At 37.5% G+C, this 60,948-nt stretch overlaps 6 protein-coding genes and 2 long non-coding RNA genes across 21 annotated transcripts; 5 read left to right on the forward strand and 3 right to left on the reverse strand.

Annotated features, from left to right (window-relative positions):
• The first annotated feature begins 7,216 nt into the window (after window positions 1–7,216).
• On the forward strand, window positions 7,217–12,019 carry LOC137714110 (uncharacterized). Of its 7 annotated transcripts, none has more exons than XR_011065397.1 (11): window positions 7,217–7,369; window positions 7,841–7,937; window positions 8,049–8,452; window positions 8,587–8,741; window positions 8,932–9,046; window positions 9,391–9,456; window positions 9,552–9,616; window positions 10,046–10,655; window positions 10,772–10,904; window positions 11,331–11,441; window positions 11,635–12,019. It is a non-coding gene; the product is annotated as an uncharacterized lncRNA (long non-coding RNA). The 7 variants fall into 7 exon arrangements; XR_011065398.1 differs by having other exon boundaries at window positions 10,792–10,904; XR_011065399.1 differs by having other exon boundaries at window positions 10,046–10,581; window positions 10,792–10,904.
• A 1,687-nt stretch (window positions 12,020–13,706) lies between these two features.
• Window positions 13,707–17,244, reverse strand: LOC137715485 (uncharacterized). 3 transcript variants are annotated; one of them, XR_011065572.1, is made up of 3 exons: window positions 15,423–17,244; window positions 14,425–14,649; window positions 13,707–14,330 (listed from the first exon to the last, which is right to left on the reverse strand). XR_011065572.1 is itself a non-coding variant. In XM_068454829.1 (1 exon), exon 1 carries the CDS (start codon window positions 16,906–16,908, stop codon window positions 15,547–15,549), a length of 1,362 nt encoding a protein of 453 aa, XP_068310930.1. In that variant the 5' UTR covers window positions 16,909–17,244; the 3' UTR covers window positions 15,081–15,546. The 3 variants fall into 3 exon arrangements, 1 of the variants encoding a protein (XP_068310930.1); XR_011065571.1 differs by having other exon boundaries at window positions 13,710–14,330; window positions 14,425–14,584; XM_068454829.1 differs by lacking the exons at window positions 13,707–14,330; window positions 14,425–14,649 and having other exon boundaries at window positions 15,081–17,244.
• Window positions 17,245–19,801: 2,557 nt separating this feature from the next.
• LOC137715364 (callose synthase 3) lies at window positions 19,802–36,549 on the reverse strand. 3 transcript variants are annotated; one of them, XM_068454662.1, is made up of 44 exons: window positions 36,383–36,549; window positions 36,208–36,250; window positions 35,820–36,040; window positions 35,057–35,157; window positions 33,847–33,968; window positions 33,658–33,751; window positions 33,369–33,479; window positions 33,179–33,295; window positions 32,939–33,031; window positions 32,090–32,181; window positions 31,604–31,730; window positions 31,049–31,186; window positions 30,752–30,828; window positions 30,553–30,649; window positions 29,940–30,062; window positions 29,739–29,856; window positions 28,876–29,210; window positions 28,729–28,781; window positions 28,533–28,593; window positions 28,231–28,312; window positions 28,098–28,147; window positions 27,928–28,014; window positions 27,286–27,420; window positions 27,100–27,194; window positions 26,882–26,969; window positions 26,647–26,807; window positions 26,385–26,505; window positions 26,200–26,300; window positions 25,980–26,118; window positions 25,746–25,897; window positions 25,253–25,362; window positions 25,038–25,163; window positions 24,850–24,918; window positions 24,388–24,577; window positions 24,150–24,306; window positions 23,144–23,263; window positions 22,823–22,941; window positions 22,648–22,731; window positions 22,281–22,393; window positions 21,965–22,194; window positions 21,051–21,848; window positions 20,899–20,949; window positions 20,577–20,762; window positions 19,802–20,447 (listed from the first exon to the last, which is right to left on the reverse strand). In XM_068454662.1, the coding sequence occupies exons 3-44, from the start codon at window positions 36,022–36,024 to the stop codon at window positions 20,199–20,201; spliced, it is 5,877 nt and encodes a 1,958-aa protein (XP_068310763.1). In that variant the 5' UTR covers window positions 36,025–36,040; window positions 36,208–36,250; window positions 36,383–36,549; the 3' UTR covers window positions 19,802–20,198. The 3 variants fall into 3 exon arrangements, with proteins under 3 accessions (XP_068310763.1, XP_068310762.1, XP_068310761.1); XM_068454661.1 differs by having other exon boundaries at window positions 35,820–36,080; XM_068454660.1 differs by having other exon boundaries at window positions 35,820–36,083.
• A 2,879-nt stretch (window positions 36,550–39,428) lies between these two features.
• LOC137714138 (delta(12)-fatty-acid desaturase FAD2-like) lies at window positions 39,429–40,592 on the reverse strand. Its single transcript, XM_068453420.1, has one exon. The coding sequence runs from the start codon at window positions 40,590–40,592 to the stop codon at window positions 39,429–39,431; it is 1,164 nt and encodes a 387-aa protein (XP_068309521.1).
• A 4,693-nt stretch (window positions 40,593–45,285) lies between these two features.
• LOC137715834 (putative disease resistance RPP13-like protein 1) lies at window positions 45,286–51,238 on the forward strand. Of its 2 annotated transcripts, XM_068455183.1 has the most exons (6): window positions 45,286–49,290; window positions 49,381–49,639; window positions 49,810–50,008; window positions 50,466–50,597; window positions 50,683–50,795; window positions 50,885–51,238. In XM_068455183.1, the coding sequence occupies exon 1, from the start codon at window positions 45,386–45,388 to the stop codon at window positions 49,235–49,237; it is 3,852 nt and encodes a 1,283-aa protein (XP_068311284.1). In that variant the 5' UTR covers window positions 45,286–45,385; the 3' UTR covers window positions 49,238–49,290; window positions 49,381–49,639; window positions 49,810–50,008; window positions 50,466–50,597; window positions 50,683–50,795; window positions 50,885–51,238. The 2 variants fall into 2 exon arrangements, with proteins under 2 accessions (XP_068311284.1, XP_068311283.1); XM_068455182.1 differs by having other exon boundaries at window positions 50,466–50,795.
• LOC137715577 (nucleolar complex-associated protein 2-like) lies at window positions 49,369–52,402 on the forward strand. Its single transcript, XM_068454920.1, has 8 exons — window positions 49,369–49,467; window positions 49,810–50,008; window positions 50,683–50,795; window positions 50,890–51,100; window positions 51,253–51,386; window positions 51,597–51,691; window positions 51,775–51,903; window positions 51,987–52,402. Exons 1-8 carry the CDS (start codon window positions 49,369–49,371, stop codon window positions 52,207–52,209), a joined length of 1,203 nt encoding a protein of 400 aa, XP_068311021.1. The 3' UTR covers window positions 52,210–52,402.
• Window positions 52,403–53,493: 1,091 nt separating this feature from the next.
• LOC137715361 (putative disease resistance RPP13-like protein 1) lies at window positions 53,494–58,500 on the forward strand. Its single transcript, XM_068454658.1, has 5 exons — window positions 53,494–57,545; window positions 57,636–57,723; window positions 57,800–58,054; window positions 58,143–58,265; window positions 58,387–58,500. The coding sequence occupies exon 1, from the start codon at window positions 53,678–53,680 to the stop codon at window positions 57,488–57,490; it is 3,813 nt and encodes a 1,270-aa protein (XP_068310759.1). The 5' UTR covers window positions 53,494–53,677; the 3' UTR covers window positions 57,491–57,545; window positions 57,636–57,723; window positions 57,800–58,054; window positions 58,143–58,265; window positions 58,387–58,500.
• A 109-nt stretch (window positions 58,501–58,609) lies between these two features.
• LOC137715363 (uncharacterized) lies at window positions 58,610–60,671 on the forward strand. 3 transcript variants are annotated; one of them, XR_011065562.1, is made up of 7 exons: window positions 58,610–58,742; window positions 58,908–59,001; window positions 59,093–59,231; window positions 59,322–59,562; window positions 59,732–59,926; window positions 60,381–60,512; window positions 60,598–60,671. It is a non-coding gene; the product is annotated as an uncharacterized lncRNA (long non-coding RNA). The 3 variants fall into 3 exon arrangements; XR_011065564.1 differs by having other exon boundaries at window positions 58,619–58,742; window positions 58,917–59,001; XR_011065563.1 differs by lacking the exons at window positions 60,381–60,512; window positions 60,598–60,671 and adding an exon at window positions 60,053–60,346.
• Window positions 60,672–60,948: the final 277 nt, after the last annotated feature.

The raw sequence follows: 60,948 nt of genomic DNA on the forward strand, positions 1-60,948 counted from the left end.
TCATTATGTTTCTCTACAAGATTACAAGGATATATATACATGATACAAGTGTGTAGGTAGGACAAGGTAGCCGTCCTAGTGTGTAGGTAGGACAAGGTAGGACGGTTGTAGAGGACAAGGTAGCCGTCCTAGTGTGTAGGTAGGACAAGGTAGGACGGCTGTAGGACGGCTTGACGGCTGTAGGACGGCTTATTCTTCCAATAATAATATTATATACAATTACACAAGGACTCCAACCATATTCCTTATTTGTCTAACATAGATTGTCAAGAAAGATGGAGAAACAAAGTTTGTGGTTGACATCTTACTTAGACTCAAATTCTGCATAACTCGCACATTCGTGTAAATTTCTTATTACTTGGAATTAATGGTAGTACTGCTGTATTGTGAATTACTGGTTTTAACATTCTCCATCACATTGACAAGAAAACCGGCAGCAGAACATACGATCTTACAATGGATGATGCGGCCATCATCAATGGTCAGTTTGGGTATCCTGTAGAGCTAGAGAGCAAGTTCGAACTTGGGATACTGTAAGATATCTCATTTTCATGTATTTTTTTTCTTCGAGGTTTTGATTAGCTGGAAGTCTTTTTTTTTTTTAAGGTTCTAAAAGACGCTAGGCGCTAGTCGGGTGACAGGCTGAGGCCTAGCATCTAGGCGGCTAGGTGGAGCCTAGGCGGATTTAAGTAAATCTATTATATTTCGTATAAATAAGTGTCTGTTTATACTTTAAATATATATAATTTCATCATAAACTACAAAATAGAATGACATATATATTATGAAGTATTGGAACATAATGAAAACATGGGGAATAAGGATATAATGTGTGTTTATTTAAGTATGCAACAAGTCTCTTACAATTTATGGAAAAAAATAAAATGCAAAACGAAAGTTATCTATTTTTTGTCTAAGTGAGTCGCGACCTGGACAGGTCTGGATGGGCTAGGCGGGTGCCTAGGCGGTCTAGGCGGACGCCTCAGCAGGTTTAGGCGCCCTTTTTTAATTTATAAACGCCTATACATTAATCAGGACGATGATCAACCACCTAACGCTTAGGCGGAGCTAAATAGAGATTTTTAGAACAATGTTTTTTTTATGCATAATCTACTCACACTGTATGCTGCAGGTATAGCGATGACAAGATGAGGATTGCTCGGGGGAATAGGAAAATTGTTTTCGTGTATTTACCGATGGTGTCGAACAGAAGTAAGATGGTCTAACCGAACAGATAGAGGATCTAAGTTTCAAGTGATGCAAATTTGCTTCTGGTGGCTCCATGTTGGTAAATATGAAAGCACAGCCAAATTATTTTGATTCTAACTCGGGGAAAAATTACGTACATATTAGCATAGTCTTGACATGTATTTCTTGGCTATTTCTTGCCTTTGTAAGATCATCTGTAATTATGAATTAATTGTATCCCAGATTTATGTTTTACTCTTTACGAAGAATTCATTCATGTTACAGGGAAATTTTTTATGAGGAATGATTTTTGCACACTTAATGTTCTCATTCTACACCTTATTTTTATTGATTCTCATTCGATTTATTCAATCATACACACTAACTATCATGATTTTTAAGCGATTTTGCAAATTTGTATAAAAGGTTATCATAAAAACTACTTGCTTACACCCTGATCACACCATAACGTTTTGAAAATTCAAGTAAGACTTTTTTCTTGATATTCTTGAGTTTAGAGTCCCATTTCTGTATTGTTTTCACCCCCCAAAAAACTTTCTTTATTTATTTTTCAGTTTTCGGCTTAAATATTATATTAAAATATATTTGTTTCTCAATAAATGGTAAAATTGCTTCCAAATACTTTAAAAAAAAATTCTTAATCATGATAGAAAATATTTCGCAAAAACAAAAAGTTGCATTTTTCTCAAAAAATGTGGACTAACCATCACAATTTTTAGGCGATTTTGCAAATTTGTACACAAGTTGCCATAAAATCTATTTGATTGCACCTTCATCGCACCTTGTAGTTTTGAAAATTCAAATAAGACTTTTTTTGGATATTCTTGAGTTTGGAATCCCATTTCGGTGAGAGCACTCCCAGAAAGTCTTATTTGAATTTTGGGATATTCAAATAAGACTTTTTCTGGATATTCTTGACTTTTTCTGAAAATTCAAATAAGCCTTTTGGGAGTTCACTGGCTTCAGATTCCATCGGAACTCCAAAGTTAAGCGAGTAGCGCGCGAGAGCACTCCCAGGATGGGTGACCCACTAGGAAGTTCTCGTGTGAGTTCCCAGAAACAAAATCGTGAAGGCATGGTCGAGGCCCGAAGTAGACAATATTGTGCTACGGCAGAGTCGAGCCCGGGATGTGGTGGGGGCCCAGGGCGGGATGTGACAATTTTCACCCCACGAAATTTTTTTTCCATTTATTTTTCACTTTTCGGCTTAAATATTATATTAAAAATATTTGTTGTGCAATAAATGGTAAAACCACTTCCAAATGCCTTAAAAAGTTTTTCTTAATCATAATGGAAAATATTTTGCAAAAATATAAAAATTACATTTTTCGTGGACTAAAGTTGTCATAAAATCTATTTACTTTCACCCTCACCGCACCATGACGTTTTTAATATTCAAGTAAAACTTTTTCTTGTTATGCTTGAGTTTGGAATCCCATTTTAGTATTGTTTTCACTCTACTAAAAAAATTCACTTATGTTTCAGTTTTCAGCTTAAATATTATATTAAAATATATTTGTTGCTCAATAAATGGTAAACCACTAATGCCTTAAAATAACATGACGGAAAATATTTCAAAAATGAAACAATTGCCTTTTTCTCTACAAAGGTATGAACGTTACCATCACAATTTTTAGGCAGTTTTGCAAATTTATACAAAAGTTGTCATAAAATCTATTTGCTTTCACCCTCACCGCACCACGACGTTTTGAAAATTCAAGTAAAACTTTTTCTTAATATTCTTGAGTTTGAAGTCCATTTTGGTATTATTTTCGCCCCACGAAAAAAAATTCCAATACTCTTCCATGTTCGGCTCAAATATTATATTAAAAATATATTGCACAACATATGGTAAAGTCACTTCCAAATGCCTTTAAAAGTGTTTTTAATCATGATGAAAAATATTTAGAAAAAATTTAAAAAAAATTGCATTTTTCATAGAAAACGTGGACTAACCATCAGGATTTTTAGTTTAAAAAAAAACCATCAAGATTTTTAGGCAATTTATAAATTTGTACAAATGTTGTCATAAATCTATTTACTTTCACCCTCATCGCACCATGACGTTTTGAAAATTAAAGTAAAACTTTTTCTTGACATTCTTGAGTTTGGAATCCCATATTTATATTGTTTTTGCCCCCACTAAAATTTTTTTCCATTTATTTTACAGTTTTCAAGCTTAAATATTGTACTAAAAATATATTTGTTACTCAACAAATGATAAAATCACTTCTAATTACCTCAAAAGGTTTTTCTTCGTCATGATGGAAAATATTTCATGAAAAAAAAAAAATTATACTTTTCTCAAAAAACGTGGACTAACCATCACGGTTTTAGGTGATTTTGCAAATTTGTACAAAAATGTCATAAAATCTATTTACTTTCACCATTGCTACACCATGACATTTTGAAATTCAAGTAAGACTGTTTCTTGATTTTCTGAGTTTTGAATCCCATTTCTGTTTGTTTGCACCCCACTAGAGATTTTTCTCTATTTATTTTCAAGTTTTTGGCTAAATATTATATTAAAAATATATTTGTTGCTCAATAAATGGTAAAACCACTTCCAAATGCCTTACTGTTGTTTTCTTAGTCATGACAAAAAATATTCCTCAAAACAAAAAATTGGAATTTTCTCAAAAAATGTGGACTAACCATCACGATTTTAGGTGATTTTGCAAATTTGTACAAAAGTTGTGATAAATTCTATTTAATTTCACCTTCCCTGCACCATGAGGTTTTGATGTTCAAGTGAGACTTATACTTGAAATTCTTGAGTTTGGAATCCCATTTCTATATTATTTTCGCCCACTTAAATGGTGTCCATTTATTTTAAATTTTGAGCTTAAATATTATATTAAAAATATATTTGTTGCTCAATAAACGGTAAAAAAATTTCCAAATGGCTTAAAAAAATTTCTTAATCATGACGGGAAAAAAAAAAAAACAACAACAACAACAACGTGGACGTTCACAATTTTTAGGCGATTTTAAAAATTTGAATAAAAATTGTCATAAAATCTATTTGCATTCACCATCATTGCACCATGACGTTCTGAAAATTCAAGTGAGACTTTCTCTTGATATTAATTCTTGAGCTTGGAATCTCATTTATGTATTGTTTTCGCCCCACTAAAATTGTTTTTCCATTTATTTTTCAAATTTTGGCTAAAATATTATATTAAAATATGTTTATTGCTCAATAAATGGTAAAATCACTGCCAAACCCCTTTATCAAGATGGAATATATATCGCCAAAAAAAAATTGCATTTTTCTCGAAAACATGGACTAACCATCACGATTTTTAGGCCATTTTGCAAAGCGGAAAGAGCTTATTTATGGAAAGAAAATAATGGAGTTCTTTGTGCATAAATTGTTATAAAATCTATTTGTTTTCACCCTCACCGCACCATGACGTTTTGAAAATTCATGTAAAACTTTTTCTTGATATTCTAGAGTTTGAAAACCCATTTCGGTATTGTTTTCGCCCCACTAAAAAAAACTTCCATATATTTTTCAATTTTCGGCTTAAACATTATATTAAAATATATTTGTTGATCAATTGACATACCCCGACCCGAAACACCTAGACACCTGAATCGCGATGTGATGGCCGACACCTGGAAGGTAACGAAGCCATAAAGTGTAGTGATGTGAAAAATGTGAATAAATTAAAACCTAAAAGTTACTAATTTCGAGTGCGCATGTGAGCGGGATTGAACCCATATGTAAAGTACAACAATAAGGCATCTAAACATTAAATCTCAAACCGTTATTATAAGAAATCAATGCTCATTAATTTATGTAGGCACATAAGTCAACTGCAGAGATATTCAAGCAATGGAACAGGTTGGGTGTATGTTTTATATTCTAGTACTACATCATATGAGCTACGCTAGTCGCATCACACAAAAGGATAGGCTGACACCTAACTCTGGATCCAAAACGAATGTAAACGGTGCATGTGAACTACACGTGAAAGTCCTTGGCCCAGGACAATACAAATAACTAAGAGACACTGTGCGAACATGTAATAATGAGCAGATAAAACGCAAGGATGTCATGCCACAAGTTTATGCTCACAAATAATATTAAAAACATAAAGTGTACAAAAAGTCTATTTGCAAAGCTAAACATGGCATGCCACATCATAATATATAAAAGTAGTTGTTGGAAAAATCACATATACATATATATATATATATATATATATATATGTATATGTATATGTGTATATGTATATGTATGTGTATATATATATATATATATATACACACATAAAAATGAAAAGACCCACTCATAGATACTTGCGATGTCATATCCTTTTGAACTAAGAAAGTTGGAGTCTTTGATAGTAATCGCACCTAAGCATAATATTGGGACCCATTAGTAAAACTCAACTTAAACGGTCAAATTTGAGAAGACGGAGTGCATATTTGGAATCAGAGCATTGAAATACGCTAAGAGAGGTCCCAAGCAAATTTTATAAAAAGTCAACGGTCAACCCTAAAAAGTCAATTGAGACGCCCCAGTGGTCAACTATGTTAAAACTTCAAAATTTTCCTAGATGGATGTCAAAAATGGACTCGGGACGTCGAAATTAGTTTATGAGGGTTTCCGAGATAATTTCGATAAGGCCAACATAAGGAATATTCTAGGAATATTTCAGAGCATATTCCCAGAATATTCTGAGCTCATTTCGGAAATAGGTAGGGTTGGAACAATGGCCCAAAGGTTTGGGCTGGGTTTGGGCCTGGGCCCTTTTTTTTCTTTTTCTTTTTAAAAGAATATGGGTCGGTTTCGCGAATCCAAGTTAGGGTTACGGGTCATGGGTTTTGAGCCGGTTCATGGATCGGATTTTGGGCTTTTTTTTGTACCGGGTCGAGTTTGACCCATTTGGGCTGGCAAGTCACTGGACCCAACAAAGAAGAAATCCGGATTCTTGGCCTAGAAACTCCAAATGGTCATAACGGGATCATTCTCAACCAAATTCAAAGATTCAAAAGTCAAAATGAAGCTCAAGAGATAAGGAACAAAAATATACCTAAGTGGGACATGAGTTTTGCCCGGAACTAGCCGGAAATGGCCTGCAATTTCGTGGTCCTTCGTTGGATTCTGGAGAAATGCACCAACATCATGCATGAGTTAGCAACGAAATCATAAGTTCAAATTAGTCAAGGAATCACTCTCATACCAATTCAAACCCAAAACCAACAAGAGCAGCCCCCAGTTGGCTTCGAACTCCACAATTTTCACCAGAGTTCGCCGCTAGACTAGTTTGACATACCCAGAAACTTAACAAGGCTTAAGCCCTAGTATTAAACCACAAAAATTGCAACATAATAGGATTTAAAGCTCAATAACACAAAGATAATGACAGAAACATCACCTGGGTTCGAGATTGAAGGCTCAAGCTCTCAGCTTCAATGGTAAAACGTCGCACCATGCACCAATGCCGCATGTAAGGCCATGGTTGGGTTCCTTGAGCTCCAGGGATTCCAAAAATGATATTTTTGAGCTTCATTTATCGAAGGTTTAAAGAGGAATGAGAGGGAGAGCTCACGGAGCTCTAGAGAGAGTGTGACAGGATAAAATTGGAAAAGAGAGAGAAAGAGAGAGAGAGAGGGAGATAGAAAGAAAACCGACTAAATGAGGGGGAAAGGAAAAAGTGATGGGGAGATGATGTCTGATGGATTGGGTGAGAGGAAATCATATATACTAAAACCCGTAGGGTTGGTACTGTGGATGACCAGTGTTGTTCCAATTTTGCCCTTCAGTTGTTCTTTAAGTCTTACTGTTTTTGTCAATTACACAGTAAAATGACGGTTTTGACCCTGGATTGCCAATAGAAGTCTCTCGACTCCCTCAAAAACGAAATCCAAAAAGGAAAAACTGTGCTCTGCAACACGATTGACGATTTCGATTCCGCTTTGTGGATGCCTCTGAAACTTTCCAGTCCTGCGTCCGTTCATCATATCGCTGGACCTTCCACTTCCAGTGCATCTTCATGGTTTTTTCATCCGTTCCCTCTCTCTCTTTCTCAAATTTTTGCTTCCGCCGTTCTCAAACTCGCCTCTCTCACTCTCAAGCGTTCAGTCTCTCTCGCTCTCAAACGTTGCCGATCTGTCGAAACCCATATTCCTTTCCTCAAAATCCAAGGTACGGACTTCATGCAGTACTAAGTTTTTGGGATTTTTTTTTATATTTTAGTTTTGGATTCGTAATTTTTTGCTCGGTAGATGAGAAAATGTGATTCCGTGTTTCAGTTTTGGTGTTTTTGTGATTTTGGGTTCGTAGGTGTTTCAAATTTTGGATGTTTGTTTGTAGGTTGCAAAACCCTTTGTTCTCAACGTAAGTAATTTAAAATTCTGGGATTGTTCTATTGAAAGTTTCAATTTATAGTTTAGTTTAGTTTTTTTTATAATCAGAGTTGAGTTGGTATTTTGTTTGTGTTTGATTATATTGAAATCGGAGTTTCAGAGGACTTCTGTTTGGGTTTGATATTTTCCCACGATGTATAAAATGAGGGAGGGCAAAGCATTTAATGCACCAGATTATATTGGTTGTTTTTGTTATTTCATGCTACGTATTGTAATTGGGAGATTAATCTGTTAATTTGTGTTTATGTAGAAATTGGAAGAAGCAAAGAACATGTATGCTTTTAGCACCACCACCTACACTGGATTCCAATGAACTATATCCGAAGAAGCATCTGAAAAATTCAAAGGTATGCATAGTAGTCAGTTGCATTTGCGTTTTGCAGCTCATGGAATGCTTTTTGCAAGCTTAGATTCAGCTCATGAAAGTTCTTATTGCCGTGGTTGTGTTGTGGTTGCAGCTTATGGAATGATTTTTAAAAAATCAGGCCATAATCAGTTTGTACAGGAATACCAAGAAATCAGGGATTAGGATTAATCTCCCTGTTAACATGTGGCCAGTAACATGTCCAGGGCAAGCTTTGAATGCACCTGATGACTTGCCTAAGAATGTCACACGGACTTTGAATCAGGGCTCAATTCCCATGAGCATGGATTTTCATCCTTCACATTAGACTGTACTTCTTGGGTTGTATTTTTTAAGTAGCTACTTATATTTATTTGTGTACCTTTGGCTCTACAGTTTTTCCCTAGATGCTTGCTGCTCATAATTGACTATTGATTGTTCTCTGTATATGCTTCAGTTGGTACCAATGTGGGGGACATAGGGCTGTGGGAAGTTGGATCTAGGAAGATCCTCTGCATGGTAGTTAATAGATACTTTTCTATTTGAAAGTTCTTATTGTTGTGGTTGCTGTGTATTTACTTAGATTAATTATAAATTAGAGGTGGTTAAAAATTCGACATTTTATTGATGCATGTTTTCTTCTTTCTTCCCAGCTATCAATTTGTTGTCTGAGGCGAATCTGAATAGATCAGATAGTACATGAAGAAAATGATTTTGGTAACGAAGAAGAAAGAAGAGTGAAGTAATGAGATATGAAGAGAACTTTGCCGCTAAGATTAAAATAGAGATTGTAGTGAGCAAAGTCTAGGTATGAAGAGTCTGAGTTACATAATTGTTAATGGCTTTGAACCTTTCTAATTTTGTAAACCGTTAATACTATCTTAAAATTTAAATTATGAATCCTTATAATTGAAATTTCAATGATTTGAAGCTCATGACTGAATTATTACAGTTTTGTAAGATTTATTGATTACCTTTTTTCGAACTGTCTCTCGCAGCGGAATCACCACCACCAACAGCTATGGCTACACAGTTCATCGTCATCCGGTATTCCTCCAAAATTCCACTATCTCTCTTTGTTCTCTCCTACTCAGTGCGTCTCTATTCTTCCAGGTCCACCAATATCTATATCCCAAATGACTCTTTATATGTATCTATTTGTTAGAGAAGGCTTTTGCCTTTTGGGTTCAATTTTATCTGCTGTCTGCATTGGATTTGATGTCTTCTTGGTCCCTTTTTTTTTTTATCCAGCAATCGAGCTTGCATTATGACTTAAGAAATTAGCAAATGAAAGCTGCTTCACTTGCACACTGTAAAACATTCATTGTTATTGTATGATGTCTTTTTAATATAAGATGATTAGGCTTAGGTGATTATATTTTGTACCATCAATTGGTTCGTGTTGTGAATTAACAGTCTTACTATACTATGTTCATCCTTGAATTTACGACTAACAGGTTGCTGAGAAGAACAAAGATGTGCAATTAATAGATTTTGTTGAAATCAAGTTTTTAGCTGAGCAGGTCAGTCTTGATCTCTTCCCTTATTTTTCATCAGGTTGGAAAGGTTCTACTGGGACGCTTGCATGATTTTTGATGTTCTGCTTTTACCTTTTTAGGTGGAAGCCTATCAGGAAAATATCTGAATATTTTGCTCAACTAAGGACACTTCACAAAGGGCACGGTAAGAACCCGTAATTCAATTTCATTGTCATCTTTATCACACGTTTAGTGTTCATCTTTTGAATATAACATTACTTATCTGATTTCATTTTATGTTCCGTACTTGAGTTTCTCAAAACCTAATGCAAACAACTAATATGGCTAAAATTTGTCCCTCATGTATTTTCCTCATCTGAATTGGGGTTTTTAAAGTTTATCAAGAAATTTGATCTGGGATTCTGAATTTTTTTTTACAACTCAGAAATTTGTGGAGTTATTCTTAGGTTTTATCAAGAAGTTTGATCTAGGTTTCATATATTTTGTGATTCACATTGCTTTTTAGCATTTTTTTTTTCTTCTGATTTCTGCTTTCTTTTGATTTATGGGCCTGCATCAAGCTTCTGCCTTTCTATGTTGATGAAATACTGATGGAAATAAGTTTCTTGCCAAGGCTCACAAGGCACTGAAATGCCCCTGCAAAGCCGACTTACAAAGTGGGCCTTATGGACTTCAGTTTTCAGAGGCTTTTCTTTGTTATCTTAAAAGCACGGTGGAAGAAAAGGGATCAGGCTGTGTCCATCCATTTGTAGTTTTGCATAATTGTATTGAAGTTAATCCTTCTAAAGACAATTTAGAAGAAGATGCGATTAACAAAGATGGCGACTACAAAATCTTCCCCTCAACATGGTCCAGAGAATCTCAAAGATTAACAAAGATGATGACTACACCACTTTTTCTCTTTTCCTTATAACAAACAATGACCATTGAGTTTTTTTCCTTTTTTTTCTTTTTGAAAAATACATGTCAATGAAAAAAAAAAAAATCCGGATTGTTAGTCATTTATATATTTTCTTTTAACCACTAAGAACAACAACAAAAAAGTGATCTTTATTGTTTTGTGAGTGTGAAATGGCATCTTTAGATTATCATGAAGTTGTGTTTTGCTTCCATGACTCAGAGGGTGGATATGGCGGCGGACAAGGACAGGCAAATAAATTGGTCTCACTATCTGCCGTTTTGGCTTAGCCAGTGTCCATATATCTTTGTTTAACTCAGTTAATGTTAGTTGTGATAGCTTGACTAGGCTTATACAACATTACTTATCTACTCTATTAGATAGTGCTTTGCATTCTTTTCCTTACAATTGATAGCGTGTTCTTTGACTTACAATTGACAGCGCGTTCTTTGATTTCCCAGATGCCACATCTTGCAACGACTTATGATGCAGTTAATGCACTTATAACTCCTTGGTGGTGAGGCGAACTCTACAAATTTTTGCAGTAAATGAAACTTCCAAGCGGCGGCTTCAGGTTAGATATCACATTCATTTGTGTGGTTCTATAGTTTGAGGACATATATGTACAAGGATCATATCATTACCTTTGATATACTTTTACCATGAATTACTTCTTGAATACATGATGGTGGAGAAATTGATGTCCGGCCTTTCTACACTGCGGTTTCTGGTAGTCTTTCTCTGTTCTGTTAGTTTCTGTTAGCCTCTCTGTCTATCACACTTAAATGGTGGAGAAGTGTACTTTTATTATTCATCTATTTTGAGGAAAATTGACGACGCAATCATTTTATCTATTTTGATGGGCCCATTTTGATAAAAATGGGATTACGGAAGCTAAGAAAGCTACTGATGCACATATGCTATCGCTAATTTTTTGTGCTTGATTTGTGATTTTGAAAATAGTGGTTATTTCTAAATGCGTGTTACTGTTTGGTTTAAGGCTTCTAAATCTAAGGTAGCTGCTAAGAATGGCCCAACTGCTGCTACAAAGAAGAAAGAAGTCTCAGATGAAAGCTCAGATGAGAGTAGCGATGATTCGGAAGATAATGATGTGAGTTTTTGGTTTTCCAACCTGGTGCCATAATTTTTTTTTTTCCGTTGGGGCTGTTGCATGGGACATTCACCTGAAGATTGAGTCACTCATATCTATATATTTGGGATACATTGTGTTGTGTATTTATTCTTTGTTAGATTGAGAAAGATACTTTTTGGTCGATAGTGATCCTCAACTTTTGTGTCCACAGGAAACCCCTGCAAAGGTTATTGCGCAAAAAGCCTGCTCAGTTGCAAAGAAAGGCTCATCAGTGGCTGTTAAGAAGGCAGACACTAGCAGCTCTAGATCTAAAAAGAGCTCTGAATCTGAAGATGAGGTGTGTGCTCATGCTTAAATATTTGTATCATCTGAAGGATGTTCCTTTGATGATTGTTGAATCCTAATCTTTCTGAGCATGGTTAGGAAGTTATGAAAAAAGTAGAAAGGATGTTCCCTTGATGATTGTTCAGAGAAGAATTCTGGTGATAGTTCATAGAAAGTAAAGGTTTATGTTTTTTTTTTTAAATTCCAGTTGGAATGTGTTGCAATAATATCAGTCTTTGTGAGATCAAATGAATAACACCTACCTTTTTGCCTCTTTCTACATGTTTTATACAGTTTCAAAACCCGCAGCACCGCGCGGGCAAGCTTGCTAGTAGGTTTCTAAAAGGGAACTTTAACAAAAAGCACATGACACTATTCATTTTAATGAAAAATCACATTTTTACACTAAAAAGTCAATCCTGGTACTATTCACTTTACATTTTATTTTGCCCTTATCGTTAAAACTCAAAATTTTCAAGTCTTTTTCATTAGCTTTCCTTTTTTAAAATCTATTAAAACTATTATTTTATAGGTCCACTTGCACACACTAATCCAAGTGGTTAGTACATGCAAGCAATACATCTACACAAAGGCAGATTTCAGTGTCCCAAAAAGGACCCATGCAGTGGTGCATGCTGCATAAGGAGAAAATTCCAAGTTTTGAATTTGTCTCAGGTATTTATTTTTTTTACACAGTTTTGAACATAACTTGGTTGTTATAACTCCGAATTGAGTTCCGCTTGAGCTCACGCGTTCGTAAAAATGAGTACTATTCAAAAATAGTAAAATAAGAGTGAAAGGAAAATTGAAGTCCATGTGGAAGGCCTACGTGGCATCTCAAGGGTATTTTGATCATTTCATTACTACTGAGAATAAAATCTAATAAATCTAGGGATGCGATGTCGCATCAATAATTGGTACACCACTTTGAAATCCTTTAAAAAAAAAATTATTAATCATGATGGAAAATATTTCGCAAAAAAAAAAAAAAAATTGCCTTTTGCACAAAAAAGTGGACTAACCATCACGATTTTTAGGCGGTTTTGCAAATTTATATAGAAGTTGTCATAAATCTGTTCTCTTTCACCCTTACCACACCATGACGTTTTTAAAATTCAAGTAAAACTTTTTCTTGATATTCTTGAGTTTGGAATCCCATTTTAGTATTGTTTTCGCCCCACTAAAAAAAATACCGATTTTTTTTTTCACTTTTCAAGTTAAATATTATTTTAAAATTATTTGTTGGTCAATAAATGGTAAACCACTTCCAAGTGCCTTAAAAAGTTTTTCTTGATCATAAAGTAAATATTTCGTAAAAATGAAAAAAAAATTGTATTTTCATGAAAAAAATGTAGACGCATCACTAATTTTAGGCGGATTTATAAATTTGTACAAAAGTTGTCTTAAATTTTATTTGCTTTCACCCTCACTTCACCACAACGTTTTGAAAATTCAAGACTTTTTCTTGGTATTCTTGAGTTTGAAATCCCATTTCCGTATTGTTTTCGGCCTACTAATTTTTTATTTTTTTTCTTCAGTTTTCAGCTTAAATATTATATTTAAAAAAAAAAAAAAATTTACTACCCAATAAATGGTAAAACAGTTTCCAAATTTCTTACAAAGTTGTTCTTAATCATGATGGAAAATATTTTGCATAAATAAAAAATTTGTATTTTTCTCAATAAAAAAAACATGGACTAATCATAACATTTTACAAATTCATACAAAAGTTTTTCATAAAATCTATTTGCTTTCACCGTCACCGTACCTTGACGTTTTTTAGAACTCAGATAAGAGATTTTTTTCTTGATACTCTCGAGTTTGGAATTCCATTTCAATATTGTTTTCGCCCCACTAAAAAAATCTATTTATTTTTCAGTTTCCGGATTAAATATTATATTAAAAACATATTTATTGCTTAATAAATGGAAAAGTAAAACCACTTCCAGATGCCTTAAAAAAATATTCTTAATCGTTACAAAATATTTCGCAAAAATAAAAAAATTGCACTTTCCTCAAAAAGTGTGGACAAACCTTCACAATTTTTAGACAGCGTTGCAAATTTGTACAAATACCACAAAATCTATTTGCTTTCACCCGCACCACACAATGACGTTTTGAAAATTCAAGTAAAGTTTTTTCTTGACATTCTTGAGTTTGAAATCTCATTTTGATATTGTTTTCACCGCACTAGCAATTCATTTATTTTCAATTTTTGTTAAATATTATATTATAAATACATTTATTACTCAATAAATGGTAAAACAACTTTCAAATTCTTATATAGTTTTTCTTAATCATGATGAAAACTATTTTGCAAAAATAAAAAATATTGCATTTTTCTTAAAAAAACATGAGCCAGTGAGTTGGATTAATTGGGGCAATAAGATTTGAAATAAGTGATTCAGGATACTTGGTCCGTCGGCTTCAGACTGAAGCAAATGGGCTTTACCATCGATAAGACAGATGAACCTCAACCAGAAGTTACTCGAGTAATATTCGTGAAAAAATTGATGTTCGAGCAAGGAAGAGCTATGCTCCGAGCAGCCATCTTCTCGTCTGCAAAAACATTCCCAGAAGGCTCTGCTTGGGAAATTGATGCAAAAGGAAAGTGAGCAGTCTGTTAAAGAAACATTGAGTGAAATAGAGAAGCCAAAATCAGTAGCATTTTTCTTACCCCCAGGATGGTTATGTAGTGATGCATCAACCGAATGAAACAAAGATGAAGCAGCTTAATCAACCTCCAATCAAGTCTTGTTCCTCGTGGACTCCCACTTGTACTGCTTTTTGACATCCACGCGTGGAACTTTTGAATTTCCAACGCGCTAATTCATCCCCTTCAAAACGAGCAAAAGTGCACATTCAGCGTCGTCAAAGAGGCTGAAGACTTCAAACTGCACGGCTGGAACCACCATCACGTGCGATAAAGAAGATTTAAGCAAGGATAGTAAGTCACTTCCATACAAAAATACAGGTGAACCGCAAGGAATGCTACTGACCAACAGCACACATATAGCTAAGTTTCAATTTTAAGAAAGACCTGTCTTCGATCACAGCATCAGAACATTTTAAGTGCAGTTGAATATTTACAATTACATAATCAGCAGTCTTACCAATATAGGTTGAAGAGAGAAAAGTCCTCTTTGGATCACAATTAAGAATTGCAAACACAAGTCAAAGTTAAAACACGGTAGTCGACGCATTCAAGTACATTAGTGTAATATAGTGCAGGAAAGGACTATATCAAACGCAGTTGATTAAACACAAGTGCAAATGTTTCTATAAGTGCATGACATTAAGAAATTGAACTTTCAGTGCATAACAGGCATTAGATTAACCCTAAAAATTCATAGGTCCATTTCAAACTTTATAGCAAGTACATTCAGCGATACAGAGTCATATCCTCTAACAGAATGAACCTTACAACTAACTCTGACACCCGAACCCAAAGAGACATAAAACCTACAACCTAATCCCTACTGATATTATTAGGTTGGAATTGGGCAGAAAATTGAGAACACCACCAGTTCATCCTCTCTTTCCCACCAACACGATGAAAACAAAAATACAAAGAAAAAATGAAATATAATGCTAATCTACATAGAGTGCATATATCCAGATGTTTCATGATCAACGACTGAAGGGGTAATGTTTATCTGTTCAGTAACAACTTACATTAACGCGGGACAGATTAGTCACCGTCGCCAATGCTCTTCTCCGGGCACGCAATTCCCATCTCCTCATCCTTCTTTGCATTCAGATCATCCTTTTGTATTCAGCTCACCCTGCACTAACTCAGTCACATTCTTGACTCGACTTCATCCTTCACTTTCTTATCTTCAACCTCATTTTTATTTCCAATTAGTTCTTCTGGGGTAAGCTCACTCTTAAATTCCTCAACCTCTTTGTTACCTACAAACTCATTTCGTGTTTCATCATTCGCTTCATTTACCTTCAAAATCATTTCATCGGGCACATATTCTTCCATCCCTACATCAACATCCCTAACAATTTCATCCTCGACCAATGGGCCAACACTTCTGCTTCCTCCATCTCTCGACACATACTCTACCATCTCAGGATTGCTCTCACCGTCGGTACCCATATGAGGGGCATCCGACCCTCCATCACTATCATTTTCAGATCCATTTTCCACCACCTCTTCATTGACCTCCCCCATCACATGGTACCTCCTCTCAATGAACTGCATCCTCCTTCTCAAATCCGCCAACTCCCTCTCCATCAAGAAAAGCCTCTCCTTCAAGGTCAGATTCTCTTCCTCTAATTGAGCAATATGAGTATCCTGATCATCCACCCTATTCTCCAAAGCATTGTTATACTCAACCCCGCTGTAGTTCGGGTACACCATCTCGAATCGACTCAAGTCATGGTCCAACCTCCTCTCCACCTCCACATGCTCCTCCACATCGCTCTCACTCGATCCGCCACCACCCTCCTCGTCATCATTTCCAGGTGACCGAAGCCTAATCAACCCTTTCATTGACCCATACCCATCAATACCCCACTCCTCTTTCGCCATATCTCCCAAGACCTCCCTCGAGGGCGAGAACATTGGCGTGGGCAGAACAGCCGGAGTTACGGCACAAGGTGAAACCAGCGAGGCTATGCCGCCGGCCTTCTTCGCTCTAATAATAAACGACGTCGTGTTCCTTGGGGCGTAAGGCGCAAACCTATTGTTAAACTTCTTTTTCGGGTAAAATTTCCGGGCTTTCATTCTATTCTGAGACTGTAACTCGTGAAGCGTCGGCGGTATGTAACCTCCTCCTCCGCTGGTCTGACCACTCAGCGACAAATTGGGGACACTCTTGTCCATCCTCCTCTTATCTCCACCCTTCTTGCCCTTCCAATTGTTACGCCCAAGATTAGACGGCGGTGGCTTTTGGGCAGCGAATTGAGGCTGCGGCTGTGGCCAAGCCTTGTAGTTCCGATTCATCATCATCGGCTGAGACTGACTCTTCATCATCACCAACTGAGATTGCTGCTGCTGTTGCTGCTGAACCGCCATGGCCTGCGACGACGGTGCCATCATCTGCGGCTGCGGCTGACTCATCATCTGTGGCAGTGGCTGGTTCATCACTTGAGCTTGGGTCAAACTCATCATCGGTGGCGCTTGATTCATCAGCTTTGACTGATCGTTCATCGTTTCCCCCAATTTCGAAGGAAACTCCACAAACCCTAGAATCCCAAATCTCAAAATTCAAAAAAACTCGTCCGTTATTCGATGCCGATCAATCCAGACCGTCAATCAGATCGCTAAAAAAACCCCCAATTCCGATATCAAAACCCTAGAAATCCGATTGATTCCAATCCAACTTCTCGATCTTAAACCTCCCACAGAGAGATGATTGCAAATTTTCCTTCTTAAAAAATTAAAATTCAGAAAATAAAGGAAAATTCGAAGAATTTGATTTTCTTTTTTGATTATGATTTGATTTCTGTTTCTCTCTCTAGAAATCGTCAGAGCCAATCGATGGGATCGAAGCCGTTTTAAAGAGGCCAAACAGTTCGCGTGGGTTTGTATTTATAGGAGGAGACTGCGCCAGTAGGCCGTATGATCAGATTTTAAGAAATGGAGGGCCCAGATCGATTGACACGTGTTGGCCAAGCGTTGTTCGCAGATCTGGCAGGCATGGGGAGTACGTTATTAGAAAAGATTTTTCCAATATGTCAATAACATAAATTGATACAACAAGTGTTATAATATAAGTGGTTAAAAAAAATTTTTCTTTCAAATATCTAAACACTTATATTAAAACACTTACTGGACCGAACCGTGTCAATAATAACTCTTGCATTAACTATTAAATCGAGACACGAAGACCAAATTTACAACTTAAACATGGAATTAAGGATTGCATTACTCGCTCAAAGTCTCGAAAGTTGAAATTTAGGCAAATTTTCATATCCTCATAATCATATGGTCTATCAACATTCAATCTCACTATCCACGTTATCTAATAATCTTAGGAATCCACCAATTCAGGCCATTAAAATTTGATCTAACGGCTAAAGTTATTATAACTTTTAAAGTAAACGCCTGTTTGTAACCGTTAAATCAAATTTCAAAAGTTCAAGTTAATTGATCCCTAGAATTAAGAGAAATGAATCCGAAGATGATTCCTTTCGTAAAGGAGAAACCTTTGCTTGGTGACGAGGTTGTGTGTAAACTTGGGATTCCAAGGTGCTTGTTTGCATGAGAACATTTTTTGACATGTGTGGCTTCGATTGAGTCCTTGTGACTCTTTTTATCACAAGCCCTTGTCAACCACTCATCTCTCTCCACCTGTCTTTCATCTCTCGCCCCTAACGCCATCAACATCCTTTTTGTTATGGAAGGAAAACGGCCAAGAAATTCAGCTTTTGCGTCACGACATGTCTAGCGAAATTACTCCTAGTTTGTCATTCTGTATACTTTTTCGACCGATTAAATGGCGCTAATCATTCGTGTAGTTGAGATCAAGAAATTTTTCAATGTACTAGAAATACGATATGATACATGAAAGGTAGTATTATAGTTAGTTGAATATAATTTTTTTTCAAGTTTCCGACCAAATTATGTCACTTACTGTATTGAATCGTGATCCCGGCATTAAATATATATATATATATATATATATATATCATTTGGATTATAGCTCAATGCCAGTTTTGTGGTGAATAAATTTTTAATAATACCCTCGTGATTAAACTTGCTATCAATCTCAATTCATACTGAAATTTGTTTGTTAAATTTCACGTGTGCGTTTCATGTGAAAGGATGAAAACATCATTTCAAGCATGGTTTACATAATTGTTTGGGCCCAAAATAATATTTTGGGCTAAGCTTAGAATCATTCTCGGCTCAATAACTTTCATCTAGAATCTTGTTATGGGATGTCCAGTCAAGATTGGGCGAATCCTATTGCGAGGAGGATTGGTTTAGATAAGGGTGAGGTAGTTAGACCCTAGTGGAACAAGGAGTCTTAAAGCTGAAGATGCTTAGAGTTAGGGGATGAATCTAGTTCGTGAAAGAGCTTGGTTCAAAGTCCTATAGGAGTTAGGATATGCCAAAACCTGATCAATTTGAATGAGTTCTAATCTAAGTACATCTCTAGTTCGGCCATGAATGGGGTTCCCTGCTATAAATAGAGAAAGGAGTGCATCATTAAAGGCCCCTTCAAATCAACACACAAATTGCCTTGCATAAAGCTTTTCAACAACCTTGAGATTTTTTCCTCTCCCATTTCTTCCCGCCAACACACCTTCAATTTGAATAAACAGCACTATGAAAGCAATTGGTGACATCTTCAGTTTGGATAAACAACACTGGAGTCGTAGAATCAGCCGACCGAGAAGCACCTTCAGTTTGAATAGACAACATTGCTTCGAGGCCAATTGGTTATTTATCCAAGTTTTGGTCAACAAGGATTTCCAGGTCCTTGTTGGTAGAGATCATCTCATCAGTCTTCTCGGCGAAGTGAGATGTTACCAGGTTATCGAGCTTGGCACATTGAAAGCCGAGTTTTGTTTTATGATTGGATATTTGCAAGTACATTTTTGAGTTCGACACTTCGACGGCCGAACCACTTTTACATTCAAGACATTTATCTCTTTCAAGTATTTGTGTCTGTATAGTCTGGTGCCAATTTGGCGTACTTATACTCTCGCAAATATAATTACCGAGACAAAACCCGATCCCAACGATTTCTGAACTTCGAAGAAACTAGTAGCCTTGTCTTCAGACTCTAGAACCCGAAGACCGAGACATGTTCCTTCCTCGGCCACAGTCACGAGATCATGAAGTTAACAACGCGCTCAACACCACATCACCATATTTTACTCCCCGACCGAACTCGACTGACAAGTTGGCACACCTTGCACGCAGCCAAAAGATGTAGTCAGTTTATTAGTTACTCAACCTACGCGCTACATATGCTTGGTAGTTTTTAGGATCAACAGTAACACACAAGTTTCACAGCCTTGATAATGACGCTTTCACCCTTTGCATATGGCGAACACAGGTGCAAGAATTGGCAAACATGGTCTGCGTAAATGAGATTTCGAGTTCATTCATGTGATACCCGAACCCGAATAACAAAAAAATAAATAAAAAAACCCGAAGATCCAAAGAAGAAAGCGTTCATGCAATGCTTCAAGGCACAAAATCTCGAAAATCATTAATCGATCGGCTGCTAAAAACTGGATATAGAATCGATATACGCTCCCCATACATGATCAATGATATACAATATACATAACTATATACGTCTTCTACCGCATATGGTCTTCCGCCTGCTTGATCACACCCCGCATCTAAACCCGTAATGTAACGCAACCCAAACACACTGGTAATTACAACACATATGAAGGAGATATTGTTTAGCTAAGTCTGCCGACGGTAGCGAGGCGATTGAAAAATGAGCTCGAATGTTGCTCTTGTTACTAGTAAGGTTACTCCTTGTTCCGGGATGAGCGATCCTTCCGTTGCCCGCCAAGAATACGAGAAATCTGCAGACCTCTGCTGAATGCTTGGTTGAAGAGCATACGAGTCTGGAATTCGGAAACAAAAGGAAACCAGGCCAAGAATGCAACCGGGGTGAATAGAAGGAGACCCATAACAATCTCAAAGCCACGAGCAAGAGTCCGAACTGATGGCCATAAACCAGCCCTGTGCACAACAGGCTTGCAAGCTTGTGCAATCTGACAAGAGACGGGGACCACAAAATCGCGTTAAGAAATTCAAGGACAAAGAAATGCACGAGCATCGTTGCTACGGGGTGGATGTGTGATACTGAATTAAATTAAAGCAAGACGGGAGCATTCACTCACCAGAAGCATTCCCCAACCAGTTGGCATGAAAGCAAGAATGCAGACGATGATATCCTGCAGGGTCATGTGAGGCAACACAATCAAAGTGACCAAAATGGACACGAAAGTTATGAATATTAGTCCCTTGATCAGCCGGAACACAAGTTGGAAATCTGCGCTGAACTTTCGCCTCCCAACGGACACAGTCTGGAGAGAAACATAAACAATTAAGTTCCACAAAGGAAAAACATACAAACAATATTAATGGAATACAATTTTGTCAGTCAACCTTACATTGTGGCCTTTATGTAAATATCGATAATTATGCAAACTTGACACTCACCTTCATAACAAACAAAATAAGGACAATCACCAGCCACGAAATGCCATAAACCTGTTACCAAGTGAATTTAATATAACAATAAGTTCACAATTGGCACATCGATAGAAGAAAAGAAAAGGAGAATTTAGAGAGTGACCAGGTTAATTATTTACCATAACACTCTTGGTATGCTTTGCGATGTTCAGGTGATATACGAGCCCATACTGATAGATAAAGAACCGTAAGGATAACAGTATCTCAGCTGCAATACCACGTTTTCCGGAATATCGGAGATGCTCTTGTTCCTCCTCCCACCATGATTCCCAGCTTTTTTCAGGTGGAACACCTATACCCCCACGGTTGCTTATCCACTTATTCCAATCCGTCCAATCATCAACAATCTTTTGCCACTCAAACCCAGATGGATTGAACAGAAAGGGAGCAAAGAGCCAGGTAAACACCATAAACCACATAGATGCAGTGATCAAAATGTACGCAACAGAACTTCTATAAGTATGACCAAAGATCTGGTACACGACAAGTAAAATTAAGAGCTCAATGCCCTTAACAAAGTGGCTGCGGGAGTAAAGCCTATAGTTGTCAGCAAATTTGGCATGAAAAACCACAAACCCACGGCCTGTAGATCTATATTTCGCACCACCATGAAGTAATGTCCTTCCATAATAGTGGGTCTTCGTTCCAAGTGAAAATGTGAAAAATACCGGGGCCAATTGCAATTGCATCAATATGAATTCACTTAGTGCAGTTCGGAAACCCTTCTCCAAACCAATTTCCATCAACATAGGCAACGCCATCAAAAATCCTATTTGAACAAATGATTGAGACGCAAGAGCTACTTGAAGAGGCTTGTTGTCTCGAATTGCTCGTTGAGTGCTCAAACCCTCTTCAAGTCCACTAAGAACCAGATAAAGGCGTCCATAAAGGAAGACGTACACAGTCAGCACAGTTATCTGCCAGAAAAACATACCTCCGTGTTCAGAACTTTTGACTAGATACCTAATATTATTCTTAATTCTTAAAGACCAAAGTACTTAACATTTGATACCAAAACTAAAGATCAACGTACCAGAGTACTGTAGTAGAAACCAATTGTGGTGAAATAGCAAGACATCATTCGGAAAAAGTCGAAACGGTGTCCAAGTCGGTATATATCTCGACTGAGTGTCTGCTCCCCATTTCCATTAGCTATTTTCGCTTCAAACATAGAGATCTGGTTAAGGCCCACATCTCTTCCCTTCCCAACTTGTATGTACTCGTGATGAGTTACATTGCCTTCACGGAGTGTGGAATTAAAGCCTGAACCCCATACCATAATTAGAATATAATTGCCCACTGATAAATTGTGATAACGGATAATGTTCACTCAAATGCCTTCAACTTACCAGCAAATATGTCTTCACTCAAATTGATAACCTTGGATGCTTTACTGACACCCCCTCTGGTAAGGTGAAAGAGCCTATCAAACACATCCGGATGACCATAATGGAATCGAACCCTGGATGAGCAGAAATATTAAAACAGAAAAACTTTGGAATAGTAAAATCATAAAATTAGCAAACTGGAAAAAAAAAAAAAAAAAAAAAAAAAAAAAAAAAAAGATGAAAAGGGTAAAGGAATTAAACAAATGCAAGTACACACTCGTGCACACGATAATAACCCAGTACACAATATTTGTCTGCCAGGATTTTTCGTTTCAAGTTTTTCTTTTCCCAAAATTTAAAGTGGACATTATGAGGTAATATAACTTACTTGAGAGGATTGGCCAACAGTCTCTGACCAATAGTGACAAAACTGTTTTCCTGATTTGACATGAACCAAGCTAGAGAAGAAACACTGGATCAGATCAGGAAAGAATGTTAGTGATACCTAGACATTGTCAGTTTGTTATACAGCAATACGCCCTTAGTAACAACACAACACCTACCTTCCAGTAAATATATGCTCCCTAAGTCCAAGAATTGTAGGATTCCTCACCCCATCATGCTTCTCGAGAAATTCTTGCAGCAAATTCCTCATCTTCAAGGCTTCTTCCATGTAGTTATCCTACAAGATGGGTCAGATTAATTAACATTGCACATTGGGATACAGGCACCTTGCAAAAGTAATGAACTAATATGTTATCCGCCAACATTTTAACTTTTTGTAATTCAAAAACTTATTAGTCCAGTCAATCATCATTGTCTAAGCTTGCTCCCAGGAAAGTAAAATCCTGGATCAATCAGTCTTTTGATAACAACCACCATACCTGGTTCATATCCATTGTTTGCAAGCCTTCTCCACGTGTGAAAATAATGGCATGATTTTGATTCTCTGGTTTTCCTTCACCCAAAATAGCAGGTCCTGGAAGCTTTATGCGATAAATTACCTACGCATAGATAACAATACAATTTAGCAAAGGATATGAAGATTTCAAAGATGACAAAACCTAAAAAGCAAATAATATACAATTATATGTGACATGGCCTGCTCGAGGATAACAGTTCAAAAATTCAAAATACCTGTGCAGACAAGGTTAAAACAGTGGACTAACCACCTCCCCACCGTTCACAAGCTACAAACCTTAGTCCTTATTGACCTTAAACGACAATGAGCAATTCCCCTAAAAAATAATACATCTTTCCAATGTTCGAAATATGTGAGAACAAAAATGAATTAATCTACCGTTGAGACAGATATATAATCCTAATCTGTTTCTGACATAAATAAAACTTATTTGCTTCACAGACTATCTATGTCACAAACATATACTGAAATTAGGATTCTAAGCCAGCTGGTGTCCTAACTTTCTTAAGCAGTCCCCTAAATTAGGTTATTTTATTACTTTTTAGTTTTAGGTTTGTACCATAATTATGGTTGTGCTTTATTAAAACCCTTTCAGATATAAATACATTTCATTATCTCCCATATACCAAACCACTGCCTATCCGTCACTCATTCATCAACAGGCATGCAGTCAGAGCCCTTGCCACCCTCCACTCCTTGGGACAGGTCAAGTTTCAGAAGTAGGTTTTCAGTCATAATTTGACAGCCAATAGGCCCAAGACAGATGTCCTTCTCCTCAGTCAGACTCCAGTATTTTTGGTTCTCAACAATGAAAACTTTCAGTTCTTTAACTTTATAGGAAACTCAACACCACATAGGTTATAATATCGATATGGCCATTGAGGATCAAACATTCAACGAAACATGCCTTACAATACAATACAATGCCATTCAGACTAAAATTCATAAGTGTAGATTATAAAGCTTACTTGGTCCAGATTTTGTACGGGCTCTGAAGAATCAATTGACTTTGGTAGAGCAGCCTTGACTAGAGTAGAGTAATAAACTTTTTGGTTCATCTTCTTGGAACTATCTTTGCTAGGCTCCTCAACCTCATCAATATATGCCACACGTAGTGATGGATATCTGTTGCACAAAAATATGATCACCAATTAAAAGTTATGACAATCAGAAAATACCACCAGAATAATACTATCAGAAACATACGTTGTCATAAGCCTCAGAATGTCTTGAGCACGAGGATCACCAGATCGCTTGTGTATCCCATATAGTTGGCATGATACCACATATGTAAATTTCAAATCAGCTACTGCTTGACATTGTGCCCACAGTGACCTGCCTTCCTTTGATTGATCCTCAGAATTCAATTCTATGGCCTTATAGCCTTCCATTAAATCTGGAAGGTGATATTAAGCCAAGTTTACAGCAAACAATACTTTTATTAGCTTTCATTATATCTCAATTCAAAAGAAGTGTAAAACCCAATGCTATGCAAAATAGGAAATTTATATAAAATAAAGGGTATTGTTATTAGCACTCCAAAAATCCCATTTGGCACTCCAAACTTTCTATAATTAGAAAGAAAAATACACTTGTGATGAGTGTAGAATGAGATTTTTGGAGTGCTAATAACAGTTCCCAAAATAAAAAGATATAAAAATTAGGTACCATCATCTTGGGCCATATCGAGAAAAGACTGAAGCTCCAAAGCTTTCCGGTAGTACATCAATCCCCTTACTACCACCAGTTACGAAATTCAGTAAATACCAGAGTAGAACAATGTTCATAAAAAATATCTTGCCATCATTATGCTTTAAAAACACGTCTAAAATATCAGCACATAGGTGGAGAGATACCAGTACGAGTCAAAGTTTGCCCTCTATATGATGCCCAAAGGCGAAGTTCTTCTTCCAATTCATCTGATCCTTTAAGCTCCTCTTCACTGGTGCAATTGACACGCTGAAGAAAATTGTTCCACTCATCTGTTTGCCAACAGAGAATCAGTACAGAATTAAGTACTACAGGAAATACAATACATTAGCTCAAATCTCAGAGAGTACAAACAATAAACCTGGGTAAATTTTTTGCAAGTAGAAGAGAATTGAAACCCCATCTTCATTTGGCACTTCCAAATCACGCAATGAAAACAGAACCTCCTCGGTGTAGTAAGGAGTTAAAACACTACAAGAAAAATTATTACTTTAGAAGCAAGTACAACCAAAGAGAATAACAATCATATTTGCAAAGTTTCAGCAAGTTTTTTCATTTTACGGAAACCTTTCCTATAAAACTTCTGACCAACCACGTATCGACCTCAGAGCTCGGCTTGCAGAGATGCCTTTACCATAGTCTTAAGATTTTTAAATTCTAAAGACTCAATGTCATGGTCACTGTAACCCTCTCCTCCCCTCCCCTCCCTCCCTCATTTTTACAAGGTCCTAAAAGTACAAACCGGATTACACTGAAAAACACATCATTGTAAATTTCACCAAAAAAATGACTAATTCATAAATGATTTTTTTTTTTCAATAAATAAAAGATAAACAAAGGCAAAGATAACGTACGAGAAAGAGAGCATATTTCGAACTTTTGGTGCTGGAGGCATGTCCATAAACAATGAATTTGAGAAGAACGAAATCCGCCTTCTAGCTTCTAAGTTGGACGGTACATCCATGGCAGACTCTTTTGTCGTAAGCAAAAGATAAAGACGCTTAATCTGCCAAAAAAAGGTAATTATTGAGGATTACAGGATTTACTGAAGCTTCAAATTTGTAATCATCTCTCTACCAATGGCACACCTTCTCCCTCCACGCCTCTGTTACTTGTTGAATAGGAAATCTGATAGCCCCAGAAGATGCAAACAACTGATACTGTTGAGGTTGATCAAGGGGCATCATCCCTTCATGGCCAGATGCGCCATGGATTGAATCTACCAAACTACACAAAAAAATTGACAATGTAAGTAACGCTTGAATATGTAAATAAAAAATAGTATGCAATCACATCACAATGTGATACCTGGATATTTGGTCCTCCATCATTATGTCTCTAGTCACTACCTCCAGCATGTCCTGGAACAGAATCACAACTTGATCCCTTTCGTCCTTATTATTGTCCAGCTGCAAAACTCAAGCAAACTTGGTGAAGACCATTCATCAAACTGGCTGAGAAAATTATAAGCTAAACCAAATCTAAAATCTTACCAGATGTTTGATGAGCTTAACGAATTGATCATAGAGGCTAGGAAGAGCACTCATCTTGTATTCAACCAGGTCACCCGCCTCTATGTGCTTGTCAACCTCAGAAAATATATAATCTATAACCCTGAAATCCAATTAATTTGGCTTAGCAAGTGGTATGCAAAAAGTTAATTCTTACTAGTTGAAAATTGTGCACAAATCTTAGATGAAGTTTTATTTTCTCCAATGTTATAAGGCACTGCTTCTTATAATAAAAAAAACCTACTCTTTCTCACGTTCTCCCTGAACCAGAAGCTTGATTATGTTCCTAAATGAAGCATAACATTCCAAAACAGCACAAGACATGTAATTGTCAGCCTCAATCCTCTTTTTCAACTCTTTATCCTTGCCATTGCTGTCCTTGGCCATGTCTAATGCTATCGGGATCTGATGGGTACACACACAATCAATATGTGCATATAGGGATTCGAAACTTTCCTAAGAAGTACGCTAAAACTAACCTTGCTGGCAAGTAAAAATGGAGGCCACTGAGTAAGGGGGCCTAAATCACGATCAGCCCAATAAGGAACAAGCAAAAGGTTCATCTCCCTGAGAATTAAGAAACCTTAGCACACAACCAAAAGAAAGAACACTACGGAAAGAACCTGGAAAAGATGCACCACCATAACATTGAACTACTACAAGAAATCTAATATAAAAATATCCATTGCCAGAAAACCTATTGTTTATAAGATCCTCCTCTCGGAAACTACTTATTATCTTGTTCCATAATTGAGCAAATCTTGCTGCCTCTTTCTCTTTGTTGACTTCAACCTGGAAGAATTGAAGCATTAGTAAATTAATACAACCCCATGAAAAAGGAAAATAACAGTAACAAATGTTACATAAAGAAAACAAAGTTAACCTGAGCAAAGTTGCGAGACAAAGTAGCCTTCAGTCCTTTCTTCCTTGGTTGACTCTTTTCCGCCGGAATCAAACGGGCATTAAAAGCACCAGGAAGTGATTGAAAACGAGATCTCAGCATTCCTAATGTTCGAATCTGCAACCAATTTAAGAATAAGCACTAAAATCTTACAAACACAATCTTTTATACAAATCTAAAAGAATGGAGAAGAATTAGTTCCAAAATCATAAAGAATAATGTTAAATGCAGCACCGAATTATCATGTTTAAGCCCCTGGAAAGCATATAAATAAGGAGATATAGGTATAGAAAAGAAAGAGCTACATATTATACATACATCCCATTTAAATGTGAAAGGTGAAATTCAAATTCTACTCTCTCCAGAACTTCATGAAGTCTTACATGAAGTTCTTTCAGTTTGTATAGACAAACCATCAGAACTGCAAATCACGTATAATTTGTAACTTCATATCATGTAAGACTTCAGAACTTCATGCAGTTTGTATAGACAAACCAAAAACCTCAACAACTCTTGCAGCAGAAAAAAAAAGGAAGTTTGATCAATAATAAACACACGAAGCTTAAAAAGAAGCTAATTTGAAAAGTAGAATTAAAGAGCTATTTTGATCAATAATCCACTAACCTCTCCAAGACGACGGAATGCACCATAAATTCCTCCAAATATTGTGGAGAAAATGGCATACCAAATCTGGGTATCCATAAAATACACCTGAAAGGATTTGAGCATAAGAATACAATATACTGGACCGGATAACAAGAAAACAACAGCTATGAAATCAATATAAACCATACAAGGATAATTGGAGCCCAGAGTGCAATCACAACACCGATATTGTTCTTTGCTGCAAGGAAAATAAATACATGATAAACAACATGTTGAGGAACGAGATAACATTAAATGCAAAGAAGCCATTTGATACATTACCACGGGGAAAAAACTCGTGCCACTGAAAATTAGTTACACGTACACTCATGATGGCTTTTGTTGGACCAACTAAAGGTTTTATCTGGAAAGGAAAAGAATCATCAGAAACAAACAAATGGACCGAACAGAAGTAGAAACTACAGTTTTCCCATTTATTGATGTATACCCTATGGAAAGCATTAGGCTATGTTTTATACCCCACCCAGTTATCCCATTCCACCATTTATTGTTTTGAAGATTCATGTACTAACACATAACCCGTAAGAGAAAAAAGAGAAGTCCGATGTGGTTAAAGGAGACACCTCTATATAGTAACTGAATGCCAGCTTGGTAATTATGAGAAGTACCCAAAACATTGTGTACCTGAATAGTTTCAATAGATAGAAACACAGGTTATACATAGAAGACAATGATAACAGATAAGAAGCAATTGCATGTATCTTCTTTTTTCTCTTTTGATTTCCCATCCCCTTTATCTTCGGATCAACGGATTCTTACTTGAAAAGGGAAAATGTGCTCTCATGCATTCCCCTCCCGACATAAAGTCGAGGCTGCAAATAATAATGAATTCAGGCTATTCAGCAAATGTTAGGTGATAAAAAAATGCAAAATACATATAAAAATATCAGAACCTGTTCCACTTACCTGTGACCACCACATCATAAACGTCACAATCTTATAATTTGATCTCTCAAGGAATCTACGAATAAATGGGAACAGAAACAGCACCGCAGCCAGCATGTTTGGTGACAAGTAGATAACAACAGCCAAGATAAACAAAGAAGGTTGATGTCCACCATTGCCAAACCAACTTTTGATAGTTTGAGCAAACGCAGGAGGGTTTTTCCAACTATATGCATAAGTAATCGGTAGAATTACCACCCACCCAGCAGCTGTGATGACCTTCAAAATGTATCTCAACTTAACATGGAATGACATACTCCGCCTACCCTTCCAGCTAAGAATTACATCTAGAAACGCTGCACAAGTCAAGGAAAATAATCAATCAAAATTCAACAACTTCAACTTGGTATAATGAACAGTGAATACACGATAGCAACAATTGGTACATTCAACTTGGTCCAATGCTGAGTGGCACTCCATTCTGCCAAACCTGGCTATGATAACCAACCAATATTGATTGGTATCACATTGAAACAAAATTGTCTTTGTTGTCTAGTTTAGTGATTATAGCTTAATGATCTAGTAGCCTAGGTTAGTATCATTTTGAAAGATTACAGAAAAATCAGAATAGGGTATCACAGTACATCTTTATGGCCGTTTTCATTGGCCAGATGAATGACACTATTGCACACATTACTTTTGTGCATACCATGTAATCCAAGACTTCTAAAAACAAGGTCAACAAACTATCAAATTCTAATTCAACATAGTAATATCACACTTAGGTATTACATAAAAGGAAAGCAGTAGCACACAAAGGCCTAGAAAACAGAGAGAACAATAATGAACTGCAGCCACCAACACCTAATAACAAATTTAATTACCTTGCCCAAGTTTCAATACAGCAGCAGTTATGAAGACAGACAATGCTTTCGTGAATACATCACCATTAAATAATGCAGTAGGTTGCCCCGAGCCGTTCCAAGCAACAATTATCATAACCTTATAAAAATAAAGGTAAATTTCAGCAGTGTCATAGAATCAAGTACAGCTCACAGAAGATTAAATGGAAGGATAGACAGAACCTGTAAACATAGAATAAAGAAGCTCCACATGCGGTCAAAGCTTCTAAAAATATGCCAAAATGATCGTATCTCAACGAAATTAACTTTCCCCACCCATCGATCTCCACTAGCTGGCTTTTTATCCTGAATATTATATCAAGCAAAAGTTATGCATCAGGTGAGAAAAGCCTCTCTCAAATTGAACAGTAGTCACGGTACTAAGTAGCACCAGCAGAACAAAAATATGATTTTTTTTCAAATATGATCATCAGTCTTATCAAGAACAGTGTCCAAACAAATTTCCAAATAAAGTGTGTTAAAAAAAATCTTATCAATCACAAACTCAACACAATCTCAGCCATGATCTCAACTGTTATGGTCAGCTACGTGGATGCTCATCTATCACCAACAGGCAACAGAGACAAGTTTAAAAACTCACCTAACACTTAACTTTACTAGTACTATTAGTTGCTGATTTTTATTTTCTCCTTCCTATGTCTTAGAAGGCAGTTCCATTCAATCGGAACTAACTTCAATTTAAACTTGCACAAAAGAAACGTGTAATTCCCAAAAATACAGATTCTCATTATGAAAAGGGACAGTAACAAGAAAGAGTAAAATAAGCATGACTGACCTCGTTAATTTTATCAAAATGACGCTGATCAATAGGCATGCAAAAGAAATCAGCACCTGCACGCATTGGCCAGCCTAACCGGAAACAATCCACTGACCTACAGTTTCACAAAGAACATAAGAACTAGAGATATACAAATGAATGGGAGGGGGAGGCCAAGGGGGAGAGAGACAGATAGAGAGAAATTATATGTTTGTACCAAAAGTACTCATTTAAATCATCATAATTTCTCCACTGGGAATGCTTTGATTTCCCTCGTTTACTCCTTTCAGCCTCCTTTCAAGAGCAAAATCACAGAAACATGATGAGATATAAGCAATATGCAACAATAAAAATTCATCTTTTATTTTAGAAAGGCACCCTAAAACATGATGCTCTCCCCACCTGCCCAGCAGGATTTAAGAAAGGCAAGATGCAAGCCATTCTTTAGGAGTGAGGTACCACTCTTAAATTTATTGAAATTATAAAAAAAAAAAAAATCACGTAAAATACATACTTTTGCAATCACTTCATAAATTGGAGTCACAACTTTTCTCAAGAAAGCCTCTTCTTCGCCACCATAGGCTGGCTTCACATTCTCTCCCGTCATTGGACTGACATTCCCAGCGAGCATACCATACAATTCAAATGCCATCTACAGAAACAAATGAAACAAATGAAACAAATAAACACCCATGCATGTGCATTGGAGAGAAAACTTCTATGAGACTATGAGAGCATATCCACAAAAAAAAAAAAAAAAAAAAAAAAAAAAAAAAAAAATGTAGCATGCTATTACAATTTGAATGCTATCAATCTTCTTTTTTTTTTTTTTTTTGTTTTTTTTTTTTTTTGTTTTGATATAGAGACAATTTTCACATAAAAATATTAACAAACATAAAATCCTACAAATACGTCAGAATCAAGAAGGCAAACTCCCATTCCAATTTCCATTTGAATGACCCCGAAAGAGAAACGTTGAGAAAGAAAATTGTAATTTTAATATTGGTAATGAAAAAATGCCATAGAATTGTCGCACTTGTAACAAACAACAGGCTACATCTAAGCATACATGGTGATAGATATAACAAAGGCACTCTGGCATGAATCTCAAATTTGCAGCTTCCCCCCATATCAGAAGATATAGACCCATGTATAGTAGTTTGCGCTGTTGCACCTCTTGCTGTATTGTTGGTAACCTGAAAAAAAGAACCAAAATAGCATCGAATTAAATAGAGTGACAATTAATGGGGGAAAAAACTGATATAAGCAGAATATACGCTCCCATTCACATTACACAGGCACGAAATTTCCTAATTTTCAAAATGATATTCCATTTCTGTGTCAATCACCGCACATAAAAATAGAGCAGTACCATTTATTTGTGACTTGTATCAGTTGTGCCCCCTTGAACACACACACACACACCCAAGAGCAACATGCCCACCCAACTATACTATGGAATATAACCAGCATTATTTGAATTCCAGGTTACATGCTCAGTAAGATAAGTATGCAACTATTATCAGTCAATTGACATTGGTATAAGACATCTCACCAAAGGCTACTTTTCCGGCCCAAATACTTGCACCATTTTTTGTAGTTCTTGAAAAGCTTCTTCATCACTTCTGTCAATGCACGATCATCCAACTAACCAAAAAAAGTACAGAATTATGACACAATCAAGGATGAAAAGATCTCTGCTAATTCCAAGAAAGCACAAATATTAAGGTTTTACCTGCAGCACTTTTCAGAAAAAGACAGAGGATACATTAATATATTCTAATTTCACAAATTGGTTATCTTATATGTCAAACAAATTCTGTTTCAATCAAACTATGAACTGTCTCTCTGTGAGGCTTAGTAACACTAAAAATTAATTAAATGTTCTCATTCCCCGCCCTATTCAGAAGATAAAGGATACTAAACATTTCCCACCATAACTTAGTTATGACATATCTAAGATAAAATGGTTCATAAAGCCAAGAGTTTTCTCCTTTGAGAAGAAAGTCCCCCTTATTTAAGTGCAACAACATTAGTGCAAGAATCGTGGCATTCTAAAATAAGCTTTTGAGAGTGTCATCAGCTAAACCGCCAACGTTTCTGAAAAACACCACCTCCCCAACTCAAGAAACGTGGGTACCTCATAGATTTGCACCCAAAACTTTTAATTCTTTATTTTTCTAATGGAGCAGTAAAAGAATACTCTTGGTTTTACTGTGGACCGCTGGCAACACATAATAGCACTCAAAATGGTTTACTAAAGGAAACTCGACAGTAGCATAGTCAGCAATGAGGAGGCCTCACACTGTTTTAGGAAAATGTGAAACCGCAATACTGATTTACAATAACACATTTACTAGATAATATTCATGTCATCTGCCAAACATCCATGCCAGATACATACCTTAGGTTGTTGATCAGGCTTTGGAAACTGCCTTATGTGCACATTTGCAAGCAAAAGTATAAGGTGCTCCCTCTGATTTGCCACATTATCCTTCTGAAAATTGATTAGGTCAGTCCATGAATATTGGTTAAAAAAAAAAGAAATGCATTGCATTCCAACTGAAGAAGAGTAGCATTAATAAATAGGGCCACAAGGGCCTTCCTGCATTCTCAAGGTGCGAAAGCTGTCTAATTACGTTACCTGAAACCCAAACATTGACTGAAGCCAATCCAGAATGTCTTCCTCGTTTTTCTTATTGTCATCCTTTGGCCGAGGAAGACCCCTGGTGTTACGAAGAGCAAAAACAGCAGCTTGTACCTGCAAACAACATATCATTTGAGCACAAGTGAAAGCGGAGGTATACATACAAATAAGAATAATAAGAATTGACCTCTGGATATTTCATAATTGCTTGATTTGCACTATCAGGATCAAGTGGAAGGATATTGTAAGGGACCAAAAGCTGTGTCTTTTCTGTAACTTTATCATGAGCTTCCAAAATCTGCAAGCACCAAACATAAGTCCATTACCAAAGAACACTCCAACACACAGGAAACTAGTAAAATACAACAGCGGTTAAATCTTGACACTGAAAAAATAATCGCCATCATATAAAGTGCTGAGAGAAAGGAAAAGAAAAGCTTTACAAATCAGAAATGGAAAGAGTAACAGAGTTGTACCTCACGATCAACTTCCATAGATTGTGTCATTGTAACAGCCTTTAAAACCTCAAAGAGAACATTGGCAGTCTGGTATGCCTTGGTAAGCTGTGCACTGTATAGAAGGAAAAACCACCATCAGACAGAGCAAGGAGCAATTATACTAAGCACCCCCCCTAACAAGACCAACAATCTTCCAATGAAACCCACCGGTCAGCTTTATGAGTACTTGACAAAGCTTGAATATATTTTTTGTAGTAATGATGGTAGAAGCTCTGCATTTCACGTGCATCACTTTTTTTAACCCTTCCCTTGAGTGTTGGATCATTCTCCTGAAAAATAGAGAAAACTTTGCTTAGAGAACAGATAACACTAACAAGAAACAACTAACTTTTGGTTTTTAGAAACAACTAACTTTGATAAGATTTTTAAGATCCCATGTTAATCTCATTAGAGAGAGTATCAACATCGCAGAAAAGCAACTTTTGCTTCTTGTTTTGGGTGGAGTGGTTCGTGGATCTAACAACTTGGTCACGGAACAGACTCACTGCTCTCAAACCAAGATTTTCCTGGCATTGTGTGTGTATGTGGTTATTGAATGGTAAAACTCAGATAGACACAATAAAGGGTCCATGATAGTTACCTAAAAAGCGTACAGAAGTTCAAGTCTGTATGAAATTTTACCTAACTTTGATATAAATTCATTAGTACTTTTTCATGTCACGCTTTATGGTTCTTTGACATGAAACCACAGTGCACTGAAAAAGTTCTTAGGGGATTTACACGTTCCAGGCCTGAACGTGTTATAAAAATAAAGAAACCAATTTGACTTGAAAACAGAAAGTAAGTTTACTTCCACAGAGCCTAAGATAAAGAATTCCCCCCTATGAATAAGGTTTAGGGCAAATTTTCCACTAAGACCAAAACATGTCTGCAAGCACTGTCCACTTCTCTAAAGATGGCAGTTTAATTTGTCAGCTTGAGAATTTTAAAAAGGTAGTCACCCAGAAAACTGCATTAAGCAAGCATCTAAAGTTGGCTTAGAATATGACTACAAATTAATCACTCAATGGATCTGCAAGACCTAGTCTTTCTAAGTTTCAGCCCAAAATCAGAATAGCCCATAGACATCATTTTGCTTTCCATTCTTCCCTTTGTTAAGAAAGAAATTCAGTAGAGGGGATCTAAAGTTGGCTACAAAGAACTGAAGATTCATACAACAAAACCAATTTCTAAAGAACTGCGTACAGAAATGATGAAGAGCTTTCGTCCTGAGATGTGAAAAACTTTATGTACAAGGATACAAAATAATTGAGTTCATACAAAGGAACAAATTTTTAAAGGACTAAGCATCGCTGTAGCTGGAAAAATATACAATTATGAGCTTTATATGAAGATAATTAAACAATACAGCATATACCCTTTCAAGACGTTGAAGAAGGGCAGTTTTAAACTGACGAACGCCACGTCCACTAGAAGTGGGATCCAGCCTATGAGCCTTCTCAAAGGCATAAAATCGACCTACACAACATCCACCACAGAATTATATCTCGTATGGCCAACACAATAAAGTAGAACAAGACTGGGAACATTTAAATGAAAGAAACAAGATTGCCCTAGTGGAATATTTTAAAGATGGTTCATATAAAGAAAGAACCACCAAATAATATCAGTCAGCCCTTGTTTCTCAAACCAATTTCTAATTTTCCACAACAGGTGTAAGAAAAGGTGTGTTACTAAATATTTACTTTAATGAGACAGTGGACCACATATCAGACAACATAACTCAACTCTGACTGTGCAACGTGCACACATAGAATCTCTGAAAAATATAACAGACTTCTAACATAACTAGACAAACTCCAAAGCATCAATACATAGATGAATCCTCCATTCGTAAATATTAGATACAGAAAACGCTCTTACAAAGAAGCCACACATCCACCTATGCAGAGAAACAACTGTGTGTGCATGTGGAATCAAACCAAGCACAAAATGCATAAACGATCAAGCAAAAAAAAGGCTAAATTGCATTGCCTAAGCATTAGTTAGGTACCAACTGCATACAAAAATTGAATAATCTCCAAAATGCAAATGAAGAAACAGACCCAGATGAAAATAAATACTTAAAGCTCATTAATTCGCAATTCCAAACAAGCAACTGACTAAAGTGAAAAACTTACAGAGATAAGCAACTCTAGGATTGTGCGATTCGATTTCATTGGCAACACGAAGAATGGGAGCGATTTCGACAAGGGAAGAGGGCACGACCTCACTGTCGAATGCCGTCTCCCCAAGGTTCCCGGCGGTCTGGGTTCGGCTTATCCGCCTCTGCAGTGCCTGCTGAGGTGGCTGTTCCGAACCACCCCCTCTCGACGACGACGCCATTTTCCTCCTTCACTTCCTATCAAAACTTCAGAGCTCAATCACACTACTGGTCCTTCCTACTAAAACATATAAAATTCCAACCAAAAAAGAAAATTTCAAAAAAAAAATCAAAATTTGAACAAATAACAGAAAAATAAAGCTACAAACTTAAATAAACATAAAAAATAGCGAGAGAGAGATTACCGTCACCACCGGAGCAGAGAAGCTAAGCCATGAAATCCAGCATCTGAAACATGCAAGAGAGACAGAGAGATATATAGAGATTAAATGCGAATAATTACCAAAAATTTGAAAAAAAAATACGTAAAAAAATGGAGAATGCGATGGAAAAGGAATGTGGGAAAGTGGAGAGCTTTACAAAAACAACAGAAAGACGAGTGCTTTGCAGTGAGGGTGTTTCCAGTGGAGAAGAAAGCCTAGGAGAGAGAAACTGGAAAGCAGATAGAGAGAAAAGGGGGGGGATGCTGGAAGTTTAAGCTAAAACGAAGGGAAAGCAAAAGGGTGGAGGAGGGAGAGAGAGAGAGAGAGAGAGAGAGAGAGAGAGAGAGCTTACTATCTCATTGCTGCTGGAATGCTCTTCCTCCCGAAAGAGAAATTTTCTACTTTTTTTTTTCAACTTGTGGGCCCAGATTCTTTAAATCTAGTTTTACGATATTGCCCTTGTTTGCCTGCCATCTTGCAGATTTTGAATGACTGTAATGCCCTTTGAGATTGTTCCACTGCTCTTCTTCTGGGGTTAAATTTGTAACTAGGGCAATGGGTACTTCGGTCAGAAAATTTTTGAATATCACAAAAGTTAAAGATTCGGAAGTATCCGAGGTTGGCTTGGAAATAATGAATAGACAATTTCGGTCATCCGTTGTTGCTTTTACTTCACTCCTCTTCTGCCCTACCAAACGACACCAAATAGGAAGGGTCAAAACGGTAATAACAACACATGTCAAACCGCCGTAACAGCTGACTGTGGAGCTCAGGATTTTTTTTTTTTTTTTTTTTTTCCGATCTATAGATTTGTTAGATCAAGTAATAGACGAGTTCGAACTCAAGTTGTGGTGTAAGAGTTTCCCTCATCTTCATTGCCATGGTAGAGGCCCAACTAATTTTTGTTTACTTAAGGTAATTATATTCACTTAAAGTTTCAGTTTCAATTTGTTTGGATGATGAAAAAGTTATGTATTTATAATGCGTTTAATACGTAAAAAATGAGAACAAGATTAAATCCAAACCCGATTGGTTGTCATGCATAATTCAATACCCAACTTTGGAGAATTATGCTCGTTGTGAGTGTGCTGTAGAAGTACTTTTTGATATATTATTTGTTAAGTTGTCTAGTTGTACTATTACTTATACCATCTTTTTTATAAAAGTAAGACTCGTTAAAGTATATAAGTTCTGTCTTTATTAGAAATATTGTATGAATAAATGGTAAGAATAACATTTTTATTATTTAAAAAAAATTAAATAAATAAATATAAGAAGAATGGGGTGGAGGAATATTGTAAAACATGGAGGGTAATTTAGGACTTTCAAATATTGTCTAATTATCATGGGATGAGATTGAGATATGGATGTCGGTTTGCTTGTCTGTAATCCAGGATTTAGTAGCGCGGGACCCGCACGAGCGAACTGACACGACTTGCGAGGGAATGAACGACTGAACTTATTGAAGAAGATTGATAAACGGTAGAAAAATTAAAGAAAGTATTAATTATTCGACCCCAACATAAAAAAAAAATACTTTTTTGGTACAGTCCACGTCACTCACATGGATAACACAATATAATATAATAAAAATCGTTGTTTATGGATGCATTTTTACTTTTCATATATTTTTATTAATTTTTCTCATTGCATTTTTACTGTTCACATATTTTTATTAATTTTTCTCATTAATTTGTTACGATTCATTCAAAATTTTAATTATTTAATTCACGAGGAGCCCTACCTGCAACGTCAGGGTGGACTTCGTGATCAGGTTAGCTCCCATTCAAATTACGTTGAGTGGGTATTTCCATCCTAAAGTTTTGGGTAAGATATTTTAAAACTTGGGGTTTTTATCAAAAATGAAAAAAAATATGTGAAAAATAAAAATAATTGCGTGAATAGAACTATCTAATATAATATAGGTAGAAGTATGCAACATAGTTTGTGATTTGGGCCTCTAGGAAACTTAGCCCAAGGGTCCCATCTAATGGACTGAGAGACGAAAGAGCAGTCCAATTCAAATTCACTAGGTTGAGGTTTTAGTAGCCGGCCCAATCGTGACAACAAGAGTGAGTTGGTCTATTTTACCGTAAAAACTTATCGCACTGCTCATCCGATCTTCCCTCACTAGAAATATGTATATGAAGTTTTTATTTCGATTTGATGTTAATATGTCAGTGGTGGTGGTCGCAACAGTAATAACGGTGGGTGGTGGCGGTGGCAGTGTTGGTGGTGAGGTGGGGTGATGGCGGAAGTAATGGTGGTGAGAATGAGGCGAGGACAACATGGTGGTCGAGTTGGGGTGATAGTCATGAAAATATGTGGTGGTGACGTAGTAGTGAAGGGTGATTGAGTAAATCACCAGCCCCAGCTCCAAACCCAGTGGCAGCATAAGTGCTTTGAGTAGTAAATCAGTTCACCTTCCCCCAGGACTGTTCCCTGCATGTTATAGAAGTTAACCCATGTATAGTTTGTTTGTGCCTTTAATTATTTCTTGTGGTGGAATTAATTTGTTGTTATATTCGCTCAAGTGCTAACCAGTTAGTATTTTAATAGAGCGCTGTCTATTCGGTTGAGCCATCTCCATAATGTAATTTCATGATTTGAACAGTTCAAATTTTAGAATATCACCACTAGATCATTATTGCAAAAATTCATTCGAAGATCATTTAGCTCTTTTATTATTATTTTGGACATTTCATTGTTTATCAACAATTTTTTGTTTGTCTATTTATCATGCCACACTTAGATAACTAATTATGACTTCTGATTTTAGTGAATTTTTGCATTAATAATCTTTCAATGGTACCTAAAAGTTGATAGGGTTGGATTATGAAAAATATTCTCTAATGTTTTGAAACGAGTGACTGGTTTTATATTAAAATACTAATTGGTTAGTGCTTGAGTGCTCATATATATATACTAATTGGTTTTATATTAAAATACCAATGTCAATGCAAATTGGATCATTTTTAGGATTTGGAATTACATTTGCGTACTAGCACCTAAAGAACATGAGAAAATGGACCAATTAGCTCATCGATCAAAGTTGAAAGAGATCCACGTTCGACTTATTTATTGACATTACACTAAGCTTATTTATTGACGTTACAATATTAAACTAAATAACCAAATAGCACCACTATATATAGTACGTAGTGCGTAGTACATTTTCCTTCATGCATGCATATGATCTCCAATTAAAACTTGTTCTTGTACCAAAAAACACCTTTTTTAGCTCCACCATTATCCTCATCATCCGGCTCAACATAAAGGCACTCTTTAGCCTCCCTCCACAAGGCCTTGTAAACCGGAGTCCCATCGAAACTATAGTACTCTCCCAAGAAAGGCTTCACTGCTTCTGTTGCCTCCACTGCATGGTAATGTGGCATTGTAGAGAAAAGATGGTGAACCACATGCGAATCTGTGATATTGTGGAAAACCTTATTAAGCACCCCAAAGTCTCTGTCCACCGTCGACAAAGCCCCTCGCAACCAGTCCCATTCCGACGAGCCGTAGTGCGGCAGCGAGGAGTGTGTGTGCTGCAAGTACGTGATCAACACAAGAAACCCGTTAACTACAACCAATGGGACTCCATAAATACAAGTAAGCCAAACAAACCCTTTGGCCATTGCAATGCGGTAGAGCACATAAGCTACGGCCACAATCGCAAGGTCAGAAATGTAAATTTGAAGACTTTCGCGGGTCGAAAATATTGGACTTTTGGGATCGTAGTGGCACGCAAACCGGTCGTATTCCCGGCCAGAGACGTTGAAGGCCAAGTACAAAGGCCAACCGAGTGTGAGTGTAGCCAAAATACTCAAGAGCCTGCCTGGAAGGTTGTTGAAGTACTTGCTGTAAAACGGAATTTTGGATTTAGGTTTTGGAACAAATACTTCGTCCCGTTCGAGGGACGCCGTGTTGGAGTGGTGGCGGCGGTGGCTGTATTTCCACGAGAAGTAAGGGACTAGGAGAAATGAGTGAAGGGTAAAGCCGACAATGTCATCAACTACTTGGTAGTCACTGAAGGCGTGGTGGCCGCACTCGTGTGCGATAACCCACACGCCGGTGAGTGTGCAGCCTTGGAGGATCCAATAGAGAGGCCAGGAGATGTAGGAGAGGAGGGGGAGAGGGAGGAGGTGGAAGTATGAGGTGGCGATGTGGTAGAAGAGGAAGGATAAGGCGAGGTCGTAGAGGAGATAGGAGAAGGAGCGGAGGAGAGAGCGGTTGAAGCAGTGGGGAGGGATAGCTTTCTTGATTTGGCTTAGAGTGAATGGAGGTTTTGAGACTGGCACCCTTTTTTGGTGGGTGGTTTTTTGCTTTTTAGACTTGGTTTTGGTAACCATGTTCCCCCCAGCTCCCATTTTGCTTGATCTTGAATTCTCTGTAGCAGTCCTGAAAGAATCAAATAAAGAATTTACACATCAAAAAAAGAAGAGAAAACTCTGATGATCTCCACTAACATAAAAGCTTAAATCTATATCGTCACAAGAGACAACTACATGCACACATTGGATCTAAGAGTACATAACATGATCTAACATATTAGGGTTTTGAACAGATTAAATATGGTCATGAGGTCTGTGTAGATGACTCCAGAACAAGTACACACCTTCAGGCTTTGAGCAGAGGAAGAAGTTTGTCACCAGGTGAAACTGAAAGCACTTCTCACTAGCTAGAAGTGCTTTTTCTCTCTGAGAGGCACTCCAACACAGAAAACACACTATGGCTTTTAATCAATACACACACCTGTGTGTGTCGTCGTCTTCTCATGCATATGCATAAAGTGAGTGAAACTAGTCACCAGAGTTGGCCCCACAATGCTCACATGCATATGCATGGATGCTTGTCACCTGATGAAATTGAACTGACACGATGAAACACTTGGCATGCAATTCCAGTATCTGGTTAGAATGATGAAGAGATTTTTTAGTGTGATCGGTATACGGAGTGGTACACTACATGTCATTATGCAAATGATGGGATTTGTGTGCTAAAAAGTTAATAACTTAAAAAATAAAATTTCCCCCCACTCTTATTAAAACACATGGTGTACCACTTGTATTCCGTTCACAACTAAAAATTTCTCATAATGATGTTAGATAGACCTTTTTTATATCATATTTTATAGATTATATGATGTAGTGGTTGACAATTAATTAATTTTTTAAATCATTAAGAAAAGAGTCCAACCATGAACCATCACATCTCATAATTTACAAAAAAAATATCCGAAAAGATGGTTTATTTAACGAACATTACAACTGGAGATGAATAAAAGTTGCATTCCAACGCATTCTTTTGGGGTAAATGCAGACGAATAGAAGTTGCATTCTTTTGAATAATACGATTTTTCCCCTTCAAATATTCTTCCCTTCTCTCCTTTCTGATCTCACTTTTTTCTTGTCTTAATTTCTCTCTCTAAAAAAAAATAAACACATAATATTGATGTAATTTAATTATAACTGTTCAAATAGGAGGGGAATTTAAACTTTGAAGGAGATGATTTTTTTATTTCGGTTACAATTAATGGGATGGTTGAACCATTGCATGGGATTTGTGTCGTGTAGTGAAGCTACTCCAAACACTCGTCAATATTCAGAGCGCGGATCAGGGAGCGGGACCCACAGGGGAGTCACCGAGTCGGTAATTTGGCTGTATTTTCTTGGGGGCGTTTACGCACGCGACTCTTCACGTGTTCACCCTCGGTATCAACGGCGAACTAAACTTGAAGCCCACCAGCCCAAAAGCTTATATGTGGGGACTCCAGAGTCCAATCCTAGCCCAAAATCTCGTTTATTACAAGCCCAAACCCAAACAAGTTACCTTTTTACTTTAGGTTTTGAGTCGTTTTCAGAATGAATTATGGCGTTTTAATTTTCTAAAATAGTACTAAAACGTTGTAAATTGCGTCAATTTATACCTTCTATTTTCTTGATTATATAAAATATAGGAGTTACCATTTGTTTGATTATACAAGTTACCTTTTGCTTATATAAAACTAGCATATGAGCGCACACACACAAAGTGTGTGAATTTTTTTATATTTTTTTGTTTGAAATAGAAGGAGAGAGGAAGAGAGTGATAGAGAATGTGACAGTGAGAAGTTTTTTTTTTTTTTTTTTTTTTTAATTAGAGATATGTTAGGATTACGTATAGGCTTTGAAAAAATAAACACAGCAAAATTTGGTTGTGTGAAATTACATTTCTGCCTCATATTTCTTATTTATGTTCTGTTTTAATTAAATGGTTAAACCGGTAATTTCTTAAGATTTTAGTTGACAATGAGTGTTTTATATAAAATATAAAAGTTACCTTCTCGTTAGGTTAAATGAGTAACCTTTTGCTTGATTATATAAGAACATGACCATTTGCGTTTCTTTCTGGAATCGGACTTTAAGTCACGAAGTTAATGATGCTAACATGAAAGAATCTGAAACACAAGATGATGAGATAGAAGCAGACGAAGACGGTGATGTTACACAAAAGAAAAAGAAACAATCTAAAGAAGTTGTTACAAGTGAAATGGTTGATTCCTGGTGCAACGCCATTAAAGAACATGGGAAATTGAGTACTAGTCATTCCCTAATGAAGAGGACGAGTCATTGTTGGACTTCAGTGTCATGTCTATCAGTGTCTTTAACAAAATCGTTGTACATTGTCATTTCGTTTTATTTTGATATCATTTTGGAGAAACTGAAGTCCTTGTATATTGTCATAAGATGAGAAGAAGTCAGGGGCTAGCCCTCTGTCGAAGTACGTTGCAACTCTACGTGAAGTAGCACAACAAAGAAATGCTTTGTTGTCGGAATATTCCACGTCTGAGATCGCGTTGTCTATTGAGTTCATTTCCACAGTACCATGTTTAGTAAATTAGTGTTCCATTTTCTAACATGCTAATTGCTTCCAGTGTTCTTATGGGCGAGCATTCATCCGTGTTAGGAAGTAAAGGACGAGAAAGCAATGAAGATGATACCAGGGACGAGGAAGGCACTGCTGTCTTTAGTTCGTCCTGGTTACCACGAAAGGACTCCAAGTATGGTCCCTCACTCTCTTTCTCTCTCTCTCTCTCTCTCTCTCTCTCTCTCTCTAGATCTCTTTACAATTTTACTTTTGGTGTTTGTGTTGTAACATTGTTGGCCTTGCAGAGCAGAACCACCCAAGATGTGAGAAGAAATGGAAGAGAAAGACTGAGCGCCAGGACCAAGTTGCCATGGATGAAGATATTGTTCAGGAGTTGGTACTCAGTTCTGATGAAGAAGACGGGTCTTAAAGTGACACCTTTTCGGCTGAAGAAGATGAAATGGAGAAACCAGCTCCTTCGAAGCTGGAAACAAAGAAGCCGAAACACTCTACAAATAAATCAAAACAGAATGCAGCAAAAAGGTCAAAGAAGAGAAAGACGGGTGGTAACTGAAGAGACACAAGTATCTCGTGCACCCGTCCGATAGTCTCCATTTTTTGTCAATCCTTTTTCTTTTCAACAGAAGTTATGAGAATGGTGTATTGAAGAGCTTATGAAAACCAGTTTTGTCAAAGCTGTTTGTTTTGTTGTACGTACCTGAATGTTATGCATGAAGTTCCTTTTGGATCAATGTGAAGAGATTAATTTGCAGTTTTTTTCTTCCCTCTTATAAAAGTAGAATTGCAAGTTTGTATCTGTTAGACAAAAATATCCCAACTTATGACAACATTTTTATGGAGGGGGATGGAACTTTCCTAAATCGAAAGACTAATTTATACAAAGTTAGAAGTTCATGTCCCAATTAGTTATGTTTTGGATGCTGATCAACATTTGATTAAGCTATTCACATGTTGGATTTCAATCACATATCTGAGCGGGAAAAAAAAAAAGAGGAATTACTATTAGCACTCAAATATGTCATTTTGCACCCACTCATTTCTTATTTTCTTTTATTATTTAGAGAGAAATGCATGATAATTATATTTTGAGTTCGAATCCAATAACGACACTTGTCTAGTTCTAATAGTTTATTTTCTGATACATTGTGACGCATGTGGTGATGTGAGTTAAACATGAGTTATTTGTTGTCTATCATCAATAGGCCTTAATCATTTGGGTTTGGGTTAAGAATAATGGAGAATAATGAATGAGCTTGAGACATTTTAAGCTTTAATAATTTGGATGCTTTTTGAAGAATAAAAGCCTTTAAAATTCGATGCTTCATTTAAGAATAAAAGGCTTAAGCATTTGGGTTTGGGTTAAGAATACTGGAGAATAATGGATGAGCTTGAGACATTTTAAGCTTTAATAATTTGGATGCTTTTTTAAGAATAAAAGCCTTTATAATTCGATGCTATTTTTTTTTTTTTTTTTTACAGTCACTTTATCGGCAACTGGTGTAGAATCAGGTACCGAAAATGAAGATCAAAGAGGAGATGGAAAAGAAGAAGAAGACAGAGAGCAGATGAGATAAAAGCCTTGTTGGCTAGCATCAATAAGCCTTAAGTGAAGCATATATATTTTTTTTCTTTAAAAAGGAAGTAACCGGTGGTAAACTACAGTTATCAACTTATTCCGAGCCCGGAGAGGCTACGGGGGATTTCAAGAATAATGGATGAGCTTGACACATTTAAGCTTTAATAATTTGGATGCTTTTTTTAAGAATAAAAGCCTTTAAAATTGGATTTTTTTTTTTAAGAATAAAAGCCTTTTAAAATTGGATGCTCTTTTTTGTGCAGTCTGTCTGCAACCGGTGTGGAATCAGTTACCGAAAATGAAGATCAAACAGGAGATGGAAAAGAAGGCAAAGAGAGCAGATGAGATAAAAGCCTCGTAGGCTAGCATCAACAAGCCATAAGTTAAGCATTTGGGTTAAAAATAATGGAGAATAATGGATATAAGCTTTTATAATTTGGATACTTTTTTAAGAATAAAAGCCTTTAAAATTAGATGCTTTATTTAAGAATAAGAGCCTTTATAATTGGATGCTTTTGTAAGAATAAATGCTTTTTTTAGCATACTGAGAAATGTTGGAACCAGTGTGATCGACTGAAAATTATTGTCCACAACATTATTCTCCCCACTGACGAAGTTAAGTTTACCTATATAACCTAAACAGGCTTTGCTACTTCCTCACCTGAAAATTTGGAACGAAATTTCTAGTTTCCAACTTCCTTTTGCAAACAAGAGAAAATGGATTTGGTTGGAGAGGCTTTGCTCTCCAGTTCGATCCAGGTGCTGTGCGATAAGATTGCTTCGGGGGAGTTGATGGACTTCTTCCGGGAAAGAAGACTCAACCATTCGCTCATGGACAAACTGAAGGTGACATTGACGACACTTCATGCAGTGCTCAACGACGCAGAGGAGAAGCAAATTGTCGACCCAGATATTGGGAGCTGGATTAACGATCTCAAAGATGCTGTGTTTGACGCCAAGGACTTGGTGGATGAGATCGATACTGAAGCTTTGCGTTGCAAGGTGAGAGATCAAACTAAGAAAACCCAGGTGTGCAACTTCCTCTCTACCTCTCTTAATCCTTTTAAATATAAAGGCATGAATGGTAGGATAGAGGAGTTATTTCAGAGGTTAGAACACCTTGCAGACCAGCGAAATCGCCTTGGTCTTAAACAAGATATTGGGCGCAATGTTTCACAAAGAACTCCCACAACTTCTGTAGTTGAGAAAGGATTTTGTCCCTACGGTAGGGATCGAGATAAAGAAAAGTTAAAAGATCTACTGTTGCTATCTGATAATGAAAGTAGCAGTAATTTTTCTGTAGTCCCTATAGTCGGTATGGGCGGGGTTGGTAAGACAACTCTTGCTCAACTTCTTTACAATGATGAACAAGTTAAAAAGCATTTCGATACGAATGCTTGGGTCTGTGTTTCCGAACAGTATGACGCTTTGAGGGTGATTAAGACCCTGATTGAGCAAACCACTGGGAAATCTTGTGATATCTCAGATAGGAATTCCCTTGAAGTTCGACTAAGAGAACAACTAAGGGGAAAGAGGTTTTTACTTGTCCTGGATGACCTTTGGAATGAGAGCTATGATGACTGGGATCATCTACAAACTCTTTTCACGTATGGGGCAAAGGGAAGCAAGGTCATTGTAACAACAAGGAATAAACATGTTGCATCCATCGTGCACAATACTATTCCTATTCACATCTTAGAAGAATTGTCAGACAAGGATTGCTGGTTGTTACTGGCAAAACATGCATTTAGAAATGAAAACCCCAGTGCACATCCAGACTTGGTTGAAATTGGTAAGCAAATTGCACGTAAGTGCAACGGTTTGCCTCTAGCTGCAAAAACGTTAGGGGGTCTCTTAAGTTGCAACCTAGACTACAAGGAATGGAGTCACATATTGGATAGCAATCTTTGGGATCCACTACATCATACTAGTATTCTTCCTTCTCTAAGATTGAGTTACCATTATCTTCCAAGTTACTTGAAACAATGCTTTGCTTTTTGCTCAATTTTTCCAAAGAACTATGAGTTTGAAAAGGAAAATGTAATTAGACTATGGGCGGCAGAAGGTTTAATTCCACTATTGGAGAGCGAGAATACAATAGAGGAGGTTGGTGAAACATACTTTGGTGAATTGTTATCGCGATCACTATTTCAAAGACCAAGATTGGATCAACCAAGTTTCACCATGCATGATCTCATCAATGACTTGGCTATGTTTGTATCTGGAGAGTTTTGTTTGAGGTTGGATCGGGAAATTTCACATGAAGCTCCTAAAAGAGGTTGTCGGTTGGATCTGGAAACTTCACATAAAGCTCGAGACAGAGTTCGCCACTTATCGTATATGAGAGGAAAATTGGATATAGCTTCAAAATTTGAGCCATTAAAAGGAGTTAAGTGTTTGCGTACCTTCTTTCCAGTATCTTTAACCCCATATTATGGCTGGGATCATGAATATATAAGCAATAAGTTTCTAGATGATTTATTGCCAGCACAAAAATGTTTACGGGCATTTTCATTGTCAAGATATGAAAATATCACTCACTTACCTGATTGGATTGGTAACCACATACACTTGCGCTACATTGATCTCTCTTATATGGCAATTAAAAGGTTACCAAATACAGTGTGTGGTCTCTACAATTTACAAACTCTATTGTTGTTGGGTTGTTCTTCTCTTGTTGAATTGCCTGCAGACATGAGGAAATTGATTTGTTTGCGTCATCTTGATATTAGTGGGACTAATATAAAAGAGATGCCGGTGCAAATGGGTAAACTAAGAAGTTTGAGAACGCTCACTGCTTTTGTGTTGGGAAAATCGACTGGGTCAAGCATTGCAGAACTGAGGGAGTTGTCGCACCTTCGAGGAAAAATTTCTATCTTGAATCTGCAAAATGTAGTCGGTGATATTGATGCCTTGCTGAAGGATAAGAAAGATCTCGATGAGGTAGAGTTGGCATGGGGTAATGAAGTTTCCGAGGATTCCGCAAAATATAGACTTGTACTTGAAGGGCTACAACTTTCGGTAAATTTGGAGAAACTAACCATCAGGTGGTATGGCGGAACCAGTTTTCCGAAGTGGGTGGGAGACTCTTCCTTCTCCAAGTTACAAGTGATGCGTCTCAGCAACTGTAGTAATTGCAGTTCATTGCCACCAGTTGGTCAGCTTCCTGCTCTCAAAGAGCTCTACGTAGAAAGCATGATACTTGTTACGAGTGTTGGTGATGAATTCTACGGGGGATATCAACCGTTTCAATCTTTAGAGAGGCTAGAGTTTTGGGATATGCCAGCGTGGGAGGAATGGCTGCCTAGTCCAAGTGTAGATGAAAGTCCAGACTTTCCTCGTCTCAAGGAGCTGATGTTACGTAGGTGTCCGAAGCTGAGAGGAAACTTGCCCACTCGTCTTCCTTTGTTGAAAAAACTTACGGTATATGGATGTGAGGTTCTACATGAAAACAGGGCCAGTAATGCCCTGAACACGGAGTCCTTACGACGATCTCTTGAAGAACTGACAATAAACGGATGTCCCAGTCTGTCATTGTTACTAGAGTCGAGGGAGACGCTGCCGTCGCTTCAGATGCTTTATATTTATTTTCTTGGTGGGACAGAGTGGTTGCCGCAAATGGTGCACAACACTAATCGTCTTCAACATTTGACTCTTTCATTTTGTTCCTCACTCTTGTCGTTCCCTACAAATGGTCTGCCCACCACGCTGAAGTCACTTGAAATACAAGATTGCAAGAAATTAGAATTCCTGTCACGTGAGATGATGGCCAAACTGACTTCCCTCAAGTCTTTGCATTTATTGGATTGCTGTGATTCTCTGAGGTCGTTCCCTTTGGGCATCTTCCCCAAACTTTCGACTCTTGGTATCTATGGTTGCCAGAATCTGGAGTCCCTTTATGTTGAAGGAAGAGCAGTTGAAAATCTCAGCCATCTCAACTACCTGTCTCTCCGGAGATGTCCAAACCTGGTCTCTTTTCCTGACGGAGGATTGCCCACTCCCAACCTGACTTCCTTTTCAGTCTGGGGATGCAAGAGTATGAAGTTGTTGCCAGACCAAATGCACACCCTCACCGCCCTTCAACATTTGTGGTTACAAAATCTTCCAAATCTGGAGTCACTTGCACAAGGGGGTATGCCTCCCAACCTACAAGCATTTTGGATCGAAAATTGTGAGAGACTGAGGCCTTCAGAGGAGTGGGGATTGCAAATACTTGGCTCTCTTCGAGAATTTATAATCACCGGAAACAAGGACCTGCTGGAGACGTTGCTCAAGGAACATCTGCTCCCTGCCACTCTTCTCACTCTCAAAATCTCTCAACTTTCAAATCTGAAATCGTTGGACGGGCAGGGACTTGAGCACCTCACTTCTCTTCAACAGCTAGAAATTTCATGGTGCCAGAGTCTCGAATTCCTGCCAAAAGAGGGTTTTCCGGCGTCTCTTTCTTGGCTGAGTATCGAGAATTGTCCTTCTCTGAAGAGGAGTTATCGGAACAAGAAGGGAAAAGATTGGAGAAACATATCTCGCATTCCTTGCATAAAGATAGATGATGAAGTCACCATCCTATGAGCTTTCTCTTCACCTCTCCAACTCTCAACTCTCAACTCTCAAGACAAAGCCAGGTAATTTCTTATTTATTATTATATTGATTGTCCTCAGCAATATTCCTACTTAAATTCAAGTTTCGGAGTATAATTCCAATGAAATTACAGGAGAATGCGAGGAGACTGACTTCTTTGTATTCAGATACTGTGGAACTACTTGGGGTGGATGTACATGATTCTCCTGCACGAGAGGAGGTAAACCCTGAGTGATGGTTTTTCATAATTCTCACTTTTGCGCACAGCAGTTGGATAGTGCCTCATGGCAGTGCTTGCTTGAATGCCAGTACGTACATTGTGTAACTAGATAAGGAGGCCGGTTGTTGTGCTATGGATTTCACTGGTTGAACATTGCAGACGGATGTAAATTGTAATTTACTTTCTCTCACTTTTTCTATCTTCGGTTTGCCTCTTCTCTATTGCATTTATATTAGGGATCAGTCTTTTTCTTTAACAGTCCAATTCAACTATATGTTAAGTCAAGAAAATGTGATGGTACTAACAGATGTATTGGTTTCATTGATGCATTGAGCAAAACAGACTAAACCTGTAAAGATAGGATTATCAGATGGAGCTCTGGTTTACCGGACTATCAAGTTTGAAATCTTTGGATGGAAATGGACGTTCAAACCTCCTGGACTCTCAACTCTATTAAGAGAGCACCGCTTATTGGCACTGCATGCTAGAATGCCAGTATTACTAGACTCGGTGGCTGGCTGCTGCGCCTACAGATTTCACTGTAAGCAGTTGAAAAGTGTAATCTGTTCTTCCTTTATGTATCAATGTAATTCAACTAAGGTACTATTATCCTTGAAATATGAATGTTTACCTTTTGTTTAGTTATTGGATTGTCTCTTGTAGGCTAACATGCATCTTTGTAGAACTTAAGAATGATCAGAAAGGCTAATGACGCTACCTACCCAACTGAGAGAGCTTAACCTCGATGAATTATTTGTGGCAAGAGCCGCTAGATAAACTGCCTGTAAAAGTTTTTCTGAAGTCATTGACAACATTGAAAAAAAAAATTAGATTTTCTTGGTACCATTGAATAAAAATGTTAGCTTTTCCTCCATGTTTCAAATTCTAGTTTCTCATTTTCTTTTTTAATTCTGGAAATTGAATTCAGTTTAAAACACGCCAGATGCCCTAGGCCGCTATATATCTAGCATTCACTTGTGTTGCTTTGCGTTTTGTAGGAAGCATTCCGAAAGGTTTATGAGTGGAAGTTCTTGAACTGTCTTGAGCTATGGACTAGAGCTGTCTCTCCCTATGGCACAGAACCTGAGTTTAGGCCTGTTGCGTATCCTCTGGCTCAAATAATTTATGGGGTAGCCTGTCTAGTTCCAACAGCTTGATACTTTCCCCTCAGATTGAGGTGTATTAGAATGCTTAATCGCATTGCTTCTTCGACAGGTACTTTCACTCCGGTTTCTATGCTGCTTTTGGACATGCTTGAGATTAAACAGTTGAACAGATCCACCACTGGTGGTGTTGGCAAAGCTATTGATTTGCGCACTGTACTGAAGGTATATTTTAGTGTGGACATTGTCTCTTCTTCAAATTCAATACTACATTGTTATTGTTTTTAGGAGTTTGAGGAAAATCTTTCTTTCAGGTTAGCAAGCCAACCCTGAAGACCAGAGCATTCAGGAAGCGTGTGTGTTATCTGTTGTAGACGAGCTTGCTGAACATTTAGCTCAGTCGAGCTTTTCTGTTGCTTTCCCCGAGTTGTCTTTTATTCCAGTAACTGTACGATTGCGTACCTTCTGCAAATCCACCAAGGTTGAGAGGTTTCGGAAAGCAATGAAGGAGCTCATTCGTCAGGTACGTGGTTAGAGTAGCGTGTCTAGTGACCACATGTGCTCTGCTCCCATGCCCGAGCTTGAGATGTGTGGACTATCGATTGGTTGAAGAAGTTTTTAATACTCTTTCATCTGTTAATAATTACATCTTTTAAATGTTGGAAAACCTTGTTGTACATAGCTAATGTTTCAGCTCTTCCATATCCCAGATCGAGGCTAATTGTCAGTTTACAAATGAAAGGCGTATGTCAATTTCTTTTCTCCCAAATGATCCTGCAGCTGCGTATTTCCTTGAGGTCTGCCGTCTGCCCTTCCGTAATTTTCTTCTCTCATGTGATTTTGCCATCAATGTATTATATGTACGTTTGCTAAATTGTTACCAGCCAATAACCACAAATGCCTATTTCTTGGATCTTTCATGATTGAATTATCAGACTTTGTTTTAATCTGAAATATCTTTAACGCTTTGCCTTCATTTCGTTCTATTTTGATATCATCTTGGAGAAACTGAAGTCCTTATTATAGGATGAGAAGAAGTCAGGGGTTAGCCCTCTGTTGAAGCACGTTGCAACTCTACGTGAAGTAGCACAACAAAAAAATGCTTTGTTGTCGGAATCCAGGTCTGAGATCGCGTTGTCTATTGAGTTCATTTTCACAGAACCATGTTTGATGTTCCATTTTCTAACATGCTAATTGCTTCCAGTGTTCTAGTGGGCGAGCATTCATCTGTCTTTGGAAGTAAAGGACGAGAAAGCGAGGAAGAAGATGACACCAGGGACGACGAAGGCATTGCTGCCTTTAGTTCGTCCTGGTTACCAGGAAAGGATTCCAAGTATGGTCACTCTCTTTCTCTCTAGATTTCTATACAATTTTACTTTTGCTATTTGTGTTGTACCATTATTATTGGTTTTTCAGAGCTGAACCACCCAAAGATGTGAAAAAGAAGAAAAGGAAGCGAAAGACTGAGTGCCAGGACCAAGTAGCCATGGATGAAGATATTGTTCAGGAGTTGGTACTCAGCTCTGACGAAGAAGACGGGTCTTTAGCGGACACCTCTTCAGCTGACGAAGATGGAGTGGAGAAACCAGCTCCTTCGAAGCAGGAAAGCAAGAAGCCGAAACGCTCTACTAGTAAATAAAAAAAGAATGCAAAACCTCAAGCAAAAAGATCAAGGAAGAGAAAGACGGCTGACCGAAGAGACCCAAGTTTCTCGTGCACCCGTCCGATAGTCTCCATTGTTTTGTCAAAGCTGTTTTGTTGTACGTACTTGGAAGTTATGCATGAAGTTCCTGTTTGATTAATGTGAAGAGATTAATTTGAATTTTTTTTTTCCCTCTTGTAAAAGTATAATTTCAAGAAAGGATAATGCTAAATAGATCAAATTTGTATAATAAATTTACAAACTGTTATCAATAAGATATAAACATGTTAATTTAAAGCGGGACCCACAAAATTTATAAATACACACCTTTGATGGATATATATTATATACCTCAATAACCAGAGACTACATACATATACACGCACACATACACCAGACACATTTATAAATTTTCTATATAATCTCTCGGAAAAAAGCAAAAAAAAAAAAAAAAAACAAAAAAAGATAGATGCTTATCCTTTTCTGAAATATAATTTAAAGTGGGATCCACAAAGTTTATAAATACACACCCTTGATAGTACGGAAGGGATCGTAAGGAACCTGCAATCATGTCTGTCTACGTACATCGTGCGGTTATAAATTATTTAAAATTTAAAATTCAAATATAAATAGTACTTAAAGAAAACTCACCGCACGATATACGATAAACAGACACGTTGGATCATTTTCCTATATTATATACCTCAATAACTAGAGACTACATACATATACACACACATACACCAGAAACACATTTATAACTTTTCCATATACACGCACACATACACCAGACACACATTTATAAATTTTCTATATAATCTCTCGGAAAAAAGCAAAAAAAAAAAAAAAAAACAAAAAAAGATAGATGCTTATCCTTTTCTGAAATATAATTTAAAGTGGGACCCACAAAGTTTATAAATACACACCCTTGATGGTACGGAAGGGATCATAAGGAACCTGCAATCATGTCTGTTTACGTACATCGTGCGGTTATAAATTATTTAAAATTTAAAATTTAAAATTCAAATATAAATAGTACTTAAAGAAAACTTACCGCACGATATACGATAAACAGACACGTCGGATCATTTTCCTATATTATATACCTCAATAACTAGAGACTACATACATATACACACACATACACCAGAAAACACATTTATAACTTTTCCATATAATCTCTTGGAAAAAAAAAAAAAAAAAAAGGTAAAAAGATAGATGCTTATCCTTCTCTGAAATTTCGTCTCACTTTAATTAACCAAAAAAAGAAGGATTCTTTCTCCAAAGCACAATCACCAATTCTCACTTTATGCTTAACGTGTGTGGTCAGGTCGACTGAAAATTATTCTCCCCACTGACGAAGTAAAGTTAACCTATATAATCTAAACAGGCTTTTGCTATTTCCTCACCTGAAAATTTCAAACGGAATTTCTAGTTTCCAGCTTCCTTTTGCAAGCAAGAGAAAATGGCTTTGGTTGGACAGGCTTTGCTCTCCGGTTCGATCCAGGTGCTGTGCGAAAAGATTGCTTCGGGAGAGTTCGTGGACTTCTTCCGGGCAAGAAGACTCAACCATTCGCTCATGGACAAACTGAAGGTGACATTGAATACACTTCATGCAGTGCTCAACGACGCAGAGGAGAAGCAGATTGTCAACCCTGCAGTCGGGGTGTGGCTTAACGATCTCAAAGATGCTGTGTTCTATGCGGAGGACTTGGTGGATGAGATCGATACTGAAGCTTTGCGTCACGAGGTGAAAGATCAGACTAAGCAAACCCAGGTGTGCAACTTCCTTTCTACCTCTCGTAATCCTTTTAATTATAAAGGCATGAATGGTAGGATAAAGGAGTTATTTGAGAGGTTAGAACACCTTGCAGAACAGCGAAATTGCCTTGGTCTTAGAGAAGGTATTGGGCGCAATGTTTCACAAAGAACTCCCACAACTTCTGTAGTTGAGGAAGGATTCTGTCCTTATGGTAGGGATAAGGATAAAGAAAAGTTAAAAAAACTACTGCTGCTATCTGACAATGAAAGTAGCAGTAATTTTTCTGTAGTCCCTATAGTCGGAATGGGCGGGGTTGGTAAGACAACCCTTGCTCAACTCCTTTACAATGATGAACAAGTTAAAGAGCATTTTGACATTCATGCTTGGGTTTGTGTTTCCGAACAGTACGATGCTTTGAGGGTGATTAAGACCCTTATTAAGCAAATCACTGAGAAATCTTGTGATATCTCAGATATGAATTCCCTTGAAATTCGACCAAGGGAACAAGCAAGGGATATCTCAGATATGAATTCCCTTGAAATTCGACTAAGGGAACAAGTAAGGAGGGAACAAGTGAGGGACGTCTCAGATATGAATTCCCTTGAAATTCGACTAAGGGAGCAAGTAAGGGGAAAGCCATTTTTATTTGTCCTGGATGACCTTTGGAATGAGAGCTATGATGACTGGGATCGTCTACGAACTCTTTTCACTTATGGGGCGAAGGGAAGCAAGGTCATTGTAACAACAAGGAGCAGATGTGTTGCATTCATCGTGCGCAATGCTATTCCAATTCATGACTTGGAAAAATTGTCGGACGATGATTGCTGGTTGTTACTGGCAAAACATGCGTTTAGAAATGAAAACTCTAGTGCACATCCAGACTTGGAAGAAGTTGGTAAGAAAATTGCACGTAAGTGCAACGGTTTGCCTTTAGCTTCAAAAACACTAGGGGGTCTCTTAGGTTGCAACCTAGACTACAAGGAATGGAATCACATATTGGATAGCAATCTTTGGGATCTACCACAAGCTAATAGTGTTCTTCCTTCTCTAAGATTGAGTTACCATTATCTTCCAAGTTACTTGAAACGATGCTTTGCTTATTGCTCAATTTTTCCAAAGGGCTATGAATTGGAAAAGGAAACTGTAATTCTACTATGGGTGGCAGAAGGTTTAATTCCACAATCAGATAGTGGGAATACAATGGAGGAGGTTGGTGAAAGATACTTTGACGAACTGTTATCGCGATCATTGTTTCAAAGACCAAGATTGGATCAACCCAGATTCACTATGCATGATCTCATCAATGACTTGGCTAAGTTTGTGTCTGGAGAGTTTTGTTTTAGGTTGGATCTGGAACTTTCACATGAAGCTCGTAAAAGAGTTCGCCACTTCTCGTATGTGAGAGGAAAGTTTGATACATCTTCAAAATTTCAGCCATTAGATGGAGTGAAGTCTTTGCACACATTCTTGCCAGTGTCTTTAACACCATATGACACAAGGGAAGGCGAAGTATATGTAAGCAATAAGGTTCAAGATGATTTTCTGCCAACACAAAAATATTTACGGGTAATATCATTGTCAAGATATCGAAATATCACTCACTTACCTGATTCCATTGGTAATCACATACACTTGCGCTACATTGATCTCTCTTATACGAGAATTAAAAGGTTACCAGATGCAGTGTGTACCCTCTACAATTTACAAACACTGTTGTTAGGTTGTTCTTCTCTTGTTAAACTGCCTGCAGACATGAGGAAATTAATTCATTTGCGTCATCTTGATATTGGCGGAACTCGCATAAAAAAAATGCCTGTGCATATGGGTAGATTAAAAAGCTTGAGAACACTGACAGCTTTTGTGTTGGGGAAATCTACTGGGTCAAGCATTGCAGAACTGAGGGAGTTGTCGCACCTTCGAGGGAAAATTTCTATCTTGAATCTGGAAAATGTAGTCAGAGCTATTGATGCCTTGCTGAAGGATAAGAATGATCTCAATGAGGTAGACTTGGAATGGGGTTATAACGTTTTGCATGATTCCGTAAAAGAGAGACAGGTACTTGAAGGACTACAACCTTCGGTAAATTTGGTGAAACTAACCATCAGATTTTATGGTGGAACCAGTTTCCCGAATTGGGTGGGAGACTCGTCCTTCCCCAACCTACAAGTGATGCGTCTCAGCGGTTGTAGTAATTGCAGTTCACTGCCACCAGTTGGTCGGCTACCTGCTCTCAAAGAGCTCTACGTAGAAAGCATGGAACTTGTTACGAGTGTTGGTGATGAATTCTACGGGGGATATCAACCGTTTCGATCTTTAGAGAAGCTAGAGTTTAGGGATATGCCAACATGGGAGGAATGGCTGCCGATTCCAAGTGGAGGTGAAAGTCCAGACTTTCCTCGTCTTAAGGAGCTGATTTTAGACGAATGTCCGAAGCTGAGAGGAAACATGCCCACTCATCTTCCTTCCCTGGCGATAATTATGGTCCGTCGATGTGAGGTACTACATTTGCCGATGGGGACGCTGCCGTGGCTTCAGATGCTTGAAACTAATTTTAATGGCGGGACAGAGTGGTTGCCGCAAATGGTGCACAACACTAATCGTCTTCAACATTTGACTCTTTCATTTTGTTCCTCACTCTTGTCGTTCCCAACAAATGGTCTGCCCACCACGCTGACGTCACTCAATATATTCTGTTGCGGGAAATTAGAATTCCTATCACGTGAGATGATGGCCAAATTGAGTTCCCTTCAGTCATTGCAACTAGATTGGAGCTGTGATTCTCTGAGGTCGTTCCCTTTGGGCATTTTCCCCAACCTTTCATCTCTTTCTATCCGTGCTTGTCAGAATCTGGAATCCCTTTCCGTTGAAGGAGGAGCAGATGAAAATCTCAGCCATCTCAACTACCTGGCTATCGGTTTCTGTCCAAATCTTGTCTCTTTTCCCGACGGGGGATTGCCCAACCTCACTTTTTTTTCTGTCGGTGAATGCAAGAGTTTGAAGTTGTTGCCGGACCGCATGCACACCCTCACCGCCCTTCAAAGATTAACGATAGAAAAGCTTCCAAATGTGGTGTCATTTGCACAACGGGGTTTGCCTCCCAACCTACAATCATTATCTATCAGTGACTGTGACAGACTGAGGCCTTCAGTGGAATGGGGATTGCAAGGGCTTGTCTCTCTTCGACAATTTTGGATCTCAGGAAACAAGGATCCGCTGGAGACGTTGCTCAATGAAAAGCTGCTCCCTGCCACTCTTCACACTCTCGAAATCTATCATGTATCGAATCTGAAATCTTTGGACGGAAAGGGACTTGAGCACCTCACTTCTCTTCAACACCTACACATTACATGGTGCGAGAGTCTCAAATTCCTGCCAAAAGAGGGTTTTCCGGCATCTCTTTCTTGTCTGAGAATCTGGAATTGTCCTTCTCTGAAGAAGAGGTATCTGAAGAAGAGGTATGAGAAGGTAGCTGGCATTCCTTGCATAGAGATAGATGAAGAAGTCAACATCTTGTGAGCTTTCATTTCACTCTCTCCAACTCTCAACTCTCAACTCTCAAGACAAAAGCCAGGTACTATTTTATTTATTATTAAATTGATTGTCCTCAGCAATATTCCTTCTTAAATTAAAGTTTCAGAGTCTGATCCCGATGAAATTACAGGAGAGTGCGAGGGGAGTGAATTATTTGTAGTCTGATACTGTGGAACTACTTGGGGGTCGATATATATGATTCTCCTGCATGACAAGAGGTAAAACCCTGGATGATGCTTTTCTCATACTTGTCTCGTTTGCGACATAACTCTGATCTTCTGCTTGGACAAACAGGTATATCGGATTATCCAATGGTGCTCTGATTTTCTGGACTGTCAAGTTTGAAATCTATTGCATGGAAATGGACTTACAACACCTCCCACTCTCGCAATTCCTGACGGGACAGGGACCTCTATACCTCAGCTCTCGTCAACAGCTATATAAAGATTGAATGTATCTGGGACTTCGTCGGTCCAGAGAGAAAACTATTGAACTGCAAAGACAGGATTATCGGAGGGAAAATGATGTTAGCTTACACCAAACACTGAGGTACGTACTTGTGTATATATATACTGCTGTGGTTTCCATATGGCGGAATGCTTACTCATCTTTCAACGCATCTGTCATTTTGTGGTAGGTGCATATATATATGTTTCTCTGCAAACACAATGGTTGGAGAGAGCATGGCTTATTGGCACCGCTTGCTAGAATGCCAGTGTACTAGACTTGGTGCCTGGCTGCTGCGTCTACAGATTTCAGTGTTAGTAGTTGAACACTTTGAGTGTAATTTGTTCTTCCTTTCGGTAACAATGTAATTCAACTATGCAATCAGTCAGGACAACACTATGGGACTGACGTATTTGTCGGCTTTATTGATGCAGATGGCAACTCTGGGATTGTAACGATTGGATTATCTATAGCCAACGATTTAAAACATGTATCAATTAGTTGGCATCCTAATTGATAAATGTATAGCCAACGATTTAAAACATGTATCAATTAGTTGGATTATCTATAGCCAACGATTCAAAACACTCTCTTTTGTTTTAAGTTCTATTTGCTTGTTTTCTAAGATAAATGTATCCATAATAATTTCATCTTTGAATTTAGGAGTATCTTGTTAAGCTTAGGTATGAAAAAGGGAAGCAGTTGAGTTGGCATCCTATTGAAATGGATATGAGAGAAAATGTGCTTTTTACTGTTCAATTCAGAATTAAACGGTATAAAACGTGTGAAGGTAAAGCTCTGCGTTCTTTTCCTACATTTTCATCAAAACTCTGCATCCACATAATCTCCCTACAGAAAAATATATTCCACATAAGTTAAAGAAAAATATATACCACATACTTTAAATGAAATTGTGCCTATTGTTGCCGCTTATGAACATCTTATCTCCTGGAAGTGATCCAAGGGAACTGAGAGGTTATAGCATTCTTCTCACCGTTGTGGATTTCATGAGCAATCAAGAGTATTCAAAGTTGCATCTGGACTCAGAGGTTTGTTTTCTATATATTAGCATGTGTGATGTTGTGTGACTCGCATAGCAAGTCGATAAACGAAGAAAAGAAAATTATATGAACATTGCAGGTTCACTCACTATATATGTAGGCGACCTTGTGATTCGTTAACATATCTCGCATTCGTTGCATAAAGATAGATGATGAAGTCACCATCCTATGAGCTTTCACTTCACCTCTTCAACTCTCAACTCTCAAGATGAAGCCAGGTAATTTTTTATTTATTATTATATTGATTGTCCTCAGCAATATTCCTACTTAAATTCAAGTTTCAGAGTCTAATTCCAATGAAATTACAGTAGAATGCGAGGAGACTGACTTCTTTGTAGTCTGATACTGTGGAACTACTTGGGGTGGATGTACATGATTCTCCTGCATGAGAAGAGGGTTTTTCATACTTCTCTCATTTGCGCACAACAGTTGAATAGTGCCTCATGGCAGTGCTTTGCTTGAATGCCAGTATGTTGCGTCACTAGATAAAGAGGCTGGTTGTTGCGCTATGGATTTCACCGGTTGAACATTGCAGATCAGATGTAAATTGTAATTTACTTTCTCTCACTTTTTCTCTCTTTGATTTGCCTTTTCTCTATTGCAGTTATATTAGGGATCAGTCTTTTTCTTTAACGGTTCATTTCAATTATATGCTAAGTCAAGAAAATGTGAAGAGACTAACAGATATATCGGTTTCATTGATGCATTGAGCAAACAGCCTAAACCTGTAAAGATCGGATTATCAAATGGAGCTCTACTGGACTATCAAGTTTGAAAATTTTGGATGGAAATGGACGTTCAAAACCTCCTGGACTCTCAACTCTATTAAGAGAGCAGAGCTTATTGGCACTGCATGCTAGAATGCCAGTAGTACTAGACTCGGTGGCTGGCTGCTGCGCCTACAGATTTCAGTGTAAGCAGTTGAACACTTGAGTGTAATCTGTTCTTCCTTTATGTATCAATGTAATTCAACTAAGGTACTATATCCTTGAAATATGAATGTTTACCTTTTGTTTAGTTATTGGATTGTCTTTTGTAGGCTAACTTGCATCTTTGTGGAACTTAAGAATGATTGGAAAGGCTAATGACACTACCTACCCCACAGAGAGAGCTTAACCTCTATGAATTATTTGTGGCAAGAGCGGCTAGATAAACTGCCTGTAAAAGTTTTTTTGAAGTCATTGACTACATTGAAAATAAAAAAAAGTTTTTCTTGGTACCATTGAATAACAATGTTAGCTTTTCCTCCATGTTTCAAATTCTAGTTTCTCATTTTCATTTTTAATTCTGGAAATTGAATTTAGTTTAAGACGTGCCAGATGCCCTATATATCTAGCATTTCACTTGTGTTGCTTTGCCTTTTGTAGAAAGCATTCCGAAAGGTTTATGAGTGGAAGTTCATGAACTGTCTTGAGCTCTGGACTGGAGCTGTCTCTTCCTATGGCACAGGACCTGAGTTTAGGGCTGTTGCGTATCCCCTAGCTCAAATAATTAATGGGGTAGCCCATCTAGTTCCAACTGCTAGATACTTTCCCCTCAGATTGACGTGTATTAGAACGCTTAATAACAGTGCTGCTTTGACAGGTACTTTCATTCTGGTTTCTATGCTGCTTTTGGACATGCTTGAGATGAAAGAGTTGAACAGACCCGCCACTGGTACTGAAGGTGTATTTTAGTGTCGACATTCTTCTCTTCTTCAAATTCAATACTACATTGTTATTGTTTTTGGGAGTTTGAGGAGAATGTGTGTTTTCTGTTGTAGACGAGCTTGCTGAACATTTAGCTCACTGGAGCTATGTTGGTATTTGACAGTTTACTAACTCAATACCAAAATATGTGGGTGATAAGTTTACAAACTCTATCACACCTCTTTCACTTTGCACTCTCAAATAAAATTGGACAAAGAAAGAAATAGAGAAAGGAAGCAACAAGCTT

This window comes from Pyrus communis, chromosome 14 (genome assembly GCF_963583255.1).
Source record: "Pyrus communis chromosome 14, drPyrComm1.1, whole genome shotgun sequence".
Lineage (NCBI taxonomy): Eukaryota > Viridiplantae > Streptophyta > Magnoliopsida > Rosales > Rosaceae > Pyrus > Pyrus communis.

Bases quoted from the DNA above. Each gene is read 5' to 3' on its own strand.
- LOC137715485 (XM_068454829.1), bottom strand. From the start codon at position 16,908: ATGAACGATCAGTCAAAGCTGATGAATCAAGCGCCACCGATGATGAGT.
- LOC137715364 (XM_068454662.1), bottom strand. From the start codon at position 36,024: ATGGCGTCGTCGTCGAGAGGGGGTGGTTCGGAACAGCCACCTCAGCAG. The intron at 33,296-33,368 runs GTCAATTCTTAT...TGTTGTTTGCAG, and splicing joins CAATTATGAAATATCCAGAG to GTACAAGCTGCTGTTTTTGC. The intron at 22,732-22,822 runs GTAGGTGTTGTG...GATCTGATCCAG, and splicing joins GAGCATATATTTACTGGAAG to TGTTTCTTCTCTAGCTTGGT.
- LOC137714138 (XM_068453420.1), bottom strand. From the start codon at position 40,592: ATGGGAGCTGGGGGGAACATGGTTACCAAAACCAAGTCTAAAAAGCAA.
- LOC137715834 (XM_068455182.1), top strand. From the start codon at position 45,386: ATGGATTTGGTTGGAGAGGCTTTGCTCTCCAGTTCGATCCAGGTGCTG.
- LOC137715577 (XM_068454920.1), top strand. From the start codon at position 49,369: ATGAAATTACAGGAGAATGCGAGGAGACTGACTTCTTTGTATTCAGAT. The intron at 50,796-50,889 runs GTATATTTTAGT...CTTTCAGGTTAG, and splicing joins ATTTGCGCACTGTACTGAAG to CAAGCCAACCCTGAAGACCA. The intron at 51,387-51,596 runs GTAATTTTCTTC...TCCTTATTATAG, and splicing joins GGTCTGCCGTCTGCCCTTCC to GATGAGAAGAAGTCAGGGGT.
- LOC137715361 (XM_068454658.1), top strand. From the start codon at position 53,678: ATGGCTTTGGTTGGACAGGCTTTGCTCTCCGGTTCGATCCAGGTGCTG.